General features: G+C 37.5%; 2 protein-coding genes and 1 pseudogene across 2 annotated transcripts; 1 reads left to right on the forward strand and 2 right to left on the reverse strand.

Moving 5' to 3' along the window:
- Positions 1 to 44868: 44868 nt before the first annotated feature.
- On the forward strand, positions 44869 to 46494 carry LOC107831758 (UPF0481 protein At3g47200-like; annotated as a pseudogene).
- A 742-nt stretch (positions 46495 to 47236) lies between these two features.
- LOC107831766 (tobamovirus multiplication protein 3-like) lies at positions 47237 to 53957 on the reverse strand. Its single transcript, XM_016659562.2, has 11 exons — positions 53525 to 53957; positions 52415 to 52505; positions 52167 to 52219; positions 51985 to 52077; positions 51832 to 51903; positions 50669 to 50741; positions 50519 to 50564; positions 48884 to 48947; positions 48735 to 48788; positions 48388 to 48465; positions 47237 to 47631 (listed from the first exon to the last, which is right to left on the reverse strand). Exons 1-11 carry the CDS (start codon positions 53693 to 53695, stop codon positions 47539 to 47541), a joined length of 888 nt encoding a protein of 295 aa, XP_016515048.1. The 5' UTR covers positions 53696 to 53957; the 3' UTR covers positions 47237 to 47538.
- Positions 53958 to 56202: 2245 nt separating this feature from the next.
- On the reverse strand, positions 56203 to 60634 carry LOC107831774 (zinc finger CCCH domain-containing protein 17-like). The gene is made up of 3 exons (XM_016659571.2): positions 60247 to 60634; positions 58572 to 58682; positions 56203 to 58396 (listed from the first exon to the last, which is right to left on the reverse strand). Exons 1-3 carry the CDS (start codon positions 60391 to 60393, stop codon positions 56495 to 56497), a joined length of 2160 nt encoding a protein of 719 aa, XP_016515057.1. The 5' UTR covers positions 60394 to 60634; the 3' UTR covers positions 56203 to 56494.
- Between the last annotated feature and the right edge of the window lie 4641 nt (positions 60635 to 65275).

Consider the following 65275-nt stretch of genomic DNA (forward strand, 5'->3'; position numbering starts at 1 on the left):
ACTTATGAACCACCAAATCAACACTTAGTCCTGGAATGTCATCATATGACCAAGCAAACACATCTTTGAACTCAAACAGGAGTTGGATTAATGCGTCCCAGGTTTTTCCATCTGTGTGAATGCTTATCTTGGTTTCCCTGATTTCTTGGTTCATTATCTCACAGTTAGACAGCGTGTTTGGATCTGGGCATGAAGTCCGCAAGCATGTCATGTTATTTAAAGCCGCATTATTAGAACTGAAAAAAGAAATAAAAGAGAAAAATAACCAAATTAGAAAGAATAAATAAAGATGGACGATGAAATATTGATTTCATTTCATTGAATTTGAAGATAACAGGGTTTACATTAAAAGACATGAAACTAAAGAAAACATTCGAGTTACACCCTGGAATAACTCGTGATGCAGAAAAAGTGGCAGGACAGGTCTACCGGGACTCCTGCCTCATAGCCTTCCAATTTTGCAGTTTGGCATTAGGTCCCATATACAGCACCTCAGCGGTGCTTGAGCCTTCCCCTGTTTGAACCATGTGGGCTTCATACGGTATCTTCCTCATGGCCTCACAGATTTCTTCGATTTCTCTGGTCGTAAAGGCCTTATCTTCCTCTTCCTCATTGTATTTTGGCTTGACAAATGTTCTGTACAGATGCGGCACCGGCTAAGGCAAGACCCAACCATCATTCTTTCTATCATCTGCCCATCTTACATCAGTTGGAGTAGGTCGGAAGCCTACCCCAAAGAACTTTTCACTGGCGGTCAGAGTAATAGGTTCAGCTATTCCTTACAACGATTTACCAAGCCTTTTCCTAGGTTTGTAGCCGTGCCTGATCATTTCTTTGTCCACCATGATTGATGCAAAAGAAAGGAAGGGTTGAGGGCAAGGTTTTCCTTCTTCGCACTGATCAGCGACCACAATTTCAAAGGCTTGATAGACTATATGCTCACTCCCCTCTCTTGCTTCAAGACACGGGACTGATGGGTCCCGATAAATTGATTGCGCATCTTCCCCGTGGACCACAATCTCTTGATCCTTGTGCTTGAACTTCACCATCTGGTGAAGAGTAGAGGGTACAGCCCCCGCTGCATGGATCCACGGCCTCCCTAAAAGAAAGTTGTAGGATGTGTCCATGTCCAGAACCTGGAAGGTTATTTCAAAGTCTACTGGGCCGATGGTCAGAATCAGATCAATCTCTCCAATTGTGTCCCTTTAAATACCATCAAAGGTAGGTACACAGACGTTGTTGGGTCGGATTCTTTGGTACTGATTTCCATACGCTGCAGGGTTGAGAGTGGGCAAATGTCTACCCTAGAGCCTCCGTCCAACATAACCCTTTTCGGGTAGTACCCTTCTATCACTTCTTCTATGTAAATATTTTAGGGGTTTTAACCTACAATTTTTAGCTTTGTTATATGTTTTATTATAGGGAAAAAATACAAAATTTTAAAAGGTGAATTATTACTATTAATATTATTTTATTTTTATTTTTATTTTAAAATAATAAAAAAAAATCCGAAAAATATTAATTTTTTTAAAATTTTCAGGAGTGATTTAAAAAATAAGAAAAGGGAAGTATTGAATAAAAAAAATAAAAGAAAAAGTAGGTGTAATTCTCTTTAAAAAAAAGTAAAAGAAAGTAGAAAATTAAAAAAATAAAAGTAAAGTTTTGTGGAAATTTTTAAAAAAATAAAAAGTAAAAGAAAGTTGAAACTAAAAAATAAATATAAAGGTATCTGAAAATTAAAAAATTAAAGTAAAAGAAAGTAACATTTTTAAAAGAAAAGCAAAAGAAAGTGGATTGTTTTTTTTAAGAAAAGTTAAATAAGTAGAATTCTCTTTTAAAATTTAAAAAAGTGGGATTTTTAAATAAGATAAAAGTAATTAAAGTTGGAATTTAAAAAACAAAAGTAAAGAAAGGTGGGATTTCGTTTTATAAAAAATAATAAAAGCAAATTGTAAGTGGAATTTCTTTTAATTAAAAAATAATAAAATATTTTTAAAAAAAAATCTGAAAAATTTCGAAAATTTTGCTATAAATAGAAGAGAAAATTTGAGAAGAAGAAAGAAGAAAAAGAAGAAGAGAGGGGGAGGAGAGAAATTTAGGTTGAAAATTTTCATTAAATTTTTCTTCAATATTTCGGGCGTTGAATCTTGGGTTTGAAGAAGAGTTGATAGAGATTTTGTTGTTGCTGCTGTATTGACTCTACAACTTTCAGATTTTATTCATTTGAATTCACTCTCTTATAGGTATGTAATTCAAGCTCTTGAGTAAAAAATGTCGGAGCATCTTTATTGAAGCAGAAGCAAATTGATTTGATTCTGTTGATAAAGTTTCTTTCGTATTTAATCTGTTTGCATGAATGATGTTTCTTTGATTGAGTGAATTGAGATTTGCAAATGTTAACGTTATTTTAGTATGTTCATGACTCTGTCTCGTTTTTTTTTCTTTTTTTTTTACTTTTTTTTATTTTTCTTGGCTCATGACTTGTAACCAGCAGGTATTGTTTTGTTTACATTTAGATTTCAAGCTCATGTAGCTTCATGTTCATATTTTGAAATTTAAAGAAGTATGTGAAGTTGAACAATTTGTCAACATTAAGATGTAAAAAAAAATAGATTTCGTTAGTGGAAGGATCTTATCTTCAGTTTATGTTATTGGTTGCATATTTTCTTAAATTAACCATGTGAAGATTCAACTTCCTCTGCTTCAAAATGGTACTGTAGAAGTTATAGTGGTGATACTACAACTTTCTCTTTAGCATAGTGTTAAATAAATTAATTACTTTAAGTGTTCTTTGTTATAATCAAGTTTAAAATGCATTTTTATATGTCCATGTTTATTTTGTTCCTTCTGGTTCATCCGAATAGTTCTCAGCATGGTTTCTTTTTTCTTTTTTTTTGTGCTCATATGGTTATTTAAGATTCATTATTTTGTTATAAAATTTTGTTAGTTTCTTTCTAGAATTTGAAAACGAAAGTCGGTCTTTTGAAGATGATATGGAGATGAACCCAAAGCTGGCACCTGTCTTTTGTTATTTTCACATAAATGCCAACTCCACCTTTCTAAATTGTAGTATGCTATAACAAAAGGCTCCAGTGATATACATGTAGATAACTCATTTCTTTAGGCCTTTTGTACTTATCAATTTATACCACTCCATCCACAATAAAATATCAAAACTCATAGCCCTCATTTAATTAATTTTAAATCCTTAGAATTCGAGGCATGCCATTTAGCGAATTTTCTATGGCCCTCGCAAAGTTGAAAAATGTGTAGTTGCTTTAGGCGCATAATTTGAAACTACCTTCCTAAACTCGGGTGTGCATTTCATGTGACCCAAATCCAAATCCCACCAACGTTAAATAAAATGTGTCGTGGACCATGGGTGCATTTATGTGACGTGGTTCAAGACATATTTTAAATGACGTTGCAATCTTCCTAAAAATGAATAAGAGCGGTTAATAAGTTAAAATTGAACCATAGGCTAAAACATGTATTAAAATCAGATAATAGGCCAATTATAACAGTTGAGCGACCGTGCTAGAACCACGGAACCCGGGAATGTCTAACACCTTCTTCCTGGTTAACAGAATTCCTTACCCGGATTTCTGTGTTCGCGGACTGTAAAACAGAGTCAATCTTTTCCTCGATTCGAGATTTGAACCGGTGACTTGGGACACCATAAATTATCCCAAGTGGCGACTCTGAATTTTTAATAATAAATGAATCTCGTTTTGATTGTCACTTTAAGTTGGAAAAAACTCCCTTATACCCTTTCCGGGGTGTAGAAAAAAAGGAGGTGTGACAGCTCTGGCGACTCTGCTGGGGAAAAGAACCTAGAATCTCTGGTTCAGGGTTCAGAATTCAAGCTTAGAATAATTGTTATTATTTGGCTTTATTTATTATCTGATTTTATTACATGTTTGGGCCTAATATGCTAAATGTTGCTTTTACCGCTTTGATATTATCTGAACTGTATATAAACTGCTACGAAACCCTTCTCTTCTCATCTTCGGGGATGTGCTCGTTGGTCGAGACTCCCTATTCTGTTAGTGTCATATCTTGAAATAAGAAAGAGACTCGGATAAGTTACTAAGCCGGATGTCCTTTTGGTTCCCGGTACGTAGCCCCCTCCTCGGCCCGAGTTGTCCGCTCGGGTACACAAGTCTAGAACAAATACCCAGGTTTTAAACCTAGAATAACTCAGCCTCATGTCGGATCCCTAGTAGGAACGTTTGTTTGCATCATGTGCATTTGACTTTAGAGACTCAACACAGGGGTTGGGTCTGTCTAGGACAGGTGTACCTGAAATGAAAAGACCATCTTGATGCACCCTATGTGCTACATGTTGCATTTATTCAAGGGTAAAAGGGTCATTTGGCGGACCAATGATAGTTGAGGGCAAATGAAAAAAGAAAAGAAAAAGAGAGGGTGAAGTGTGAGGATGAAGCGAGTAGGGCCCAATTATATTTTTGTTACATTTTATTAAGAAAAAAAGAGCATGGAAACTTCAAAAAGATTTTGCACTTTTTATCATTTTTTCAAAAATCAAAAATAAAAAAAAGGGAAAAAAAAAAAAAAAGAGTTTACATGTTTCATCATTTTTCAAAAAAAAAAGAAAGAAAAGAAGAAACAAATATTTTCTCTAAATTAGTTGTTATTTTTATTTCTTGCCCGTATCCAATTTACCCGAACTACGCATACCTGATTCTCGTCTTTCGGGGCGTGATACGTAGGCAACCCACATAGGGTCCGGTCTTCCTAGTAAATCTTAGGTTCTTGGCTTTGCAGAGTCATAGCCAAATTTTGCACTTCTAGCCACCTTTTGGTCAAATAAGCCATTTTGCAAAAATAGCCTCAATCATGTCTTGCATGTGTCTTAGGGAATATTATTGTCTAACATAGTGCTAGTTTAAATTTTCTCATACAGGTGTGGATCTACTTACTGGATTTTGAGCATGACAGATATCCCAGGATCATTGCATTCAGGAGCTGCTCGAGGAGCCATTTTATGTTTTTGAGTCAATTGTTTTTGTTTTGTTTTCCAGTCTTGTATGGTAGTATTTAGTCTTTTAGGTGATGTTAGAGTTTGTAATAGTCAGGTTAAGTTTGGTCTTTTGTTATTGCATTTCTTATTTTGTATGTGGAAATGTGTTACAAGTCGAAAATCCAGAAAAACAAAAAAGAAGAAATTTTGCATTTTTGTTATAAGAAATAAAAAGAATTCTCCTTTGAGATTGTTTTTCCTTTAGACAATTAATATCTAGGACTTAAAATAAATTATTTTTATATTTCCTCTACTATATTAGGACCAAAATTCAAAAAAAAAAGAATTTTCTTTTAGTACTTCTTTAAAATCCTTCTTTAAGGTATTAATTCCAAAATCCAAAAAGATTTTCTTTTGAGGTGTTTCTTGGGGAAATTAGTGAAAAATGAAAAAAAATTCTTTTTATTTTCATTAGAACTTTAGGATATTGTACATAGAAAAAAAACATACTTTATCATTTGTTTATCATTAGAAATTCTTCTTTAGGCAATCAAAATTGAAATCCAAAAAATATTTTGTTTTATCTTTTTCATTGCTTGTTTTGAAACCTTGCATCAGAATATCAAATGAAAATTCTAAATATTTTTCTGTGGTTAACTCTTTAGATTTTCTTCCTAAAAAAAAGGAATCAAAAAATATCTTTCTCTTCTAGAGTTTTTCCTTAATAGAGTATTTGTTTCAGAGAAAAGAAAAAAAATCCGTTAAGCTCGAGTTTAAAATAGGTTATAGAACATTAAGTTTAGAAAATTCAAAAAAAAAGATTTGCTTCATTTATTTCTCTTTTCTCAGCAGAGTAGTCATTAAGGTAAAAAGAAAAGAAAAAGAAAAAGAAACAGAGAACGTCAGTTTGTTTCCTTTATTCCCGATCTTCCCGAACTACGCAAAGATCTGATTCATGTGGCATCATGATACGTAGGCAACCTACATAGGGTTCGATCGAATCATTTTTTATTTATTAAAAGAAAAAAAAAGAGAAAAAAAACAAAAAAAAAAAGAGGTGAAATTATGGGATGTGAGAAATGAGAAGGAAGAAAAAGAGCGATAATCAGAAAGAAAAAAAAGGAAAGAAAATGAGCGAGCTAAGAAGTGCGAGGAAAGAAAAGTAAAGAGAAGATTCAAATGGACAAATTGGGATGATGCCAAGTGACCTTATGACCCTCGAAATCATTCTAGAACCGTTAATGATGGCTAGGTGCATGGCACACAATGTGATATTTTTGCTGTTAAATACCCTAACGCTAACGTGATGGCCTCATTTTGTTATATTCATAGCAGAAGGGTGGTTGGTTTGTGGTTTTTAAAGTGGTAACTCTTATCTACAACACAAAGTCAAAAGGCAATGGCAGACAATAACAGAACTGAGTTGGTTGATGCCGGTGCCCAAAAGCAGTTGGTTGAATAGGACAATGGGTTGATTGAAGAGGTAAAGATGTTAAGACAACACATGGCGGACAAGTATCAGGCTTGGATGACTGGGAAGGCACCACCCCCGCCACCACCTAGCTTCATAAATACTACCCTTACCCAAACACCGGTCACAGTGCCAGATGATCCCCCATACTCTCCAGATCCACCCGCCTATCATGGCTTTCCCAACCACCCTAGTAGCTCCATCACTCATCTTCCAATTACATTTCCCAAAAATTGCCCTCCAACCTTATCCACCATCCCCAACAATGAACACCCACTCAAAGCTCATGATGCCCAATATTACCCCTCAAAGGTTGCCCACAAGATTCCCAACTCATACAAGGAGGGTCCGCGGGATGGGCCTCATGTTGTAAATGAAGAGTTCACAGGAAGAAAAGGGCGATACGGGATGCCCAGGAGGTTGAAAGGCATAGAACAGTCCTTAAAGAACAAGCAAAGAATGGGAGACCAGGGTAGCATGTCTTACAAAGAATTGTCTATGTCCCCCGACGTTCGTCTGCCTGCGTGGTTTAAAGTGCCAAAATTTAACTTGTATGATGGGTGTGGGGATCCGGTAGCCCATTTAAGGTATTATTGTAGTGAAATGAGAAGTGTTGACGAGAAAGATGATTTGTTGATGGCGTACTTCAGTGAGAGCCTGACTGGGGCAGCTTTGGAATGGCATAATCGTCAAGATGTTGGTAAGTGGCCTACATTGGGTGACATGGCTCAAGATTTTGTTCGATACTTTCAATACAGATCAGGTGTTACCCCAGACCACTCCTCCCTATCTAAAATGGAAAAGAAGCCAGAGGAAAGCTTTAGGGAGTTTGGGCTCAGGTGGAGGGAGCAAGCGGCTCGAGTCAATATCCCGATTTGTAAAGAAGAAATGGTTGAGCTTTTCCTACAAGCCCAGGGGCCCACCTACTTCATCATTTGATCCTGGTCATGGGGAAGCCTTTCAATGATGTGTTAAAAATGGGAGAGCTAGTAGAAGAGGGAATCAAGTCATGCAAAATCATGAGTTGTTCAAAAAACATTCAGAACATCCCAGTAAGCTTGGGTGGAAGAAAGAGAAACAGAAAAGATGATCCAATGGGCTTTCCCGATCAACACTTCCAGCCTCGACATCGTCCCCGTGGATATCCTTATGCACCAGATGATCCTCCTCAGTACCACTTCTCTCCATAGAACTCCCAAAGTCATACATCACTCTCCCAGTACCCAGCTCCACAAAATGCCTATCCACCTTCATGAGCCTATCGAAAACCCCCTGGATCAGGTTTCCGACCCAATCAAGTATTTAAGAATGAGAGGTTGCTGAAAAAAGAAAAGGCTTTCACCCCATTGGGAGTGTCATATGCCAGTTTGTTCCAAAAGTTGAAGCAATTGGACATGTTGAAGCCGATTCATATAAAAATGTCAAACCCTCTGTCAAAGAAGTTTGATTTTTCTCAAAGGTGCGCATATTGCTCAGATGCCTCGGGGAATGACATAGAGAAGTGTTGGAATCTGAAGAAAGCAATTCAGAAGCTTATTGATGCAGGTGTCATTGTCGTGTAAAATCCAGATGCATTAGACACTAGCCAAAGTCCATCGCCTGCTCGCAATGAGACGTATATAGTGAGTATGATTTGTTTTGAAAAGGAATATGAAGATTCTTCTGAGATCCTCGAAGGCCCACACGCTGCAAAGTTTTCAGTGCTACCAGAGGTTGATCTTAAGAACGAGCCAGCAAAGGGAACCCTAAAGCAATTTGTTAAGAACAATGTGATGGAAGTTCGTGAAGGTCGTAGAAATGTTGATGCAGAATTCAGTGGCTAAGATGCCGAGCTTTGCAATTGGAGAGGTGCTCCTGTATTGGTTAGCCAGGGAGGAGTTTTGGTGGTTTATTTTGTTGTCATTTCTGTTGTTCGGGTTATTTCAGGGTTGTAATCCAGATATTGTCTTGTGACTCAAACCCTTCTATCCTCTTATTTTGCCTAGTTTGTTTAGTCTAGTAGCCTGCTTAGTGTTTTCTAGGTTTGTTCTAGGTTTGTAACCCCAGTCTAGTTTGTCTGTTTTGTTGTCCAAATCCTTTTACCATCTGTCTAATGCAAGTTTCTGTTTCTGTTATTTCTAGTCATTTTTGTTTAGTTCTCTTTTCCTTTTATAGTCCTTTTCCTGTTGACTCTAGTGATGTGACATGCACGCGTAATTCTCAGCCTGGTTTTAAAAGTCAGTTTAATCACGAAGCAATGAAACAATGTTGAAGATGTAAGGACATTTGAGGGAAATAAGTAAAGGCATTTTGAGATCACTTCAAGCCCGAATTGTCTGAAACTGGGGCAGATAGAACATAAAGAACCCCTATTGAAATACATCCCGCCGCATCAATTTGAAGATAAAAGCAAGTTTGCCCCAAATTTTTAGGGGGCCGTTCGTGGTAATGAGAGTGAGAGTGTTGTCCAATGGTGCTTTGTATATAACAAATGTAGAAGACGAATGTGTGGGTACGATCATCAAGTCTGTCGCAACCAAAAGATGTTACGAATGTTTTCCTTGGTTTGTTTAATTGTGTTGTTTGTACTTGGCATGTTTTGAAGGTTGGAATGACGAAGGCATTTTGTTCTGCTATCTAAATAATTTATCCCTCGTCACCCCTTTTGAGTCTTATTTATTTTTTTTCATACCCCTCTTTCGAAATCAGTAGCGAATATCAGAAACACAAGCATGAAAGATAAGAAAAGGAAGAAAGAAAAAGAGAAAGAAAAGGAAAGAGAAAGAAAGAAAGAAAAAGAGAAAAAAAAAGAGAAAAGAAGAAGAAAAATAATAAAAAGAAAAAGAGAAAAGCAAAAGAGAAAAAAGAGAAAAGAAAGAGAAAAGAAAAAAAACACAACAAACAAAGTAATTTTTATGACATGAACTACGTTCGACCTGATTCCTTTTAAGGAGACGTAGGCAGCCTCACGGTTCGGTCCCATCAAAATAAAAATCCAAAAGTCCCCAAGCAAAGAAATTGGGGCAGAAGTTGTGTTTGCTGTAAGAAATCTGATTCCGAAAGTTGTAATTTTGAACCCATTCAAATTGTTTTGAGCCTTTGATATCCTTTATTTCTAACCCTATCCAAAAGCCCACATTAAGGTCCAAAGAAAGACCTTCCGATTAGTCTTCGAGAGATGCCAAGTCAAGGAAGTGGAGGATTTATATCAAGGGCAACACTCTGGTTCAAGCAGAAAATATTGAAAATGAGCGAGTCTTAATGGTGAAAACCCTCACGGGCACCGTAAGGCGACGGGAGCTGAGAGAAACAAAAAATGAGAGAGTCTTATTGGTGAAAACCTTCGCGGGCACCTTGAGGCGACAGTGAGTTAAGAGAAATAACAAATGAGAGAGGCTTGATAGTGAAAACTCTCCGGGCACTACAAGTCGAATAAGGATTGTGTCAGATTGGATAATTGGAGCATTGAAGCCCAGTTTCACGATTTAAAGGTACAACAAGAGTCGAACATCAGACTTGCTCAACAGAATAGGCTACAGGTGCATGTCATGGTCATTAGAGTTGGTATCCACATCTAATAGGTTTCTACTTTGTAGTTTTCTTGTTAGGAGTCATCTCTTTCCTTTGTCCTTTACTTTGTTCCTTTTGTCTTGTTTACTTCCTCCTCCTGAGTCTGTTTGGTCAAAATAAGTGAGAAATGACTTCAAAAATTTTCCACCAGCTTCCCAATCGCACAAAACGAGATCTGGCCAGCATAGCAAAGTGGCATAAGTTAGGAAAGAACAACAAGCGCACTGAGTTGGTAGAAATAAACATGCTTTGGGGTCCATGAGGAATACAAAGGTTTGGTATATTTCAATTCGTGAACAGTGCAACAGATAGAGGATGTTGGGTGAACGAGTCAAAGGTATTCTCTGTGATGAGATCAACAAAGAAAGTGGTTAACCAGTGACAAGCGAGGTCTTCCAAGCAGAAATCAAAGTTATCGTGACGAGTGAGGGAACAATAGACTTCAAGGCCAAGGCCAGTGATTTAAGTCAGGAAAGAACAGCATGCACACTAAGTGGATGGAAATTAACGTGTTTTGGAATTCATAAGAAACACAAAGGTGCAGTACATGTCAACACAAGAGCACGATGCAATAGATGGAGGGTGTTAGGTGGACAGATCAAAGGTATTTTCGGTAAAACCCAAAGGTTGGTAAATGTCAGTTCATGAGCAGTGCAACAGATAAAAGGAATTGGGTCTGAACAGAGAAGGGGCATTTTCTGTGATAATGATGACAGAGAAAGTGGCTAGTCCATAAGCAAGCAAGGTCCTCGAGGGGAAATCAGTTATCATAGGAAGTGAAGGAGCAATCACCCTCAAAGTCAAGGCCAAAAACCAACCACCACATTTTAAACTAACAAGATTTTTCTTTGATTGAAACAGGGGCAGAAAAGTTCGTTTGTTTCGGAGAAACCCTCCGTGGAGAAAGGCAGTCATCAAACAGGTTTGATTTTTGATTTTCAGGACCCTCCTGGAAAATGGGACCTAGTTTAAAAATTGAAACAATCATAAGTAGCAAAATCTAGCATAAATGTACCCAAGGAATATAAGTTGGTTTCAAAGTTTGCATGTTTGAGATAGGATTCAATTAGGAGTTTTCAGGACCCTCCTGAATAATGGGACCTAACTTTAAGATTTCCATTAACAAGGTTTAGCATAAGTTTTGTTGTAGGGTAATATAATTTAGCCGTAAAATTATCACTCTTAAGATAAGACTTAAGATAAGCTTGGAAGTTTGATTTTTTTCAAGTTTCATGCCAAAATTTTGTCAGAACAAAGGCAGTTTGAGAATGGGAAAGAAAAATTTGTAGGAACCCTCCATGAGGAAAAGCATGGTTCAGAGGCAAGGAATTTTGTTCGTTCTGCAGAGATCCTCCAGAAAGAAAGCATGGCTCAGGTAACTTCATTCTCGGCTTTTCAGGACCCTCTTGGACAATGGGATTTAGTTCTAAGACCTTCATATAAAATAAGATTTAGCATAAGTTTTACCTTTAGGAAATAGGATTTAGCTTTGAAATTGTCACTCTTAAGGTGAGATTTATTTTGCAATTTTCAGGAACCTCTTGAAAAATGAGACCTAGTTTAAAATTCAAAACAATCATGACTAGCAAGATCTAGTATAAATGTACCCCAAAAGAATATAAGTTGGCTTTAAAGCTTTTATTGTTAGGATAGAATTTAATTTGAAGTTTTCAGGACCCTCCTGAAAAATGGGACCTAGTTTAAAAATCGAAACAATCATAAGTAGCAAAATCTAGCATAAATGTACCCCAAGGAATATAAGTTGGTTTCAAAGTTTGTATGTTTGAGATAGGATTCAATTAGGAGTTTTCAGGACCCTCCTGAATAATGGGACCTAACTTTAAGATTTCCATTAACAAGGTTTAGCATAAGTTTTGTTGTAGGGTAATATAATTTAGCCGTAAAATTGTCACTTTGAAGATAAGACTTGATTTTTGATTGTCAGGATCCTCCTGGATAATAGGACGTAGTTTAAAACTGGCTTGCATAACAAGATTTAGCATAAGTAACACCTTTAGAAGATATAACTTAGATTTAAAATTGTCGTTTAGTTAAGAGTTGTCAGGACCCTCCTAGATAATGGGGAGTAGTTTAAGACCCTCTTAGATAACAAGATTTAGCGGAAGTCATACCTTTAATAGATATAGCTTAGACTTAAAATTGTCATTTAGTTAAGAGTCGTCAGGACCCCCTGGATAATGGGACCTAGCTTTCAAATTCTTAGTAATATGATTCAGTTTAACACTCACAGATGCGCCCAGCTACCAAATTGGGGCAGAAAATTTTCTTTTGTTTTGTCTATTTTTATTGAAATCAGGTGCCTATATGAAGAACAGGGAGAGCAACACGGATGTTAAAGATAAGAGCGTGACCAAGTACTAGCAATCAGGCGTTCACCTGGAGAACAAGGAACAACATTTGAAGTATCAGCAATCAGGCGTCCACATGGAGAACAAGGAAAAGCAGTTGAACATTCAGTAATCAGGCGTCCACCTGGAGAACAAGGAACAACAATTCAAGTTTCAGCAATCAGGCGCCCACCTGGAGAGCAAGGGAATACAATTCAAGTTTCAGCAATCAGGCGCCCACCTGGAGAGCAAGGGAGTACAGTTCAGGTTTCAGCTTTCAAGTTCTTAGTAATATTTGGTAATATAATTCAGTTTAACACTCACATATGCGCCCAGCTACCAAACTGGGGCAGAAAATTTTCTTTGTTTTGTCTATTTTTGTTAAAATCAGGGACCCGCTTGGAGAACAGGGAGAAGCAGTTCAAGTTCAGCAATCAGTAGCCCACCTGGAGAACAAGGGAATACATTTCAAGTTCAGCAATTAGGAGCCCACCTGGAGAACAAGGGAATACAATTCAAGTTCAGTAATCAGGCGCCCACCTGGAGAGTAAGGGAATACAGTTCAAGTTCAGCAATCAGGCGCCCACCTGGAGAGCAAGGGAGTACAGTTCAAGTTTCAGCTTTCAAGTTCTTATTGATATTTGGTAACATGATTCAGTTTACACTCACATATGTGCCCAGCTACCAAACTGGGGCCGAAATTTTTCTTTGTTTTTGTCTATTTTGTTGAAATCAAGCGCCCACCTAAAGAGCAATGGAATACAATTCCAGTTTTGGCAATCAGGCGCCCACCTGGAGAGCAAGGGAATACAATTCCAGTTTTGGCAATCAGGCGCCCACCTGGAGAGCAAGGGAATATAGTTCAAGTATTGGTAATTAGGATCCCACCTGAAGAACGAAGGGAAGCAGTTCAAGTTTTGAGAAAAAACAATGCAAGTAATTGCAATCAGGAGCCCACCTGGAGAACGAAGGGAAGCAACAAGGTTCAAAGGAGATCAGCAATCAGGAACCCACCTGAAAAATGAAGGGAAGCAGTTCAAGTTTTGAGGAAAAGCAGCGCAAGTGTTGGTAATCAGGAGCCCACCTGGAGAATGAAAGGAAGCAGCAAAGTTCAAAGGAAGACAACAATCAGGATCCCACTTGAAGAACAAAGGGAAAGCATCTCAGAATGCAATTCAAGTCAGCAACAAAGAAATCTCACTCAGAGAGTACAAGTCAGCAGGGCAGCAGAAACTGCAAGTTCAAGTTTGAAGATATGGATAAGATTCTTGTAATTCGTATATCATAGTTTAGTCTGGTTTCTTTTATTTTGTCACGGTGTAATAAGGAGTTCAGTAAGCAGAAATAGCAGTAATAGCAGCAATAGCAGCAAAATCACAACTCTTCGGTAGTACCAACTACCAAAACTTTTTGAACTACACGCGACCTGATTCCCCTATAACTCGGGATATGTAGGTTGTCCAAAACCAAGACTCGGTTGCACCCTTTCTCTTTTCTCTTATCCTTATTTATTCCCTTTTGAATAAAAATATGTTCAAAAGTTAGTCATATGGCTCACCTTATCTTTGCTTGAAAACTCTTCGTGTTTCCAAGCAAAGAGGGGCAGCTGTGAGCACCTAATTTTTGACAATATTTAATTTTTTATCACTTCTTCTATGTAAATATTTTAGAGGTTTTAACCTACAATTTTTAGCTTTGTTATATTTTTTATTATAGGGTAAAAATACAAAATTTTAAAAGGTGAATTATTACTATTAATATTTTTTTTATTTTAAAATAATAAAAAACAATTCCGAAAAATATTTTTTTTAATTTTTAGGAGTGATTTAAAAAATAAGAAAAAGGGAAGTATTGAATAAAAAAAATAAAAGTAAAAGTAGGTGGAATTCTCTTTAAAAAAAAGTAAAAGAAAGTAGAAAATTAAAAAAATAAAAGTAAAGTTTTGTGGAAATTTTTAAAAAAATAAAAAGTAAAAGAAAGTTGGAATTAAAAAATAAATATAAAGGTATCTGAAAATTAAAAAAATTTAAAGTAAAAGAAAGTAGCATTTTTAAAAGAAAAGCAAAAGAAAGTGGATTGTTTTTTTAAGAAAAGTTAAATAAGTGGAATTCTCTTTTAAAAAGTAAAAAAAGTGGGATTTTAAATAAGATAAAAGTAATTAAAGTTGGAATTTAAAAAATAAAAGTAAAGAAAGGTGGGATTTCTTTTTATAAAAAATAATAAAAGCAATTTGTAAGTGAGATTTCTTTTAATTAAAAAATAATAAAATATTTTTTAAAAAAAATCTGAAAAATTTCGAAAATTTTGCTATAAATAGAAGAGAAAATTTGAGAAGAAGAAAGAAGAAAAAGAATAAGAGAGGGGGAGGAGAGAAATTTAGGTTGAAAATTTTCATTAAATTTTTCTTTCAATATTTCGGGCCTTGAATCTTGGGTTTGAAGAAGAGTTGATAGAGATTTTGTTGTTGCTGCTGTATTGACTCTACAATTTTCAGATTTTATTCATTTGAATTCACTCTCTTATAGGTATGTAATTCAAGCTCTTGAGTTAAAAAATGTCGGAGCATCTTTATTGAAGCAGAAGCAAATTGATTTGGTTCTTTTGATAAAGTTTCTTTCGTATTTAATCTGTTCGCATGAATGATGTTTCTTTGATTGAGTGAATTGAGATTTGCAAATGTTAACGTTATTTTAGTATGTTCATGACTCTGTCTCGTTTTTTTTTTTTTAATTTTTCTTTCTTGGCTCATGACTTGTAACCAGCAGATATTGATTTGTTTATATTTAGATTTCAAGCTCATGTAGCATCATGTTCATATTTTGAAATTTAAAGAAGTATGTGAAGTTGAACAATTTGTCAACATTAAGATGTAAAAAAAAATTGCGTTAGTGGAAGGAACTTATCTTCAGTTTATGTTATTGGCCGCATATTTTCTTAAATTAACCATGTGAAGATTCAACTTCCTCTGCTTCAAAATGGTACAGTAGAAGTTATAGTGGTGATACTACAACTTTCTCTTTAGCATAATGTTAAATAAATTAATTACTTTAAGTGTTCTTTGTTATAATCAAGTGTAAAATGCATTTTTGTATGTCCATGTTTGTTTTGTTCCTTCTAGTTCATCCGAATAGTTCTCAGCATGGTTTCTTTTTTTTTTGTGCTCATATAGTCATTTAAGATTCATTATTTTGTTATAAAATTTTGTTAGTTTCTTTCAAGAATTTGAAAACGAAAGTCGGTCTTTTGAAGATGATATGGAGATGAACCCAAAGCTTGCACCTGTCTTTTGTTATTTTCACATAAATGTCAACTCCAACTTTCTGAATTGTAGTATTCTATAACAAAAAGCTCCAGTGATATACATGTAGCTAACCCATTTCTTTAGGCCTTTTTCACTTATCAATTTATACCACTCCATCCACAATAAAACATCAAAACTCATGGCCCTCATTTAATTAATTTTAAATCCTTAGAATTCGAGGCATGCCATTTAGCGAATTTTCTATGGCCCTCGCAAAGTTGAAAAATGCGTAGTTGCTTTAGGCGCATAATTTGAAATTACCTTCCTAAACTCAGGTGTGCATTTCATGTGACCCAAATCCAAATCCCAACAACGTTAAATAAAATGTGTCGTGGACCGCGGGTGCATTTATGTGACGTGGTTCAAGACATATTTTAAATGACGTTGAAATCTTCCTAAAAATGAATAAGAGCGGTTAATAAGTTAAATTTGAACCATAAGCTAAAACATGTATTAAAATCAGATAATAGGCCAATTATAACAGTTGAGCGACCGTGCTAGAACCATGGAACCCGGGAATGTCTAACACCTTCTGCCGGGTTAACAGAATTCCTTACCCGGATTTCTGTGTTCGTGGACTGTAAAACAGAGTCAATCTTTTCCTCGATTCGGGATTTGAACCGGTGACTTGGGACACCATAAATTATCCCAAGTGGCGACTCTAAATTTTTAATAATAAATGAATCCCGTTTCGATTGTCACTTTAAGTTAGAAAAAACTCTCTTATACTCTTTCCGGGGTGTAGGAAAAAAGGAGGTGTGACAGAGCCTCCCTCCAACATAACCCTTTTCACGTAGTACCCTTCGCATTTGACTGTCAAGTGCAAGGCTTTGTTATGTGGGGCCCCTTCTAGGGGCAAGTCATTTTTGCTGAAGGAGATCTGGTTGATTGCGAAAAATCTTTCGGCCATTCTCTCCAACTGCTCTACAGAAGTCTCAACAGGCACATATGCTTCGTTAAGGGTCTTGATCAATACCTTTTGATGTTCGGTGGAGTTCATCAATAGAGATAACAAGGAGAGTTGTGCGGGAAATTTTTGAAGCTGGTCGATCACCTCATAATCCGCCATTTTCATCTTTTGAAAGAAGGCCTCCGCTTCTTCGGCACTCACAGGCTTCTTAGATGGGAAGCGCTTTCTAGTGGCATTGTTCACCTCTTCCAATTTGAAATACTTTTCAGTCGGGTTATTCTCTTGAACTTCTCCCGAGAGTTATTTGCCTTTGTAAGTCACCATTGATTTGTTGTAGTTCCAGGGCACAGCGGTAGGATCCGTCATGGGTTTTTGTGGTGTACGGCCAATAACCACGGGCTCACTCAGCCTTGGTGGATTAATTAGCCCCCGCATCACATAAGCTCCCTTGAGAACATATATTTGGGTTGTCTTATTCAGCTCGAATCTCCTGGAAGGACTCAAAGTCATCTGCTTTTCTTTGCAGCCTCGAGGGACATAGAGGACATCTTTGGGAGGCATTGCCCTAGTTTCAATTTTAACTCTCTTCTTTGACTTGGGAGGGGTGGTTTTGTTCTTTTTCTCCCCTTTGTCTTGCTTTGGGGTAGCCTTTAGTTTCTTTTCTACATCAATGATGGCAATTATGGCCTTCAACGCTGGGTCAAATTCCTTGTCCTCACAAATCATTCTGATTACCGGCCCGTTGTTGTGGGCCGGTAGTGGGTTGTTAGTCACATTGAGAATATATTCATCCCTTAGCACTATCTTCCTTTGTTCAATCAAGTTCTCCACGGCTCTCTTCAGAGTCCAGCAATCATCCGTGTCCTGCCCTTCTGCCCCTGAGTGATAGGCGCATCAGTTACTGGCTCTATAAGCGGGTGATGCTGGGTTTTGCCTGGTTTGAGGAACACGCTGTAGCAAACCCATTTGAACAAGCTTTGCTAACAGGCTAGAGTAGGGTTCGCCAATTGGTGTAAAATTTGGCCTCTTGGGCGGTTCACGAGGGTGGAAATTGTTTTGTGGAGGCCAGGGGTTGTAGTGGTTTTGGTAAGGAGGCTGGTTTCTAGAAAATGGAGCTTGGTTCTGGTTGGCTTGTTGTTGTGGCCGGACATAAGGTTGAGCATTCATGACCGAGTATGGCTGAGGATCATAGGCTATGTCTTGGTGGGGGTAATAGTGTTGCGGGGTCCTTTCTGAGAAAAGGGATCTGGGAGTATGGTGTTTTCTTGCACACGACGCTGCCATAGATGTTTCTTCCTTTTTTGCCCTTCACTACTCCTCCAGACCCACCTTGAATGGCTTGGGAGGTTGCTCTGATGGTGGATTGGCTCAAGATTCGCCCTGTTTTCAACACGTTTTCAACCATTTCGCCAATTTTGATGGCTTCGGCGAACGTCTTACCCATTGCGGATATCATGTTTTGAAAATAATCAGCCTCTTGGGATTGGAGGAAGATCGTGACCATTTCAATCTCGTCCATTGGAGACTTTACCCTGGAGGCTTGCTCACACCATTTGACAGCATATTCTCGAAAACTTTCCGAGGACTTCTTCTTTAGATTTGTCAATGAGTTCCTATCAGGGGCAATATCAATGTTGTACTGAAATTGCCTGACGAAGTCCCGAGCAAGGTCATCCCAGATATGCCAACGGGACATATCTTGATCCATATACCATTCAAACGTGATTCCGGCCAAACTCTCTCAAAAGTAGGCCATGAGGAGCTCCTCTTTTCCGCCCGCTCCCCGCAACTGGTTGCAGTATCTTTTGAGGTGGGCAATGGGATCTCCATGCCCGTCATATTTCTCAAACTTCAGGGTTTTAAATCCCAATGGTAGATGCACGTGAGGGAACATACATAAGTCGGCATAAGATACACTTTTTTGTCCACTCAAACCCTGTATGTTTTTGAGACTCTGCTCCATGCTTCTCATCTTTCTCGCAATCTCCTCTTGCTCAGGGGTTTTGGTAGCTTTATCTTGCCCTGCGGTGAACTCATACCGGGGTGGTTGGGAGTAAGTATAGGTGGGAAACTGTGTAAGTTCCAGTGGGAAAGATGGTGTTTGGAGGGTGAAGGATGATGGGTCAAAGCTGGTCCTGGGCAGTGTAGGCTGTGTCGTAGCCGAGCAAGGCGGAGCAGTGAAGATATTCGAAGATGCACCTGAAGCTAACACCTGGGGGCGAGCCTCAAAAGGTGTTCCCACAAAGTTGGTGGAAATAGTAGGGTATCCTAGTGGGGTATTTGGATAGTTTATGGGGATGTTGGAGGTCCCACTTACCCTGGGAAAAAGCTCGGGAAATCCAGGGATTGCACTTGGTGGTTCTCTTCCGTTTGCCCAAGCGTCCCATATTTCCATCATGCGGAGACGCAGTAACCTGTTTTCCTCAGCAACTGCCGATTCTGAATTTGGGATGCCTGAGATCGGACTCTCATCTGTAATAGGAACTGTTGGCAGAGTCATTTCTGAAGACATTTCAATGCTTCCCTTCGACCTCGTGAAGTATGGATGCGAAGCCAGACTACCACAAAACCAACCACCTTTTTATAAAACTTGAGCTTAACAGTAGACAACAAACCGGTCAGTTTGAAGCAAATAACACATAGGTAATCGCACGTTGGGTGTGATGCACCTATACAGTCAAATGTCTTTCTACATGTTTCGCAATGGTTGTATGTTTCATCCCGGCTTTACTTATTTTCCCCGATTTTCTCTTTTTTCCACTTCCCAATTTTCTTTTTTTTTCTCACTCTCTTTACTCATTTTTCCTTTGATTTTCCTTCGTCTCTCTTTTCTTCCTTTTTGGATTTTTCTTCTGGGTCTTCTTTTCACATCCCTCTCTTATTGGGGTTATTAACAAAATCATGACCGGATCCGATAAGGATTGCCTACGTATCACGATGCCGCGTGAATCAGACCATTACGTAGTTCAAGAAAATAAATGTGAAAAATAAAGAAACAAAAAAATATTTTTTATTTGGAATTTTCGATTTTCATTAATAAAAACTCCTAAACTTTCTATTACAAAAGACTTCAAACTACTCATTTTCGTGGAAAAACTACAAACAGACTCAAAATAAACCAAATACAGGCTCGATAAGTGAAAAATCAGGAATATATTAAGGCTTCGACTCCTACGGACCATGGGACATCACTCGGTCTCGCCACGGGCCTATATGTGAGATCCCCTTGAAGCCGCTCCAAATCACTCATTATCTGGCGGAAAAATGTTATCACTGCAGCGAAGAAAGTGGTTCGAGTCATGTCCTCACATGCTTGGCATTTCATGACAATGTAGTCGGCAATGGCTCTAACCCTCTCTTGGATTCTACCCTTTTCCTGAAGCAGACGCCCGACCTACTGATTTGTGGCTTCTAATACCGGAGTGTCGTGATGGTTTTGATTTTGCAATTGTTGCATTTCTTCCTCCATCAGAGCCATCAAAGCATAACAATGTTCCCTATCAGCTTTAAAGTCTTTGGCCTACTTGGCCGCCTCATTCTCAAAGGTAGTTAACTTTCTCTTCATATTGGTGATTGTCCCTTCATATTTTCTTTTCATTTGATGCACAAACTGTGCGTGCCTTTCTGCATTCTTTGCCAATTGGGCCCGAACTTTTGCTAGACTGGCTTCAGACTTTTCTAGGTCATCTTGACACTCAAGTGTTTTCTTTCTCAGACTGCTTATAAGCCTTTCGTCCGCTCGGCTTCTTTTCGGGTTTCTAGCAGTTATTCTCATTTTCTGGATTTGAGCTTTGAGGGCTTCATTTTCCTGATTTAGCTTTTTCTTTTCCTCTTCATCTGCGGCAGCCTGGATACTGTTGCCAAACTTGAGGTCCTTGATTTGTCCCTCTAATTTACTTATTTTGGCCCTATAGCTTTCTTCTTTTGCCAACCAGCCCCACTGCTTTTGCGAGTCGTTGGTAAATTGTTGAACATGAGCTCTCTTAGCAGGTCTCTCAGGAATCTGGAACCTTTTACCGAACCAAATAATGTACTTGGGGTCTACTTCACCTCTAGCTAGATCCCGCACCATAGTCTTAGGTTCAAGAAATCTACGTTCATTCCACACTTGGCAAACTCTTCCTTCCGGAAATACGGCCTTTGGTCTCAATTCGACGACATGTCTACACAAATATTCATCATGGGGGACAGTTTGAAATCTGCCCAATTGACGCAAAACCCAATGAGGAGCATATGGCTGGATGCTCCGGATGCCTATCAGGAGAAGATGACATACTTCAGTTGACATGTACACAACCTCGGTGACAGGGAGCCATCCGAACGCCCATTCAATTTTATCAGAAGTTAAAGAGCTCAAATGTGCCAACCAAGCCTCGGTACCCTCAGGAAATCCAACACCCACCACTCGGCTTTCAAATTCTTTGATGCAGTTCAAACCGGTCATGCCATAATTCATATACCCAGCCCGGTGGCAGAGATGTTCCTGTATCCAAAACTGTAGTAATAAGTTGCAACCTTGGAAGAACTTTCCGCCTTCTTGACATATGGTCAAATTTCGGTAAATTTCAGATAAAATAAAGGGAACCAGAGTGCCATTAGCTTTCTTGATTGCGACGTCAGCCATTCCCACTAGACCCAGTTCTATGTTGTGGTCTTTTGCGGACAGATTATAACTCCCAAGAATGCTACTATAAAGACCAAGCCTCGCCTTGCCTCCCATTTATCTTTATTTCCAGCATGAGTCAAACTAGTGTTTGGTGCTTCAAAGCCTTGGGGGTTACCATAACGTTGGTACAAGAACTGGAAAGTGCACGACCCTTCAGATAAATTCTTATCCTGGATATTCCGGCTAATACCAACATATCCAGAAACTTGTGGGGAGATACCGGCCTTGGTGACACTGGATACCGACTTCTAAGATTTCCATTAAGGCCTGTGTAACCCGCAATTTCTTCTAAAGTGGGTGTGAGCTCAAAATCAGAAAAGCGGAATACATTTCGAGTCGGATCCCAAAAAGGTATCAAGGCTTCAATTATGTCCAATCTTGGTTTGATGTTCAACAGTCCGACAAGACCACCCAATACTTTAATCACAGTTCCTCTACTGCCTTTTTCCCAAATCATTCCACCGCATATGAAGTCGTAAGGGGATTTCCTTAAGAGCTGCGAAGGGTTCATTTTCGTTTGTGCTCATCATGCACATTTATTAGGGTAATTTAATAACTTATTTTGACTCAAGAAAAGATTAACACTTTTTTTTAAAAGTTTTCATTCCAAAAACAAAAATTCGGCTTTGCAAATACGGCCTTTCAGCACTTCGGGGAAGAAGATTTTAAGGTTGTACCCGACAACCGGTCAAAAATTTGAAAAGAGACCACAGACGGCTGTTCTTGCAAAAATAGCCTTCCGGCGCCCTTTTGGGGACATTCATCTATTTTAGACAAGAATGGCATCACCTTACTTATTCACAATAAAAACAATAATATTTTTGTTCTTTTTGGGCTATTTTTGCAAAAGGGAAGTTGGACCCGAGGAGGGTTGCCTACGTATCCCACATCTGGTGAGAATCAAACTGGCGTAGTTCGGGCAAATTTGTCGAAAAACAAAACCAACTATTTTTTAAAACAAGATTTTCTTTTCCTCTTTTTTTTCTTCAAAATTTCGGCAGTGTTTCAATACCTTTTGGACATTGGTTTTTCAAAACAGGTAATTATCTCTCTAAGCCCTCAAATTGATTTTTCTTTTTCCAACTTTCTCCTATTATTTTAAAAGCCGGCCAACATGCAAATCCGAAGCAAATAAATGCACAAGTAGCAAGTAGAATACATCAGGATGGTCTTTTCATTTCAGGTACACCTGTCCTAGACAGACCCAACCCTGTGTTGAGTCTCCAAAGTCGAATGCACGTGATGCAAACAAACGTTCCTACTAGGGATCCGGCATGAGGTTTTGTTATACTAGGTTTAAAATCCTGGGTGTATTGTTCTAGACCTGGCTTACCCGAGTGGACAGCTCGAGCCGAGGAGGGACAGCGTACCGAGAATACAAAAGCTTCACTGGCTTTGCAACTTGCCTGAACCTTGTTCTAAAATTGGATAAGACTCTAAACAGAAGAGAAGTCACACGAAGTGCACACTCCCCAGATAATTTAGAAGACTTAGAGAGAAGAAGGGTTTCGTAGCAGTTTATATAAAGTTCACCAAATATCAAAGCGGTAAAAGCGGCAATTAGCACATTAGGCTCAAACATGTAGAAAATCAGATAATAGATAAAGCCAATCATAACAGCTATTCTAAGCTCGAATTCTTAAACCCTGAACCGAAGTTCTGGGTTTCGATCCCCAGCAGAGTCGCCAGAGCTGTCACACTTCCTTTTTACACACCCGAAGGTATAGATAGGGAGTTTTTCCATTTTAAGTGACATTATTCGAAATGGGATTATTTTATTCATTTTATTCAGAGTCGCCACTTGGGATGGTTTGCTTTCTGGTGTCCCAAGTCACCGGTTTGTTTTTAAAACTCAAATCAAGGAAATTCGACTTTCCTTTTGAAGTCTGCGAACTAGAAATTCTAAGTAAGGAATTCTGTTAACCCGAGGGAAGGTGTTAGGCACCCCCGTATTCCGTGGTTCTAGCACGGTCACTTAAACTATTACAATTGGTCTATTATCTTATTTTAATACATGTTTGAGCCTATGGTACATTTTTTAACTTATTAACCGCTTTTAATTAATTTTAGGAAAATTCAATGTTATCTAAAACACGTCTTGAACCACGCCACATGAAATACACCCGCGGTCCACGACACATTTTATTTAACGTTGTTGAGATTTGGATTTGGGTCACATGAAATGCACACTCGAATTTAAGGAAAATAATTTTTTAAAATAGTGTGCCTAAAGCAACTACGTACTTTTACATTTGCGAGGGCCATGGAAAATTCAACTAAATGGCACACCTCGATTTCTAAGGATTAAAATTAAATAAAATGAGGGCCATGCGTTTTGAAATATTATTTGGCACGGCACACCTCAAACCCGATTTTAAGAGTCGAATTAATTGAGGAAAGCTAAATGGAATTCTAATTATTTATTCGAACCTATGTAGCAACTACCAAGCACTGTATTGAGCAACCAATCGTCTAAAAAGGAAATTGCCTCCACAATAAAGCAACTAAACGAAGGAGCTGAATTTGATGAAACGAAACAGGCCCAAGTAACAAGAGGTAAACAATCCATTTACAAATGCCTTCAGGCTTGGGCCCATGAGCCCAATTCTTAGTGAGGAAAGGACGTTCAGAGACACACAGCATGCAGTCGAATCTGAGGTTAAACCTTTTGTCAACTGGGCCAACATTATGCCCAAACTCCAGAACAAACATTTGTACAAAACCATTTAAATGCCAATCAACTAAGACCATACAAGACACGAAATTGAACTAACATTTTATTTCTGAATTTTTAACTATTCAAGCACAGAGTAACAGCCAAGCATTCTGAATTTTAAATCACAACTCCAACTTAAACATGTTCATAAGTAAAACAAAAGTAAATCAGTACCTCTCTCTACTCTTAAAGCGATATTTTTAGACCATTTTTCTTGTTCACAATAACTGCAAGCTAACTACTAAACTTGGAAGTCATTCAATTAACAGTTCATGAAATAAATTGTTGCATGGTTTTCCAAATAGTAGAGTACAACACCAGATAGACTACAACGTGAAAATTTCTGGTTCCGAACCTTAAGAATTTAAATAGATTCAAACAAATTCCCACAGCAGCACTGGTTTCAACAGACCAACACAAATTTGAAGCATGCTTAACTCTACTGAAGTTTCTACTGCACTAATTCTTTGCCACCCACACATATAATCAGAAACTTCAAACATTTAAACTAAACAAATGGAAAGAAGCATTTGTCCAATACTATAACAGAGTCTAAAAATACAATAAACAAGAACTAAACAGCTTTTGAGCATATGCAGATTAATCCTCAAACACAAAACAAGCTCAGTTGCATTTTTCAACAAAACTCCAGGTTTTTCATACACAAAACATACTTTATAACTTCACTTGCCATTCAATGGTTCAAAGAGATACCTGGAAATAAAAGGAAAACAAAGAAGTGAAGAATCAACAAGAGAACAGCAGCAGACAAAACCCAGAGTCAACAATAAAACAGTGCAGAAACTAGCAAATTAACACCAAGGCTTCGAACCAATTTGAATCCTTTCAAACCCAGATTCACGACCTGGGAAGCCTTTTAGAAATTATAAACTCTTCAGAGGAATCAAAGAACCAAAAATCAGGTCCTCACTCAAGCAATTTTCAGTAACTTTCAAACTTAAAAGGAGACTCAGCCCTTTTTAATTCTTTGTATTTTTCTATCTCCAAAATCCTCCTTGCTAAAGAAGAAACTATGCCTTTATAGGCAAACCTTCTGAAATTTTCATTTTTGCTCTCATGTCCTTAGTTAAAAAATCAAGTTTTCACATAAGTCCCAATCCCAGCTTCTAGGAAGCTTCCCTATTCAGTTACGAGATTCCCCCACCTACAATTCCTAAACCTTTATACCCCTGTTTTTTACTTCTAAAACAAGACAAGTATGGGTCAATTGAACCCAGGTTCAGCCGGACATAGGCTCAATCCTGACCCAATAATCTAAACCACTCTTCTGAAGTGGGGTCTAAAAGGGCCTCAAAAGCCAAACAACAAACATGACCCAAACCAAATCAGTGTTTTATGACAAAGAAAACAAAGCTTAAATGATTTCCGAAAACTAAAACCTAAGCTAAGTGACTAATTAATAACACAAATAAGTATGTGATGAACTAATTTATTAAGTCAAAATGACCTAACCAAATTAAATTGTATAATCGAAATAGAAGGCAAAATCAGAGGTTTAAAACATGACATTAATAAAACTAGACAGATCACTGAAAATCAGAGAACAAACTTTTTAAGATTTGAAAAAAGAAAACTAAATGGAACAAACAAACACCACTCAATCTAGGCTCAGATAATTGGTCGAGTTTCAACCAAAGAAAAAGGAGAAGAAAATAAGAGGAATAAAAGGTGAAGTAAAACTACAATGAACAGAAAAATGAAGGGAACTCACCGACTAGGATCGAAGTCGATATTGGCATTCTGAGTTAGCCCAAAACAATGTCAATCGCTTGTTCTTAGTCAAGAACAAGTGAACGTCATTATTTTGTGATAAAACAACCTTGAACAAATAGGGAATTCGGAGGAGTAGCCTTGCATGCACAGGTTTGATTTTAAGCTTTTAGGGCTTGAACTCAGATTCAAGATTCTATGAGTTCCGGACAGATTCGAAGGAAAAGAAGTGAGGATTTGGAACGGGGAGGTGAAGGGGGGTCTGTGGTATAGATTTGGGGTTGATTGGGATCGGCACCGCCACCTGAGATGGAAAGGATTCTAGGACGGCGGCTTAGGGTTTCGTTTAATCTCTGAAGGAGATGAGGGGTTGAGAGAGACGGATTTGGGAGGGTAGGCGGATTTGGACCATTTTATATGAATAGGGGTTCAGCTCCGGACCGTTTGATCAAATGAGATCAACGGTCCTGATCAATGGCTATTAAAAACGGGGTCGTTTGGATTATGTGTGGATTGGATTGGGTTGGAGCGGATCTGGGCCTGGTTTAAACGGGTTTCAGGGTGACCGCTTGGGCCTGAGGAATTTTGGCCCAAACGTAGGATCTCTTCATTATTTTTCTTTTTCCTTTTCAATTTTCTTTTCAATTCCCTTTTTTTTTAAAACAAAAATAAAAATAAAAATTAAATTAATTCCTAACCCAAATTGTCCTACCAAATTAAATTATTTAACTTTAATAATTAACACAAATAATTAACTATCAAATTAAAAGAAAAACTACCAAAATTCGAACTAAAAAATTAAAAATGCAAAAAAGAGTTATTTTTTTGTGATTTTTTCTATTTTTTTTAAAACATACTAATTTACTAATTAATCTAAAAAAAATGTAAAATTAAATCCTAAATGCAAATGCAATGTGTTTTTGTATTTTTATGATTTAAATAAAATTAAACATGCACACAAAATGCAAACAAACAGAACAATTCTACAATAATTCTTAAATAACAAATAATTAAAAGGAAAAATCTAATTTTGGGAGTTCTGTAGGAGTAATTCATGTGAAGCAAAAATCACGTGCTCACAATAAGCAACTACGGATGATTATAGGCAAGTAAGGACATTAAAAAGGTTCGTAATAAGCTCACAGCTTTACAAGAGTCAAGAGTTCTCCCTAAGTACTACAACGAAAGACTAGATGAGGAGATAAGAAAGAAGGCTTCAACCTAAGCACAATGACCTAAAGAGGAAATGGTCGTGTTACAACAATCTCGCAACAACATTGTAAGCATTCCAAAGGAAAGTAGCACCTACTGTGGCTAATGAACGGGAAGTAAGAATTAAACTAATATTCGAGATCATATGAATTGTATGAAAACTCTGGCAAGTATGGGCACTAAGATAAGACAAGTATGGACGCAACAAGGGGCAGAAAGACCAGGAAAAGTAATTGGATTCGTTTAAAGAAAGCTGAGATGGAAAGGAAGGAATTATTCGATCAATGATCCTGAGTTACTACGTTATGGATACACTCAAGAATTTGGAGCATTATCCAGGCAACATATTTGTTGATAATCATACAGCCATAGAAGACTCTGAAATAAGTTAAAATAAAGAATTGAGCCCAGGGCATATTCCATAACGCCCATGAAAGGCTAAGGTAATAACTGATACCACGAGCCCCAGATTGGAAGATAGCTTAAGCCTACGTAAAGGCTGATCAGAAGGAATAGGAAACTAAAGAATTACATCACCCAAGTAAATCAGGAGTCTGATTATTGGACCTAGAAAAATTATAGAAGTTGTGCTTGAGAACATGACAGAATCACTCTTAGTATCAGATGTTCAAGAGAAATAACACAACAACCATAATCTATAATGGCTCTACAAGGAACCCATTTAGAAGAAGTACCAGCCTCATAAGAAGTCAGTTCGAAGCTCCCACCGGATTGTGTATGTAACAGAGGTGCGAGTATTATAATAGAGCTTCAAGTTATGGATGTGAATTACACCTAGGTGGAAGGGAGGTCATAAGAGAGATAGAAGATATGATGCAAGATTTTAAGGTAAGGTGAAGGTGAACAACGTACGAGATACTCAAAGGCAGAAGATCGTAAATAGTCCATACTTCAGATAAAAGGGCCAGAAGCACGAGGATTCAATATCCAAGAATGATAGCGGCATTGTCAATGGCATATCTTCTAGTCAATGATTTCTAGGTATCGAGAGGTCTAGTTAAGAAAGTAAAGAAAAGTTAGAGACAATGTGATGTCTCGCTTGATGTTCTAAAATAACACAAAGAAATTCAAGCAAGTTGAAGGAAGATTACGAGTAGTATAAATAGATATGTATAGGTCGCAAGCTAAAGTATGGTAAAGCGACAAGGTTTTAGGAAGATAGGAATATGGATAAGAAAGGGCAGAGAGAAGATGAAGAGAATGTATTAGTCCTCAGGATTAGGCCCATGAAGAAAAGGGAACTAATGGCTTCTCTATGTTATAGTAAGCTCATTATAGCCTGAATAGACTCAAAGGAGTTACTCTTCATAAGTAGCATTTAGAAGAGATGGATGATACTCTAATAATAGAATAAGGGTGTAATTGTGATAGATAGAGAATGACGTTTGGGCCTTCGATTGAGTAATAATTTGGAAAAAAAGAGAGAAAGAAAAGGCATTTAGGAATTGTACGGGATTAAAATACCCACGTAAGAGAATCACCTTGGGATGCTATAGAATACGGTTATTGAAGTACAGTATCGCCGCTAAGTGGATCGGGAAAATTACTTCGAATATTCCTTGATGTAACATAAGCCCTAGTGGCAAAGTATTGCGTAAGAAGTTTCAAGTTATCAGTGGTATATTGTGGATCAATATTGAGGTGAATCAACAATGGATGGACAAATGTTACAAAGTATGAGATGGGATTAGGCTGTCATTCTAAAGATGAACAGTAATGAGGAAGCATTAAAGGACTTAAATTTATACATATGGAATAAACAACGAGAGTAAGCTGGGATTTTGTAATAGACCTTAGCAACGATAAATTAAAGTAAGAGTTATGGCAGTAAATTCATATGGATGGCTAATCGGACATATGCGATGAGATATAGCAATATTCGTGAATTCAATAAAGTACCGAGCGAAGAACTTCAGTATACTCATATATGCCTAAAGGGACATCTTATCAAGCTCTACATATGAATCCTAGATATTGGGTACACTTACAAGGTCAAAATTGTACAGGTTGCATGATGAAAGGTAGTAACAGTTACGAGATTGGAAAGATTCTGACTACAAGTTGTAGAGTGCGAAAGAGGCCTAAGGGGGGGATGCCCTGGACTTTGGACTTATTCACAGAACAGTCGCCTAGATGGCAAGGAAAGTTCTAAAAGTATTCGGAAGATATAAGTTATAAAAATGGTAAGTGCATCAGTCAACATTCGAGGACAGATATTCCAAAGAGGGGAATAATATTACGCCCCGCAGTATTACGTCGATGTTATGCTCTACAGTAATATATTACGATGATGTTACCCCCAGCAGTATTACATTACGGTGATGTCACGCTTCGCAATATTAAGTTACGACAGTGTTGCACCCTATAGTATTACATTACGGTGATGTTACGCTTCGAAGTAATAAGTTACGACGATGTTGCACCCTGCAGTATTTTACGTTAAATTTATCGTAAGGTAATTGACATCAGTCCAAGAAAAATATTATTTGGAGATTATAAGGATTATGCTATTTCACAACTGATTAATAAATTTATGAAGGTGATCGGGGGAGCAAGTCTTAGAAAACGAATTTTGTCAAAGTTTGGCATTTTGGGATAAAATACGGCTCAAGCTAAAATACCCGGTATATATGGACTAGTGTCATACAAGGTACTACATGGCCATGATAGTAAGATGTATAAGGTATGTTAAAAGAGAGTAGTATTTAATTAAGCTAAGATAATTTTTAAATTATGCGGTTAATAGATTAATTATCGGATAATGAAATATTACCCGGTCAACTAATAAGTGGATAAATTAATAAAAGCACCTTCCCAAGTATATACGTGGCAGCCCCCCTTTATTATGGTGATTCATCAATGATTCATTAATCACCTTTAATATGTGTCAAGACTTTAGAATACAAAATCTTATCAAGACTTTTTAGCTTTATCAATCAAAAAGCAATTCATTTCGTTTTTAAGACCAAAAAGAACAACTCCTACATTCTGTTAAAATGGTCAAAACGTGAAGGAGCATGAACATGTCACAAAAATTTATTCATTAACCAAGTGAAAAGCAGAAGCATTGTTTAAGCTCATTCAAATCGTTACTTTGGAGTTTAAGCCAAATTTCGTTTCTCAATGTTCAAAAAAATACAGAATCTTAAATTCAATTTTTGGTGTAAGTTCAATCCACAAAGGTTTCCAACGGGATAAATATACGGAGTTATTCCTACTCCAGGTATGTTAAGGCTATCCGTTATTTCTTTTGGCATGGTCCAAATTATACTGAAAAAACGAGCAAATACACAGTTTTTATAAATTACTCTATTCATAGAAATAGTAGGGGTGTCTATATTCTTGATTCCCCATGAGAATTATTATTATCTTCTGTTCATGGGTCTCAGAATAATACGCAATTGGAAAAGTTTATCCGGAAGGAATATCGAGATTATTATGTATTTTCATTCATTTCACTCATTTATACATGTGCATTGACCCATGACCAGATGGCATTATATACGCGTATATATGTAAATATATGTATATGGGATATGGGAAAAGGTTACGGCATTATATGCGCACCACCACCTGATCAGCTGGTATATGTTGATGATGTTGCCCAGAGTGGCTGAAATATGATTCGAACGGCGTTATATACGCGTATATATGTATGTATATATATATGTATATAGGATATGAGAAAGGTTATGGTGTTATATACGCATCATCACCTGATCAGCTGGTATACGATGATAATTTTGCCCACAGTGGCCGATATGATATAATGGGATGCCCTCAGAGGCTGATGATATTCTGAAACATGTACCAATGCACGACATGACATTTATACGCATATACATGACGTTAAAAGTAATTTATGATTTACAAAGTTATTTAGACTTACTGGTTGAGTCATGTACTCTATATTTCTTCTATGTTTCTTATGTACTTATTTATGTGTCTTACATACTCGATACATTATTCGTACTGATGTCCCTTTTGTCTTGGGACGCTGCGTTTCATGCCCGCAGGTCCCGATAGACAGGTCGAGAGCCCTCCAAGTAGGCGATCAGCTCAGCGGAAGATGTTGGTGCACTCCATTTGCTTCGGAGTTGCTTGTTTGGTTAGTATGATTTAGACGTGTATTGTTTGGTATGGCGGGATTTTGTCCCGTCCTTTATGACATTTATGTACTCTTAGAGGCTTGTAGACATATGTCGTGTACATAAAAGATTATACGGCCTTGTCGGCCTATGTTTTGAGTTTATAAAGGATCATGTTGGCCTATAAGGCCCGTATGTCACGTGTATATGATGATGTAATAAGAAAGATACGTTACGTTGGTACTCAGTTGAGTAAGATACCGGGTGCCCGTCGCGGCCCATCGATTTGGGTCGTGACAAATTTGAACTAATAGTCCAAATTATTTTATAAATTTAATTTCAATAAATTTTATATGCATACAAGTACTTTTAAGAAAATACTTTTTAAAATAAGCTGATTTTAAAATCCTTGCCAAAAGCTAATATATAAAATATATGTTTACCCTCACAATGCATTTACTTACCTTTTTAATATTTATTTTATTTCACATTATTTTACGCAAAAGTGTCCAATTTTTTCCCCTCCTAATTAGGATTCGACTTGTGTTTAAGAAAATCACAAAAAGAGGATTAGACTTGTGGGGTGTGGGTCCAAATCCGCGTTCTTATGTTCTCTCTTTCTTTTCTTTTTTCCCTTTCTCTCTTATTTTTCTTTTTCGTTTCTTCTCTTCGGCTTTTTGACTTTTGCACTTCTTTTTCTCTCTCTCTTTCTCTTCGGCTTTTTCACCACTACTCTTTTTTTTTTTTTTTCCTTTTTGTCTTTCCTTACTTCTCTTTGGTGTTGGAATCAAATATATCACTCCCTTAATTAATTAATTTCTTGATCTCTTCCCTTGTTTAACTGTTGAAAGTAATAGCTTAAGTCTCAAGATAAAAATTAACGAAGTAAAAACTCAGATAAGATTACTTCTCATCTTTCAAAAGGAATTTACTGTAGGGCCACAGGATCGAAACTGATCCAACTAATTAGGCGTTTCGACATAAAAATTATAATTTTTGAAAAAAAAAATAGTATTTGGAGTAAAGCTAAAAAAATGATATTTGAAATTTGAAATTATATTTGAACATACATTTCACTTGAAAAAATATTGCAGAGTAGGGAAACAAAATTTTTGAAAAAGTTGTCAAAATCACTTACTATTGGTTTTTGAGAAACTCAATTATGAAAAATTTCCAAAAACAAAAGTCCATGGACAAATTCGTTTTTGAAAAAAAAATCGGAAAAAAGAAAAAACTATCTATGGACAACGGGTCCTAAATGTGTTATAACTTAAGGTGTTATTTGATACCAAGGAAAACTGTAATAATCCCAGGATAAAATTTGATATTGTATTTATCCTATGTTTACTTATTGATATTAGTTAATTTAAGGATAAATTTTATATTAAAATGGTTGATAGCTAATCCCATACTATATTCCATTCCATGCGATATTCTTGTTTATCCACGATTGTACCAAACAGACCCCTAACTATATAATTGTTGTATATATTGTATTCTAAAAAAAATTATTTGTTTTAGTTAATCATCATTGAATTCCAAATGCAGGTGGCAGAGCCTACATGCATTACGCGTTTATTTAAAAGGAATTTAGAAAAAATATTTAAAAAATTAATTAGAGAAAAGAGTATATTTGAAAAGGCAAATTAGTCAAATTATAATTTTTTACATTAACGAAAAAAGGTTAAAATAATTGTTTTAAAATATTAAAATGAAGAAGGTAATCGTAGAGTGATGGTGTTTGCTTAGAAGTGGGCCCCAAATGGATGGATGTGCGGGGGAGAAATTAAAAAATAGTCAGATTTACAAGTGGTCATTCAAAAATAGTCATAGTTTCAGAAATAATCGAAATTTAGCCATTTTTCATATAAAGATAAATCTGAACGAAAACACTGTTCAAAATCCGAAAAAATACTCCAGCATAATATACTGGAGTTTGGAGCATTTGTGCTCACCGGTGCTCTAGCCTCCAGTATATACTGGAGCCAACAAAGTATATCAGTCCAGCATAATATGCTGGAAGTTCATACACAGGTGCACCGAATTCCAGTATATTATGCTGGACCGATCTTTATTGCAGCAAAATAGTGATATTTTTCATTGACTTGACAAACGCTGGCTATTTTTGAATGACCAGTCCGAAAACTGGCTAGACCGTGCTATTTTAACGATGTGTGGTGACAATGTAAGGAGAGAGGCAACAGGAGATGGAAAAGTAGATGGGCAAACCCGAAATCTAAATCGAAATTCGAATTTCTTGATTTTTTGGTTTGGATTTTGGATTTAAGTTTTAAATTTTTTAGATTTCCGATCGGATATTGGATTTGATATTTAGAATGTTTGGATATCCGAAAATCTAATTTTTTTTATATTTTATATTTAGTCCATTATCCATATGTTAATAGTAATAAGTTCAATACATTACCTATTAGATATTATCTCGTACATTCAATATCAATTATTAAGTTAATGTAATAATACTTTCTATTTGGACATGGTTTTACTATTGTTACTTCTTATCGGCCGTATTAATGTCTCTACTGTATTTTCTTGATAATAATTTTATTACTTGAATACTTTATTTGGATGATTGCGGTGAGAATGAAGAACTTTTCAGGCAATTTACCATGAGTACTTTATTTGGATATTCAAAAAATATATCTCAACTTATAAGCTTAAAATCGAAAATTCAAAATATCCAAACCGATTAATCTGAAACCGAACTTAAAAAATCCGATCCAATTCGAGCTTATTTGAATTGTCATTTCTTCATCCGAAAATTGAAAATTCGAACCGAAATTTTTATATCCAATCCGAACTGCCGAAACGCCCACCCTTAGAAAAAAGTGAAGTTTTCGCGGATTTTAAAGAAAATGGAAGTGCAAATATTATTTGAAAGGAAAATAAACGGAAAAAAACAAGGAAAAAAAAACTATTTGAAAAGAAAGAAAGAAATTTTACTATAGTGATTGCACACTCATCAAGTGAATATCACTATTTGGGTCACATCTGCACGTAGAAATTGCACGGGGCGTCCCATTTGGTCGCCCCTATTTAACATATACCTATTTTTTTTTAAAACGTTTTAACTTGTACCCACTTTTAAAATAACTACAACCCTCTTTCTCCTCCTCCTTCTCCTCCTTCATTTTGTGTTTCCTCTGAGAAGGTTTAAATGAGCCCAAGCAGAGAGATAGAAATTAGGGACCCCTGCATCAATTCCCCAGTCCAAATTGGCTAAAACTGCTTGATCAGAATATCAAACTTCTGTGTCTTCTTCAGCTGCTAATCTCTCAGCACATTGTTCTTTATGCAAGGTTCTTTGTTCTTTATCAATAAGTCTATCTTGAATGAAACTACCAACAGATGTGATCAAGGACCTAACTATGTCTTCTTGATCTATTTCAAACCTGAAATTTCCAGCCATTGTAGAGCTTACCTATCAAATGTATAGTCACAGTTCTTTATCGGAGTTCCCATTTTGTAGTGCATTTTTGTCGTATAAATGCAGAGCAGTTACCATTAACCATCTTCTTGTTGTTTGGCTCCAAGCTTTATGACAAAACTAATGAATCCAGGACAAAAAAAAAACTTTAGCTTATTTAGTGCTGAAGTTTTTACAAATGAACTAAATAACTTCAGCATCTCTACTGAAGTTTTTGAAAAAGCTTATCCAGGACACAAAAACTTCAGTTTATTTAGTGCTAAAGTTTTTATAAATATACTAAATAACTTCAGCATCTTCTACTGAAATTTTTGAAAAAGCTTAATGACAAAACTAATGAATCCAGGATAAATAAATTCAACTTATTTAGTGCGATTACAAACAAAAACTTTAGCAAATAGAGAACAAAACTTCAGCTACTATGCTTAAGTTCAGCAATTACAAACAAAAACTTCAGCACACTTGCTACTTCAGGCCCGTCTACTAGAATGCTGAAGTTTTGCGTGATTTTCTTTGCTACTTCAGCCCCGTATGCTGAAGTTACGCGAAAAAGAAGGTACACTTGCAATTTATTTTGCAAAGCGGATATAGATGCAAATCCCCCTTGGATTAACTTTGAATACAAGGAATAACTAACTCTAGTTACTGCATCATTGCAGTCAACTTAACTGGAGTTAATAATTTGTCTTAAAGAAAAATTTGTCTTTAATTCTTTTTAGTACCCGAAGTGAATCCAAGTCATTAGTTTTCTACCATACAAATGGCAAGAATCTAAGGGGGAATTGAATGTTACTCTCTTTCGGTCCACAATAAGTGATCAATTTGCATTTTTATTTTGGTCCAAAATAAGTGTCCATTTATATAATCCAGAAAAAATTCAATTTATTTTTTCAAAATTACCCTTAAGTATGTATCCCTAAAAAGTCTTTTACTCCTCACATTAAATTATGCTGCAATATTTAATTAAGGGTAGTTTAGTCACACTAACTATTTTTGTCTAAAATTTAATATTTCCTTAATAGATGTGCCCAAGGTAAATTGGTCACTTATTGCGGACCGGCGGGAGTATTGAACTTAGAAGAACTGGAGCAAATCCAACGGCTAGTTTAAGAAATTCATGCTATACTGATTTTTGGTTGTTCTATCAGTTTTCTTTGGTATCAGTATAATTAGGTTAAAAGTTAGAATTACAAGTTCAAAAGTTAAGGACACGACCTTGAACTTAGACTAACAAGCTCAAAAGTTAAGGACAATAGGTCCTGAAGTCCCGAACTTAGACTAACAAGCTCAAAAGTTAAGGACAATAAGTCCTAAACTTAGGCTAAGAAGCCCAAAACTTAAGGACAATAGGTCCTGAACTTAGAATAACAAGCTAAAAAGTTAAGGACACACGGTCCTGAACTTACAGTTACAAGTTTAAAAGTTAAGGACACTTGGTCCTAAACTTAGACTAACAAGCTCAAAAGTTAAGGACAATAGGTCCTGAACCTAGACTTACAAGTTCAAAAGTTAAGGACAAGTAGTCCTTAACTTAGAGTTACAAGTACAGAAATTAAGGACAAGTGGTCCTAAACTTCGAGTTCCAAGTTCAAAAGTTAAGGACATGTTGTCCTGAAGTTCTGAACTTAAAGTTGCAAGTTCAAAGTTAAGGACACTTGGTCCTGAACTTTATGAGCAGAAAGGTATTTTCGTCCGGGCAGGTAAAATTTATTAAAGTAGTGGCTAAAGACTAAAGACATTTTAAATAGTGGCTTAAAAGTAAATACGTGTGTTATTAGTGGCTAACCTTGCACTTCCCCTGCATGATACGCGTGTATACTATCTCAAGTGATAAAAAACTATTTTAAACGTATAAATATTAGGGGTGTACATAGGTCGGGTTGGTTCGAATTTTTCAATTACCAAACCAAACCAATTGTATCGGATTTTCAAATCTATAAACCAAATCAAACCAACAAAAGTCGGGTTTTTCGATCTCAGTTTTTCTGTGGGTTTTCGGTTTTTCGAATTTTTTGAATTTTTTCTCGGTAAAATCTTCATAGCATAAAATATGTAATGTGTGCTCCAATATTTCTTTAGTCCTAATATGATAAAGTCATATAAGATGTTACCCAAAAAATTAACACAAAATAATATGAGATGAGTCATGACATTATACTAAATTACTCAATAATACAGATAATAAAATCGTATTAAAAATTGCTAATTAATAATCCATAATAAAAATAAACATAATCTAAAAGTACTAAGGCCTCATTTGTTTGCACTTAATGGAGGTCTGAATCTTAAACATTCAGATCTCAAACATTAAGTGTGTTTGTTTTTAAAGTCTGAATCTTAATTGTTCAAATCTTAATCATTAAGTGTGTTTATTTTTTTTTAGTTCACAACTACTTAATGGGTCTGAATAGGTCTATATGATTAAGATCTATGACAGAGACTTAATTTCATTAAGATGTTATCATATATTCATTAATAACAACTGCCACCGCCTACCATTATCAACTACCACCATGCCACCACCACCTCCACCGCCACCATCATCCTCAATCATAGCCTCCATTATCGACCATCCCCACCATTCCGACCACCATCATTCTCACCTACAATCAACACTCATCCGCCTCAACTACCATAACTGACAACCCATCACCATCAACAACCACAGCCAACACTGCCCATCATTATAACCTACCATCGCCCACTCACCACCTTTCTCTATCACAACTACTACCACCACCCACTCACCACCTTTCTCTATCACAACTACTACCACCACCCGACATTATTAACTATCACCATCCATCACCACCATCCTCAATCATAATCGCCACCACTACCAATCACTACTAGCTACTAGCATGAACCACCATCATCAACTGTCATGACCCCAGTTCGCCCTCCGTGAACTGTAGCGACGGCACATAGTCTTTACAATTAGGTAAGCCTAACAATTGCGGAAAAATAAATGAAACTTACGAAAGAAATAATCAAAAGCCAAAAATAACCGAATGAAACAATATATATAATGTCGCTCGGCATATACAACACAACTTCTCAGAATCTCATACACTATCCCAAAACCCGAAAACTCACAGAAACACAAGCCTTTGAGTATCTAACAATGTCTAACTCCAGAATATCTAACAAGGCAAAGAATACAGAAGGGCAAATGTTTAAAATCTAGAATAGAAAGGGACTCCTCGGTCTGCGGACGCGGCAAGTGTACCTCGAAGTCTCTAGAGCAGTCACCTCGCCTCACGGGTGGTAGGACTGAGTCGACGTACCTGGATCTGCACATGAAAAACATGCGCAGAAAGGGCATGAGTATACCACAACGGTACTCAGTAAGTGTCAAGCCTAACCTCGGTTGGGTAGTGATGAGGAAAGCCAGGGCCCTACTGAGATTAAATAAGATATAAGGGTTAACAGTGTGGAATAAAACAGTATAGATAAGTGCAACAGTAGAAATAACATAGAATTGAAAGAACAACAACTAGAGCTGAGACAAAATAAATCATGAAAAAGAAGTACAGCTCAACACAGAGAATAACAACTGGGGTATCTTTCAGGATACCGTCCTATAGTCCCAATTACAACTATCCAGTGGATCTTCTGGGATACCATCACGTAGTCCCCATCGGAATCCCAATCCATAGTCCCAATATAAATACCCAATATTGGGGGAATCTACCGGGTACAGTCCCGTAGTTCCATATAACTGTGCAGGGAGATCTACTAGAATCCCACATCCGTAGTCCCAAATAAACAGACAAGGGGGATCTACTGGAATCCCACATCTGTAGTCCCAAATGTAAATACGCAGCAGCAATAGGAAAAGGTTCAGAAATAGCAAATTTCATATTAAGGAAAAAACAAGTCATTTTAGTCTAGCATGCTGCACATAATTCATATAAGGCAGTTTAAGAAAATAGAGCAATTAAATCACTTAGACATGCTTTCCGAAGCTAACAACAGGCTTATTAGTGCAAGTAATAAAAACAGGAAAGGAAACATACTAGTAATTACTTAACGAAAACTAAATTGCCAACAATTAGCACAAGTACGCACTCGTCACCTCACGTACAAGGCATTTCAATTACCAAATATACCAAATCCTAAGGGGGAGGTCCCCCACATAAGGTTAGATAAGCCACTTACCTCGAACCAGCTCAAAATCAATCTGAAACCACGCTCTTGCCACGAGTACTCGACTCCAAATGGCCCAAATCTATTCAATTCAATTGCATAATGTAAGTAACACTTCAGGTAACTGATTCTACAAAGCAATTCTAAGCTAATACGCGAAATTAGGTAAAATAACCAAAATGCCCCTCGGGCCCACGTCTTAGAATTGGGTGAAATTTATATTTTCAGAATCCTCACACTCTCACGAGTTCAGTCATATCAAAAGTACCAAAATCGGACCTCAAATGGTCCCTTAAATCATCACTCAAAGGTCTCCAATTAGTCAAACCCTAACCCCCCCAATTACCACTGTTTTTCCTTAACTTTTCATGCTTAAATTGATAAAAATCATTCCAATAACGAGTTTAGGGACCAAAGACCTTACCCCAATGAACTCCTCTGAAAATCCCTCTTGAAAAGTGCTTCCCCAAGCTTCTTCCCGTTTGAAAAAGATAAAAAAAATGACTAAATTTCGCGAAGGCAAGAATTTATCGATTACCACATCTGCTGTCCAATAATCGCATCTGCGATACCGCTTCTGCGGTTCTCACTTAAAAGCTCAATCTCGCACCTGTGACCTCAGATTCCGCATCTGCGGTCGCGTAGGTGCGGTTCCTTATGCCGCTTCTGTGGTTTCTGGCCCCCTTCCTCATTTCCGCTTCTGCGGTTAAATCCGTTGCTTCTGTGGCTCCTCATCGCGGTCCCACACTCGCAAGTGCGGTTATGACATAAGAATAGTTGAAGCTGCAACTCCAATTCCCAAAAAAATTTCGCCAACCATCCGAAATCATCCCGAGGCCCCCGGGACCTCAACTAAACATAACAACATATCTCATAACCTCATTCAAACTTGTTCCAACCTTCGGGACGCTCAAAACACCAATTCGCATCGGATTCAAGCCTAAGAACTTCAAAAACTCTAAAAATATGCTTTCGATCAAAATTCTATCAAACCTCGTCCGAATGACCTGAAATTTTGCACACACGTCACATTCAACCCTACGGAGCTACTCCAATTTCCAGAATTCCATTCCGACCCTCGGATCAAAATCTCACTATCTAACCAGAAACTTCAAAAATTCAACTTTCGGCATTTCAAGCTTAAATTAGCTACGCACCCCCAAAACACAATCCGAACACGCCCCTAAGCCCGAAATCACCCAACGGAGCTAACAGAACCATCGAATTTCTATTCCATGGCCGTCTTTATACTGTTCTGATTACGGTCAACTTTCCAACACTTAAGCTCTTACTTAGGGACTAAGTGTCCCAAAACTCTCCGAAACTCCAAAACCGAACATCCCGGCAAATCAAAATAGCATAAATAAACTCGGGGAAAACAATTAATAGGGGATCGGGGCGTTAATTCTTAAGACGACCGGCCGGGTCGTCACATTCTCCCACACTTAAATATTCGTTCGTCCTCGAACGAGCATAGAGACATACCTGAAGTAATGAAAGATGAGGGTAATGGCCGAGCATATACTGCTCGGTCTCCCAGGTCGCCTCCTCGATCGGCTGACCCCACTATTGAACCTTTATCGATGCAATGTTCTTTGACCTCAGCTTTCAAACTCGTCTGTCCAATATTGCCACTAGCTCCTCAACATAATATAGATCCCTGTCCAACTAGACTTAACTGAAATCCAACACGTGCGACGGGTCACCGTGATACCTCTGGAGCATCAAAACATGAAATACCGAATGAACTCCTGCCAAGCTGGGAGGTAAGGCAAGCTCATAAGCAACCTCCCCAACATGCCTCAATATCTAAAAAGGGCCAATAAACCTCGGACTCAACTTTCTTTTCTTCCCAAATCTCATAACGCCCTTCATAGGCGAAACCTAAAGCAAAACCCGCTCTCCAACTATATAGGAAACATCACAAACCTTCCGATCCGCGTAACTCTTCTGTCTAGACTAGGTTGTACGGAATCTATCCTGAATTACCTTAACCTTCTCCAAAGTATCCTGAACTAAGTCTGTGCCTAATAGTCTAGCCTCACCCAACTCAAACCAACCCACGGGGGATCTACACTGCCTACCATATAAAGCCTCATACGGCTCCATCTGAATGCCGGACTGATAACTGTTGTTGTAGGCAAACTCCGCCAATGGAAAGAACTGATCCCAAGACCCTCCAAACTCAATCACACACGCACGGAGCATATCCAGAATCTAAATACTGTGCTCAGATTGTCCGTCCGTCTGAGGGTGAAATGATGTACTCAACTCCACCCGAGCACACAACTCATGCTGAACGGCCCTCCAGAACCGTGATGTGAACTGAGTACCTCTATTTAAAATGATGGACACTGGATTACCATGCAGACGAACAATCTCCCGGATATAAATCTCCGCCAACCGCTCCGAAGAATAAGTAGTACACACAAGAATGAAATGAGCGGACTTGGTCAACCGATCCACAATCAACCAAATAGTATCAAACTTTCTCAAAGTCTGTGGGAGCCCAACTACAAAGTCCATGGTGATCCGCTCCCACTTCCACTCTGGAATCTCTATCTGCTGAAGCAACTCACCTGGTTTCTTGTGCTCATACTTCACCTGCTGACATTTGAGGCACCGAGCTACAAATCTAACTATATCTCTCTTCATACGCCTCCACCAGTAATGCTGCCTCAAATCCTAATACATCTTCGCGGCACCCGGATGAATGAAATACCGTGAACTATGGGCCTCCTCTAGAATCAACTCTCGAATCCCATCAACATTGGGTACACAAATCCGACCCTGTATCCTCAATACCCCATCATCACCAATAGTCACATCTCTGGCATCACCGTGTTGAACCTTGTCCTTGAGGACAAGCAAATGAGGGTCATCATACTGTGGTTTCTGGCCCCCTTCCTCATTTTCGCTTCTGCGGTTAAATCCGCCGCTTTTACGGCTCCGCGCTTGCGATCCCACACTCGCAGGTGCGGTTATGATAGAAGAATAGCTGAAGCTGCAACTCCAATTCCAAAAATCTTTCCGTCAACCATCCGAAATCATCCCGAGGCCCCCGGGACCTCAACCAAACATTCCAACATATCCCATAACCTCATTAAAACTTGTTCCAACCTTCGGGACGCTCAAAATAACATCAAAACACCAAATTCGCATCGGATTCAAGCCTAAAAACTTCAAAAACTCTAAAAATACGCTTTCGATCAAAAGTCTATCAAACCTCGTCCGAATGACCTGAAATTTTGCACACACATCATATTCAACACTACGAAGCTACTCCAACTTCCAGAATTCCATTCCGACCGTCGGATCAAAATCTCACTATCGAACCGGAAACTTCAAAAATTTAACTTTCGGCATTTCAAGCCTAAATTAGCTACGGACCCCCAAAACACAATTCGAACATGCCTCTAATCCTGAAATCACCCAACGGAGCTAACAGAACCATCAGATTTCCATTCTGAGGCCGTCTTCACACTGTTCCGACTACGGTCAATTTTCCAATACTTAAGCTCTCATTTAGGGACTAAGTGTCCCAAAACTCTCCGAAACTCCAAAACCGAACATCCCAGCAAATCAAAATAGCAGATATAAACTCGGGAAAAATAGTTAATAGGGGATCGGGGCATTAATTCTTAAGACGACCGGCCGGGTCGTCACATCAACCAAAACTACCACCAACCACGCCTTTAGTCGGCATTCAACCGTTAGCCATCACCATCAACAACTATCATATTTTAAAAAACTATATATTTTATTGATAGAATATTAGATTAGTTAGTATTTCATTTGAATTTCATGTTTATTAATTTTCAAATAAAGATAAATTTTATGCATTCAGATGTTAAAAATCAAACTGTCTTAATTATTTTTATTCTGATCTTAATACAAATCTTAATATATTCATATGTGTATTCAGATTCAGATGTCTTAATCTAAAAAAAAATAAATGAGACATCATGCTAAAACAAATATGACTAATAAGTATTACTAATTATTAATTATATAACTAAACAAGAAAAAAATAAGTTATGCATTTTTACTGTCTAAACCAATGCAAAACTTTAGAATTAATTTTCAACACTTGTCATTCATAGTTTGAATTGAATTTTTTTTGTTAGCACTAGTATTGTTTTGAATTTGGCTTGAGCTTTATTTGAGTTACTAACTTTATGGGCTATAAAACATATTTGACCATTCAAAATTCAAACTTGAATACAATATATTAAAAGAGAGAAATATGAAAAAGTTTAAGAGATATTTATAAATTATATTACAATAAATATTTATACATATAAAATATTTTAAAAACTTCTATACATGTAATGTCGGGTTAGATTGATTTCAGTTTGAATTTTTTTAGTTAAAATCAAATCAAACCAGTTAAGATTGATTTTGTTTTTCAAAACCAAACCAAACCATAGTTGAATTTTTCTTTCGGATTATCGGATTGGTGCGATTTATCGATTTTCTTTGTAGACCACTAATAAATATTATTTTCCTCCTGTTACTATTTGGTGATACTCCTTCAAATGATCTTAAACTATTTGGTGTTACAATTGAATGCCTTGATAAAGACTTCAAATGGATTTGGAAAATTAATTACCCCAATAAAATGAAATACTTACTGTGGCAATATTATCACAACAAACTTAGCTTCCTTATTGTAGGTATTATTTGGGCCCCATTGGTATTAACATTGATACTTTTTGTTCGAAATTTTTTATGATGTGTCTCACACAACTAATATTAGTGGAGACAAAATATGAGGACCGCTTTTTGTATTTGGCGAAAACCATAATTATATGTCTTCACCATTCCTTCGAATCCGAAACTAAAATAACAACAAATTGAACTCAAACGAATAACATAAATGTTAAAAAAAGGGTGAACAATTATATATATAGCGCATGAAATACATGCGCTATACGTTAACGGGTATTTTTAAATATTGTTTACATGCGCATGAACAGTTATATTTTCTTTTGTAAACAAATGGTTTATCATTACAATATTTAGATATTTTTCATACAATATATATCCACCTTACAGAAATGGCTTTTGTTAGCTTCTCTGGTAAGTTTGAGGGAAAAACTAAAAATATAATAGAGCTTATTTGTTTAGTGTACCCTCCCTGCTATTTTTTATTTTTATTTTTTCTAGAGTCGCATGATATTTCTTTTCTTTTCATATTTTTCTGTATTAATATATCTGGATTAATAATAGTATCCATCTATGAATTGAATAGAAGAGCTTGATACCAAAGCATTTTAACCTGACATTTGTCTTTTAATTCGGATTTATGTATAGATCAAGAAGGTTAATTATAAGGGATGGCGCATTCTATTGAGATGACAACAGCAGCAGACGACCAAACTCCACTGCTTCGTCAAAGCGCACGCTCACATGTAATACCTTTTCATTTATACTTTTTGCTTTTGTTTTGTTACAAAAAAGCAACAAGGTGAGAGGTGTTTAGGGTTTTCATGAGAAAGAAGAAAAAGTGAGCGTTTGGACATATGTAAAATTCCAGAAAAAAGTGAGGAAAAAAAATCGACTTGAAATCAGTATTTGAAAATTAGAGTTGTGTTTGGAAATAGATACAATCTTGAGCTAGTTTTGAATTTTTTTTTAGTACTTTGAAGTGAAAATTTCCGAAATTTAACTTCCAAGTTAAATTTGAAAATTTCATGGCCAAGTAGTGATTTTGAAAAAAAAGTAAATTTTTTTTGGAAAAAAGAATCTTTTGTTGTGGCCAAACAGGCCCTTAGAGTGTACTATTAGATGCACTTCTGATGTGTAAAAGTGAATTGGCTATTAGGTGGGGTAAAGGTAAACTATATAGTAGTATTAAGCCTACTTACAATAATATCTTAAAATGTTCTATTGGAGTCGTTCATATTTTTTTGTTCATAATTTAATTTCCAATACATGCAGGGTAATTTCTTTGGTAAGATTAAAGTGACTTCCCACGGTTCAAACCTCATTCCAACCTCCCCTTTCTTTGTACCGGCGTTATTTGTTCACCAAAACTTTACTACTATTATTTATCCTTTTATTTTTTTTTAGGTCATTTGGCCTCGATCTAATTATCTTTTGGCAACAAAATAAGCAAAAATTACTATATACTAGTAGTATATTTTTTTCTAAAAGAAGGAAAAAGAAGTCAAGCTCTGAGAACTAATGAACATAACTGTTCCAATCGGAAGCAAGTTTCTCTTCTAAACAAAATTATTTTAATATAGACACTAGAGATCTCTTGTTAGTTTTTTTTCTTTCTTAGCAAGTGCCAAAAGTAAATGACTTGTGACTCTTTTTTCCCCCACCAATTACAGATGGAAGAAGGAAGTAAAGTGGATCATGTAATGGAGATAGGGGATACAAGTGGTGAAGATCGATCCGGGTTGCAAACCAGAAAAGAAATCTTTGATGAAAGATTTAAGGATTTGAACAATAATTGGTCAACAAAATCATGTACCATATTCAAAGTAAATGTGGGGTTACGTGAATCAAATTCAGATGCTTATACACCAAAGTTGATCCCCATTGGTCTTTACCATAACAAAAATCCTCAACTTAATTCGATGAGAAAATACAAACTGTTGTACCTACAACGATTTCTCCAGAGGAAAGAGGGGCTTGATGTGGATAGTTGCGCCAGAAAATTGGAGGAAATGAAGGATGAAGCACTAAAGTGTTATGACGATATAAATTATAAGGAGTTAATAGCACTAAGGAATTCGTGGACATGTTGTTGGTTGATGGCAGTTTCGTGGTTGAGTATATTCGAGAGGATTGTTTGGAAAATCAGCCAAGAGAAGGCCGAATTATAAACACAGATTGGATGGTATCTCTTGTAAATCGTGACCTGTTGCTGCTAGAGAACCAACTTCCTTTCTCTGTACTCACTAAGCTTCATGGTATGACTGCACATCAAGGTGAAATGTCATTCACAAAACAAGTGGAGAAGACTTTTTTATCTAACTTACCGAATATGTGCCCAGCATCCTTGAGTGAGACTACCACAGGTAATGCAGACAATATGGAACTCAAACATATACTGCATGTACTACACAAGGCTTGTCAACCTTCACAGACGACGACTAGCACGACAAAATCAGAACATTCCAGGAAACGTTTATGTTGGAATCCTTTACAACTATTTAGGCCGAAAGAAACGCCAAGAGATACGAAACACATAACGTTGCATGGCAGCATGCCAAATGCAACAGAGCTTTGTGAAGCTGGAGTTACATTTTCAAAAGTTCAAAATGTTTATAGTTTGTCGGACACAAATAACAGCCTTGGAAATAGGACAGTATCACTCTTTGATATAAAATTTGAGAAAGGGTTAATGGAAATTCCTTCATTTGAAATCGTTGATCTTACGGAGACTCTCCTGCGAAATCTCATAGCTTTTGAACAGCATTGGCCAGATGTATATCCTACATGTTTCAGTGATTATGTAATTTTCATGGATTATCTTATTGAATCAGAAAAAGATGTGAGTTTGCTTCGCCTGAAAGGAATCATCAGGAACAGGATAGGAGAGGACAAAGAAGTGGCCAGCATCTTCAACAAAATGGGGAAAGGGGTTGCCGTTTCATGTGAGGACTTCTACTACAAAGAAGAATGCAGAAAATTAATTCAACATTGTGAAAAACCATGGAACCGAATGAAGGCAAATTTGAGGCACAATTATTTTAGTAGTCCTTGGGCCGGAGCTTCAACTATGGCAGCCGCCGTACTCCTCATACTCACAGCAATGCAGACTAGCTTTCAGAGCTGATCGTAAGAAATAGTCATTGTTCTAATTGTTTGAATGTCTCCATTGTAGTGTCTCCTCACAACTCCATACATGCAATTTGCATGTGCGTTGATGAGTTTAATTATTGTGTCAATGCTTTGTCCATTAAATGATTAGAGGTGTGAAGAAGCGTAAGTTTTATCTTTTCCTCATGTTGTAATCGTAGTATTAATCCAAGTATTACAAATCTATACATTGTAAGTCATGCATATGAACTTGATATTTGACATATCACCAAAAAAAAAAAAAAAAAAAAAAAGAAGAAGAAGAAGAGGAGGAGAGTACATACTTTGGTGACTTTCTGTGGAAGATTAGTGCCAGAACTATTATAGTTTCAATAATATTAGAGTAGGTCTTGAGTGTTACTTCATACTTGTAGCCATTTTCATCTGAACCCAACGGATTCCAACCTGTTCAACTGATGCTTGAAGACACATCCATTAAAGTGAGGCAACATCTAACAGTCAAGAAGTCAAAAGGAGAAAGGTCGTTAGAAATGCTGAACTGCAGGTGTACCAACCAGTCCTCTTCATGAAAAGAGAGATATGTCTATCCATTCAAACTTGCAGCATGACTAGCAACTCATCTCCCTGGAGAAGATAATCATATTCACAATTGAGAATCCGTAAGTGGGAGCATGAAGCAGATAAAGTACTCGAGTAGTTCTCTCGCATAATGTTCCAGGTACAATCCATAAACATCCACCTTGTTTTATGTATCTATAAATCACCATCCTCTACCTTGCAACATCAATGCATCATAATAGTTTGCTGTGTACCAGACAAGTACGCCACGAAACAAACTTGAAATATAGGGGAAAAAGAATAATAAATTGAAATCTGAAAACCAACGATGAGAATAATTACACTAGAAATCACAATATGTTCCACAACTCTTGCTTCAAAACTATAAATTAGAAACATAACTAAAAATCTGCAAAGAACAAACTATATTTTCAGAGTCCCAGATGAACCATACACCATGTACAAGATAATCTCTCAAATGGTCTTCGTTTCCATCACTTCCAGGTAAGACAAGTATCATAAAAGCCAACTCGTCTGGTACCTGATCCTACTTCCCAGAGCTTGATTTCCATCCCGAAGCTTCATCCCCATCATTGAACACACTATTGTATCAGCGAATAGGGTGGTACTGTGTGATCCCTCGCTTCGGAGGCAACTTCCGCAAAATGAAAAGGATAAGCGAAGAAGGTAGTATCTCCACCAACTGCAAAGAGTTGACAGAATTCTGGTCATCCGCAAAACATATACACAATAATCCCTTTTGTCTTGTTTCTGTGCACTTAATATTGTAAATACAGGCCGAAAACCCAAATTTAGAATACTCATGGGTTTAAATTTACATCAACTTTTACTTATGCTAGGACAAACACACATAAATAATAGAAATAAATCAAGCTTTAATTTCAGTACACATATTCAACACTAAACTCCCGCTATGTGCGGAGTCCGGGGAAGGGCCTAACCACAAGGGTCTATTGTATGCAGTCTTACCCTGCATTTCTGCAAGGGGTTGTTTCCACGGCTTGAACCCATGACCTCCTAGTCACATGGCAGCAACTTTACCAGTTACGCCGGGTCAACCTTTCTAAATTTATTGTTTCACCAAAATGCCGTAAATTGGAGCCAATTTTCAATTCAAGAAAACCTAGATACCATCGCATAAACAAGAAACTCTCAACCCTAACCAAGGAACTGGGGACGAAGTTTGACACATGAAAAGAGTTATTGAATGCCACAAGCTGGTGAATCATATTGGTTTTCCAATTAAGTCATGATTTGGAAACTGTGCTTTGCCAATGTTGCACGGACCTCCAAAATGCTTCTGCACCCGTGTCGGATCTTCCAAAAATACACTACTTTTGCAGGATCCAGCAATATTAATCTTCTTCACTGGCACTTAAAGAGCAATATGCACGCTGAAAGTACTTACCACTAAAGGTTTAGTGCTGTAGGAACTTACCAGGTAGTACACAAAATTCAAAATTGGATGGTCCAGGACATCAAGATCCGCAGCTTTATCAAACGCATTGAAACACAGCTGTGATGCACATGATAAAAGAAATAAGAGTTAACATGGGTCAAGTTGGTTTCATGCCCTTCTTAAACAACTTACAGTTGAAATCCTGGAAGTATAAGCTAGGACTAATTTACTACAACAACAATATTCAGAATATAAAAATACCATCTAAGGAGAATACACAGAGGTCAATCACACATCACAAAAATGGATTGACTGCTTACAAGGCTTTTTGTGGCGGCGTCCTAATTTAGCTGAGAATATCTTATTCGGTAGGAATATGTACTTACCATAATGCATCTAATGAGGAAGCATGTAAAGCATATTGTTGTCACATAGCCAACCTATAGAAGCCAAAATATAGAAGCAGTTCAACGACAAAAAAACAAGAAGAAAGGACAACTAATAATGAGTGACACACAGTACGACAGTAACATGCCTCCTGTAGCTTCTTCTGTCTCCCTTTTGATTCTACAGGGAAACGCCGTAACATGAGGAAAAGCCTGGAAGGAAGTGATGTAAGGTGAAGGAAAACTGTGAACATCAAATAGGTAATGAAACCATGACTACCCACTTTAACCTATTTTTCACATACAAACTATATTAAAATGTGCATGTACCAAAAGGTGAAGGGACAAATTAAACGAACATATACAATCTGCTTTAGGTAGCCTTCAAGGAGTGAGCATATATCAATATCTTATCATGTAAGTTACTAATCAAATTTCCAACTGCATATTTCAACATTAAACTGCAGGATATCTATTTGCACAAACCTAGCAAAGAATAAGAGAAGAAAAAACTTTAGACCATTTAACAGACCAATAAGCTAAGACATAAAAACCAAAAAGAGAGAAGAAAAAGCAAATGCTCATGAAAGTATACAAAAGAATTATGGGAGCAAGTTCTTTATTTAAAATAAAATAAAACGAATTTAGGGACCAAGTCTGAACAAGTGGGATACAGTATTACCATGTGCCTAATCCGAGTAGATGCCACAAAAGGTGTACGTGGCACTCTACGTACCCAGTCTACTTAAGGCAGTCCGTTGGGTTACATGTTCATGTAGATTCATCTCAGACTCCAACAACAACAACAAACCCCGTATAGTCCCACAAGTGGGGTCTAGGAGGGTAGTGTGTACGTAGACTTTACCCCTACCTTGAAGGTAAAGAGGATATTTCCAATAGACCTCATCTCAAAGTCTAATAGAAGATAAAAACCAACTTTATATGTTTTACGAGTGTTGCAGCTGTGAATGAATGATAATATTTTTTACTAGCCAGATTTGGGCTTTGGTTCTAAGATATCCCCATTGTTGCAGAACCCAGTGAGCACTTGCTCTCACTATTAGAAACATTTAAACCAAGAAAATTATTGAACCTAACCTACGTGAAGATCATGAACCCCATGACGATAACACAATTGTAAGAGATAGATGGATGTCTACCATAAATCCAATTCTAAATCCACCATACACTCATCAAACTGGGTGTTATTCTCCTTTCATATCAACTCTTAATCCTGCCTATCTCTCACTAGCTCATCCTTATGAAATTATTCAAATGTTTGGCAACAGCGGGGAAGCACCATGGTCTATGACAAAGCAATATGGACTGCTATATATGAATGAGAACGACTGGATGCATTGCTGCAATCAGAGAGTGAAAGACATCTACTACCTGAGAAACAGCTTATTATATAAATTACATTAAGTTCAGAAAAAGGGATCCTTAAGGCTTAGCTTGGATTAATCTCAGACTGGTTTAAAATCTATGAATTTGCAGGCTGGGTAAGCAGATCATTACTTATCCAAAGGACAACTTTAAGCAAGTAAACAACAATTACATAGCATAACAACAGAGGTTCTTAGAAAGTGAAAGTGGTAAAGGATCTGTGTAGCCGTTACTCAGATATTCTTTTGATAAACATAGCGCCATTGTCTCACAAAGGACAGAAATAAATGCATGGCATATGATCGTCTGCTTGCATTTGTGCTTCTAGATGTGTGGTTCCACCAATGCACTCCTTCAGAGGTTAGATTGAATCACTGGTAAGAGAAATTAGATCTTACCTTCCTCCATAAAGAAGAAACCCCAAGGCTGCAAATAGAGATACACCTGAAAGATAATGCGTGCCAGTACAAAAGAAAATATGTCAGTGCAGACGCAATATATCTATGCAATAAAAAATATTAAAATAAGGTAAAATCCAAAATGCACACCTGCAAAGAACACCTTAGATAAGATGACGAGAGCTGGAATAGGTTTCCACCATATTATGAGCCATAATATAATCTGGAGATTTAATAAGAAAAAGAATAAATCAAGCAACAAACATCCACAAAGCATCTGTAGCTATGAAAGAAATTCAATTTCTCAGATACTGTTTCATGTAAAAACTCTATCACAGGACATAAGCTTGTGTAATGTCCAACTCTGGCACTTAGCAAATCACCAGACGCAGTATCCCTTCTTGATAAAGCATCTTCAAACTTAGAAATCCAGTCCTATTCATGTAATTTCATTTGGAACCAGTAAATTAAGACATTACTGGTGCTGTGTTTCTTTTCTTCCCTCTGATGTGACGAATTTGTATAATTACTGACGCTTTTTTCCTTTTTACTTTGGGATGGGTGCATTTGGGGTTTGGCGGGTGGGGGAAGGGTCGATCATGTGTGTCCTACCCCCAAAAGCAACATGAATACACTTTTTGAGCTTGTACTGGATAGGAAAGTGGTTGAAGGGAAGCTGAAGGCAGGTCTTATTACTATCTGGTGCATGAGAAGACATGTTTAGACGGACGGAATTCAGTCAGCAAATATAAAACAAATAAATTCCAATGTCAGTGTACAACTTGCATTTGATGCAACAACTAGATCTATCAGCAGATAACGCAAACTAAGTAGGAGTAACAATTTAAGTAAAACAAACAAATGCAACTAAGAATTCAAAAGAAAAACCTCTGCTAATTTTTAGAAATACTGAGTAGGTGAAAGACAGTCATTGTGACCCTAGGTCTAGTGGTAAGAGCGCAGCACATGATGTGTGGGTTAGGCACATCCGTGGTTCGAACTCTGCCGCGGACAAGAGCTTGGTATTGAAGTGGATAAGGCTACAAGCTGTGTGTCATTCCCTTGGATCGCTTATCAAAAAAATGAAATGCAGTCCTTGTTTGTAAAACTAGTCAAGTCATAAGTCCACTTGGGAGAATAATCTCTAGGTTTAAAGTTTTGCAATATGTTACAAGTTAATTTAACTCAATGCTCAAGCACCAATGTTTCCCAACTCGTGGGATTATACTGGGTTTGTTGTTGTTGTTGTTGTTGTTGTTGCTCAAGCACCAATGTTTTGCTGAGCACGTGTAGTGTAAGGACTAAATATCTACCTGAACAGCATACACCACTCCATTAATTGTGAAGAAACTAGGCCTAAGAGCATCAGTAGATACAGCACGTGCCTGCCACAGGAAAGACACATATATTAACCTTGAAAAGTGACACAATCTGCAAAGCATTGAGTTGAGAGAACACAGGCAAACCTGATAGTATATCTCAGCCCAGAATAATACTAGCAGAGCAAAAGTTGTGAAGAATGCAAGACTTGGCATATCAAGCAAGATGTGCTGGATAATCTACACAGACATAACCTACATAGTTACAAACTGAAAGGAAACAAAGATAAAAATGGCAACCAGACGTCTAATCTATGTCAGTGCCTAACCTCAGGGTTCAACTTCTGAACATCCCGGCGAAATGCAAAAACAAGCGAGCGAACTACCAAAGGACAAAAACACGACTTCATTACTAAACCCAACAGGTCAAAGCAAACTGAAATGTGCCGGAAAAATCTTTTTTTCCCAAATAGTATAACCCTAACCGGAGTACCGGACAGATCAGAAAAACACCTTGTAATATTTTCAATCAGCATGTTTCCAACATAAATAATTACGTATGAAAGAAGATACCAACCTCCATTCACCAAGAAATTGAGAAAGTGGAAAACTTTCTGAGTGGTCCATCCATACTCGGGAACTCTCATTTGAATCCGAATTAATTGCACCTGCAATTTGACAAAGTTAGAAACAACCAGAGTCACAGGCACATTAAAACAATAATAACAGGGACTATATCTATTTTAGAACACATATTAACCACATGATTACTTGATAAGCAAGAAGATATATTTTTTTTTTGGGATACATGGAAATTCAGATCATCATTCAAAAATCAACTAAGGACACACATAAACGAAAAAACCAACTCGTAGCACCTTCCAATTTCAAACTGGAAGGCGTTTGCATGCTTATAAGAAGTTGCCCTTTGTATAGCATATATAAAGCCAATTTACAGGAAACAAGGAAGAGCGGATAGCTCTCATGGTAAATCAATGAAGCCTAATATTAATTTACGAATTACCCAATTCACCCTCTTGAAGGTTTTTCCAGGTATTAAGGTCCCGTCTTACCCTCACCCATGTGAGATTCAAAAAGCATAGCCAGTTATAAGTACAAATAAATAAAGGATGAGGGTAGCAATAGATTGACAACTAGAGTGTAGTGTTAACTATGACAAATCTTCGAAAGGATACAAAAGATTCAAGTTGCTATCCAATGAAGTGTAATTAAATGATTGAAAAGTTCCTATCTCAAACCTGATACTCCACTAAGTATGGCTATTACATTTCGATGTATCTCGGGGTGTAATGCTTTTGCATTCATCGTATTAATTCCACTTCCTACTTTGCTCTTTTATGATCTCGACTAATGATTCAATTGTCATGTAAAGCGTGGAATTTAAGGTTCTACCAAAACCCTCAAAAAAGAGTTTAAGTTCTATGCACTGACCATAAACAAATTTACACAACCAGATCACATAAAGGCAGGTAACTCTAGTTAATAACATTGATTGATAACCTACAAGTCACGGAAAGTAAACTGTCATAACAAGTTATATTACAAGGATGGTCTAAGAAAATCTTTATAAGGCATCTAAATTCTTAAAGGAGTTTTCGAGCTAATTAATACACAATTACTACCAAAATTTCAAATTAATAAATAATAAATAAAAAGTGATAATTACAAGAGCAACAATTGAAACGACGCCGTATAAGATCGCGAGGACATGGAAAGTACGGTCTTGCCAAACAATGGATTTGTTCACCTCCTCCCACCAACTTAATGCCTCATGCAAGCGGTACGCCACCACCGCCGCTGCCGTCGACGGGTCCGCTGCCGTCTCTACCCGACCCATCGCCGGAGATCCGAAATTAGACACCAAAGTAAAGTAAAAAAAGGAATTTTTTTGAGAATTTGTTTTACTAAAGTCTTTCCTTTTTCAGAAAATTGTTGAGTCTAAAACGGCCGGCGAGAAAGGAGCAGAGAGCGTGTATTAAAGATGTGTACGACGACGTTCCGTGATCGTACTTTTTAGGATTTTGACTATTATTTTATGTTAAGATATGTTGTACTACGAGATTTAAAGAGAATGATGAGGGTAATATTATCTGAAAGGTACAAGTCAAGTGAATCATAGGACAGCTAAAGTAATGAATCGGCACAATTGTTTTGCAACAGATTACACGTGGGTTGACAACGGAGAGGATGTGCTTTAAGATTACTAGCAAAAATTGTTCTGGATAATTGTTCATAATAATTAAAATTAATAACTTAAAAATAAAATAAATAATCTTTTATAACAGGTTAAATAATTTTACATTTTGTCTATAAGTTAAATTCCTATATTGTTAGTGTTTGTATCAAAATCAAATAGACACGTGTCTTCTACTTAAAAGTTTGTGTTTAATTAAAGACAAAAGGTAATACGCTTTTGTTATTTAATTGTGATTAACTATCTGAGCTGAGTAAGTTATTTCTTTTTCGTTCTGTTAAGTGTTAACCATTGCCTAAATTGAAAAGAAGAAACGTGTCTAAAGGGATCAAAAGAAGGAAAAACAAGGCCTCAACCATGAAAAGAACTCGTCTTACAATTATTTTCCCAAAAAACTTCTGTGATTTTTGTACTCTCCCCAATTCAATTTTAGCGGGGGATTTCTATCTGGATATACTATAATGAAAATTTATTTACTATCTTTATTTAGGTTCTTTATTAATTATTTTATATACTCATATTTACTAGTTTTATACAAAACCATAAAAAGGAGAAAATGAAACATATCTTAAATATTGGGTATCAGTTACGGATAATCCCCCTACATTTAAGAAACTCTTCCTTTTTTAAAGGATTACAAAACATCATGTGTCTTTGTACTTATCCACCGTAGGAGATTCGCTGATACCCAAAATCATCACCTCTCTTTCATACAAATCAACTAATATCTCCCTCTCTCTCTCTCATACAAATCAAACTATTATCTCTCTAAAATTGTAGCATCATATATTTCTCTTAATCAATTCCACCAACAACTATTAAAAAGCTTCAACACTTGACAAATCCATCAATATTATCTCTGAAATTGTAGGTGGAGGGGTCTGTCATTGACATACCATTAAAAAGCTTCGAAGCTTTGAATTAGATATTCAGATTTTACGAATTTGTAAATTTTTTTCGATTGGGTGTTCTTGAAAACGATTGAAAATATCATTTAGAGTTTATATCTCAATTTTAAGGGAGATTTGTTAAGTTTAAAGCTGGTTTTAGGTTGAATTTCTGATTGAAACTCGAGGAAGAAGAAGTTTCGGAATTTAGATGGGGTAGTTTGACTCGACATGAAATTTTAGGAAAAGAAAAGAAGCCTTTTGAAATTGTGATCTTAAAAACTTAAGGGGTAAAAGCTTTGTGGGGCCATGACATTTGTGTCGTTATAAAAACCTCTCATTAAGAATAAAATGGGTAAAAATGAAGAGTTTAAAGTTGAATTATTTTCAATTATAAAAAAAATATCATTCTTTTTTGAATAAACTAATAAGAAAAGTGTATCATTTAAATTGAAACGGATAGAGTATCTTGTAAGTGGGGAATCGGTTTTTGGGAGAATCGTACAAAAATGACACGAAAATACTTTTAAAGACGGGAGCTTGTTGTCTTAAGAGGGATATTGCAATTTATTAGAGAATTACTACATGTATATTGACATACAAAATGCTTAAATTATCAACTACGAAACTATAAACAAAATTTAGAACAGTGAGGCTTCCGGCGCAAATCCGGATTTATTAAGGCCCCAATATTAGTATCAGACACCAAATAAAAACTAAAACAAAATAAAAAATAGAACAATAGAACATCAATACAAGTGAAATTTCCATTTTCATGTACCACCAAATCAAAGCTGGAGAAGTGCAAGGAATCATCACCATGAACGTAATGAGATAGTTGACACTTCATCACTTAACCAAAAATCTCAGGTTCGAGCTTTAAAAAACCGAATTAACCAGTTAGTGGGCTACTTCAAATACCAGATAACTAAACCAAAACAAAAAGGAATGCAAGGGCTATGCTGCATATCACCGGGGTATAGTCTATTGAACAGGAAATCAGAACCTAAAAACTCATTTGTGCTTTTTCTATATCAAAAAGGACTTGATCCTAAACTAGTAGGACTCCATGTTCTATTTCACCTTACGAGAATTGCCCCTCTTCTTTCTTCACACCATACTATTCTTGCCGCGCAGTTCCCAACATAAACTTTAACTCGGAATGAGCAAATTGATACAAGTAACAATGTCACTACCGAATATGTATAGGAAAAAAGAAAAAATTACAACTAAGTTCAGCTGAACCAATTTCAAGAGAAAAGATATAGCAAACATGTTTCTTATTAATCCTCTAATGTTACAGTCAACACCCTCTTTGGCAAAACTATAGAGCTGCCAAGTGCCACTAACTGATGGAAAATTTTCTATCCAGTCTGAGTATAAATACAAAGTAAAAATTTCTGATAGCGCAAAGGGCAAGAAAAAGAGTGTTCTCTCTACTTCTAAAAATAAAATCAGTAGAGCAGTTGAATTTGCTCATTCTGAGCCAACCTAAGTAGCTCACAAATGCTTACAGCCATAGCAACAACTTAGAGCAAATGATATATCCCATCATCTACGAGAAAACAACACCCATCTTCTTTGCAAAGTCATCTCCATCATCGTCATCTTCATCTAGGTATTCCTCACCAGCGTCAGCATTCTCACCTTCATCTAAATTGTAGTCTTCACCATCAACCTGCTCATAATCATAATCTCTCTGATCATGACCTTCGGGGTCTTGATCATCTTCTTCTTCCACAATCATCCCTTCTTCAGCTTCAAGTTCATTTGCACCATCGTGTAGAGGAGATTGATGACCAGCAGATATCGTCTCTTGAGGCCCATTTTTCTCACCTGATGGAGGATCAGATTCTTCCTTTTGCCCAAGGTCAGACCTGCTCCTGGAGATTGAGGAAGTTACCAATGAGTGGTCTTTTCTTTCATGTTGATAGTCTTCACTCTTATCAGATGGCATGCCCGTTTCACTTCTTCTTTTTCTCTTCAGGATCTCTTGCAGAGGCATTGGTCCTTCAAATGATAGATCACCTCCACTTTGCTGATAGCTATCATGCTTTTGGAACTTACGCTTCCCTAGGGCCTGTTGCTCGTCGACATTTTGTTCACTGGTCTCAGCAGTTTTCCTACCTTTAAGTTCTGCAAGCCTTCGTGGACCAGAAAAATCAGAATTATTCTCACTTATATCTTTTCTAAGGCGTGGACCACTGTTATTTCTTCCAGCATTACTGAGATCCTCCTGCACTCTTCCCTTTATTCTATCACGAAGCCTTCCCTGTTGAGAGAAAAGCTGGGGCCTTTCTAAAGATAACCTGCCACGGTTCCTAGCCCTATCCGTTTCCCTATCTAACCCCATGTCCGCCCCATTAGTTGGAGAGGATGATCTACTTGGTAACTTTATTCTTCCTCGAAGACGACTAGCAACAGAACTATCATGTGAGGGTAAATGCTGTCGATCCCTCCTGGAACCCTGGTAGCCTCGATCATCAACATGCTTTTCACTTGCATAGTCATGACTAATGACTGACCTCAACCCATTAACCCTCTTATGCTTTGATAAACGATGTCTCAGATCTGACTCTCGAACTTCTTCGGGGCTGTACGCTCTACCATAGCGTCTCCTCTCAAGATGAGCTGATTCCCCTTGTATTATCTCAGAAGAAGCTCTATGCTGCACCCTACCAGAGCGACCCGCAAGCCTGTCGTGAGAGTCACGCTCGTACACATCATGGTATGCATCTTGGTCATTATCTGCTACTGAAGTGTAATCGGCAGAGCGGCCAATATCGTATTCATTCCTTTCCGCATCTCTGCCATACTGATCTTCACCGTGATAGAAATCATTACCTCTTAGCTCATCATCCACAAGAACATCAAAACCAGGCGAAAGCTCCCTTGAAATATCATCACCCTTGTTCTGAATGCTGCTGTGATCATCAAACCTGACAGACTGATGCACTCTGTTGGACCTACCAACAGGATTTCCATTTGTAGGAGGCACACCTTTTGGTTTGTGCCTGTGATGCACAACATCAATGACAGAATTTGGTGGCAGCACGTTCTCGTTAAAGGCAGAGTCATTCTTGGACAAATGAGTTCCCAGTTTCCCAATTGGTTGTGCTTGTAGAGGTAATCCACCAGACTTCCAAGTATTTGCTTGAGAAAATGTCTTTCCTTGCACACACTTTTCAAGCCTACCAAATGCCTTCTTAAAAGGGTTTTTCTCAGTAGATGCAGTAGATACAGGATGTGGTGGGGCTTTGTTAGGTACAGAGATCGGTGCATGGAAGAACGGACACCTATCACCTTTTAAACAGAAGCCTTGCTGGAAGAATATGCAGGGTACACCTTGCTTACCAGAACCATATGGAACATTTGGTGTAGGTGCAACAGATGCCACTGGAGGTACAGAAGATCCCGTAGGAGTTTGAACTTGAGCTCCCAAAAATCCATCAAGCGGCTGTAAGAAGAAGATTGTTAACTATCATGTCAACAATTAGCTTACACAGCACGCTGTGTTCACTATTAAAAGTATAAACTGTTAATTTTATATCACCACAACAAGGAAACCTGGGTACTTATTATAGCACATAGATGATAAGATTGCGGAGTATGTTAGAGAAGAAATGACTCACAGGATGCCGGAACCCGCACTTTGGGTTTAAGCAGCTTCCATTCAACCAGTACCAGCAATCTCGAGGATTAAGCCGAGCTACGTCACTATGGCGGTACTCACACTCGCTTCCCTGTTGACAAAATAATTAAGGCGTCAGGAAAAATTGATGTAGATGCGTACAGAGCAAAGACACAGATTGAATCACCTAGAACATTATAAATCATGGAGAAGCCAATAAAGTCTGTATTCACTCACCCATACAGAAAATTGATACGGAAAAGTACGATGCCAACTGCTTTTGTGCAACAATTGTCATTTACTCACTTGTTATAAAAAGATAAATTAATGAGAAATAAGTTCAGTTACCACACGTGTTGCATTGATTAACTTTGTCTTACAAAATCCGACCAAATCAAATGACAGTTAAGATGTTAAACCAATATTCTATCGTAGATAATAAAGACAAATGTGATTGATAATAATTACATGTTCACTTAATTTTGGCATCCAAGTCTCTAATTTTAAACTTGCTCCAAGATTGACTCTCAGCCCAGTATTTCAAAACCATCATATAGATAAACAAAAAAAAAAAATCTTTGATACGCACTTCTAATTAACAGAAAAACCAACAAGCTGCTTGAGCATATGTATCAAAACGGCAAATAGCAAAAACCTAACCGTTCCCAAGAGCGTCGATCATGCCCTAAGATAGATCCAAATACACAAGGACACCAAAAGACAACAGTGCTTTAAATTGAAGACTTCTAGATATATAAGTTAAAACCTTCTACATAGAGCAATGGCTTCTCACTACGGAAAATCTGGAGGACACACAGCTCATTCAAAATTCTTTACATTTCCTGACCAAAAAAAAAAGATACTTTCTTCAATCTGATAGCACAAGAAACAAAAAAGGAACACGAAATTCAAAATCAGGCATCGGTAGTCCAAAGTTCAAACGACAGCCGAAACCACAGCTTCCGGAATGCTAGGGTTTACCCATAACTAAAAACCAGTGGCGGATGTAGGCACTCTATATATGTTAGGAGATCCACTGAATATGTACAAAAATCAAGTTTAGGACCCAATAATGCTAGCACTTGTGGTCATTGTCCTAGAATCCAGAACCCATAAAGTTCAATTCCTGGATCCCCTCTTCTAAAAACAGTAAGTAGCTCAAGTTTTAAAAAAATAAAGCAATCACCTTGGATTAAAAACACCAAAAAACAAGTCTTGTTGATCGAACACATACTTCAACTAGTTCAGGTCCATAAAACGATCTAATCAAATCATATCAGCTACTACTACTACCACGTCTCAATCCCAAACTAATTCGAATCAGCTATATGAATCCTATATATTAATTCCACTGCATGTACCGAAACCCACAAATAGGGGCGGAGGTAGTGTATTATGTACAGGTTACCAAGTAGCTTTTGTTTAGATCTAGTATTAGGAAATCCGTTAAATATGTATGTATATTTTTACTGCAAACTCAGTAACTAAAACGAGCTATGAGTTATGCGGGAAATCAGAACCCATAAACTTCAAATCCTCACTCCGCATCTGCCTACAAATTCTCTAAATCTCACACTAATCCCTACACTAACATACAAATCTAATTTAAAAAGACTAACACCGACCTAAAGTAAGCTGTATTAATCGAATTAAAAAGAAAAGGAAAAGCGAGGTACTTTTTTGCAGGTAAGAGGAGAAGCGAGGAAGTAGACACAATCAGTGTTTCGTTTAAGAGCTTCATCTTCAGCTGATAATGTGGCTGGCGCCGCGGCCGTAGAAGGCGTCTGAATTTGTAGCTGCTGCGGCGGTGTAGGACCCACCATGTTTCTAAAACCCTAATAAGAGATCCTACACGAAGCTTTAGGGGGTGGATCTAGGGTTTCCTAAGAAAGGTATATATGTAATTTTTGTATGTATATGCATACAATTATGAGCACATCTGAACCATAATTGATTCAGGTGTAGCAGCTTTGCAACCCAATAGGGATGGGAGGTGGGGTCGGGATGGGGGTGGGGGGGTGAGGAGGAAGCCGTTGAGAAAATAAGGGAGAGAGAGAGAAAGAGAAAGATGAGGCTCTGGTGAAAGAAGCTTTTAAGTTGTGGAGTTTCCAATTTCTTTTCTTTTTCTTTTTCTTTTTCTTTTTTTCTTTTTTCTTTTGATAATTATGGTGTTCCAGCCAACTTATTGACATCTCGATTAGTTTCACACAGCTGCTATCTCTTATCAGCACAGCACAGATATCATTAACGTTGTCCACCAAAATTTTAACAAAGTTTGGACAGATGAAAGATATTATATTTGGAATTCTTGCCTCTGCTTAACTTTGAACATGAGACAATTCTTTTTAAACTTACATTTTTACGAAACTTCATGTATGTATCTGTCCATGCATGTTTACTTTATTCTAGTGGAGTTTAGGCCCATTAATTTTGTCATTTGTTATATATTTTATGTTAAACCATTCAACAAAAATTACTTTTGTTTATCCGTTAAAATGAATAACAATTAAATTTGTACGCGGTTTAAAGAATATATAATTTAATCTAACATAAATTATCAGAGAACATTAAATAGTTAAATTGAAATAAGATAAAACGATCAAATCATAATGATGCAGTAATTAAGCCTTGTGTTTAGCTTAAATGCCGACGGTTGATCTTGATTGAGCCCTCGAAATAGAGCTCGAATCCGAATAAATGGGTAACTAACTGAATAACACTTAAAACGATTGTTGAGAGCTAAAGTAAATTCTATTGCCTTGGTAAGCATGAAAAAAGTGAGCCAGAAAAATGAAGGGGTCCTCCTCTTTATATAGTAGAGGAGATTTAACCTTAGTATAAGTCTAAATAAAATAAAATTCTTTTCTTTCTTTCTTTCCCACGAAAATAAGATCCGAAGCCAATACCGAGTGTGATTTGTGCCGCAATATCCAGCTGATGGTGGATATTTTGGCTCCTTGTTTGTCTCATTTAACCGCCTTTCCTTTACCCTTGATTCTTCATCTCACTCGACCTTGATTCCCTCAGGGTTCGGTCGTGCTCGAGACCTGTCATATTATTCGTCTGTTCTTGATTCCGATCTTTAGGTAACTTCGATCTCAACCGTGCCAGAAACAAGTAACGTTGTTCCTCGTTTCACAGCGGGAAATTGGGGATAACTCTATCCTCGATTTAACCTGTATACAAATAGTCCCCTCACTTCTCAAAAAGTAGATTATAGGAGCGATGAGAAGTGACTAATTGACACCGGTTCCTTCTCTCATAAATCATGTGCAAGCTGACGAACCGAAACGTCCCATCAGTCACGTCGCTCTGACTTTGGATACACAACAGTCGTCGGTTGAACACCCTCGGTAGTTACTAGATTCAGAATGCTTCGCAATCATTACTCTTTCCCTATAAAAGTTCCGGTTTCTCACTTTCACTTTTTAAATTTCTAACTTAAAATTTCCTTAATTTACCTTCGAGCTTTTCATCTTCATCAATTTGTCGATCCTTCAAACCTCCACAACTTGTTCTTCATACCTTCATATCTCCATAGTTCATCTTCGAACCTTCATACCTTATCTTCAAATCTTCATATCAAATCTTCAAATCTTCATATCAAATCTTCAAATCGTCGTATTAGATCCCCAGATCTCCATATTCTCAGATAGGGATGGTGAAGACTTCAAAATCGATACCTCAAAACACCACACCAATAACCTCTTCCTTGGCCACCGGCACCGAGGCAGTGCCTCCGGTAGCAGCCCAGGGATCTCCTCTTACAGATTCTATTCCCAGCGTTTGCTCCATAGATAACGACTTCAAAGTCGAGAAAGCCTCTGCACAAGGGGATCGGGGAGAAGAAGCGTAGAGGTATGTTTTCTCCATTACCATGGAGACACTCAAGGCTGTCCGAGAGAACTGCAAATGGGAAGACAAGGGCGTAGTCATTTCCAATGCTGATGAGGACATCACAATACACGTGGAAGGATACTTAAGTGTTTACACATATCCTTTCACTTTTGGTCCCGTTGATACGGTAGTCCTCAAGTTTTGCAAGAGATATAACATTTGCCTCGGGTAAGTTTACCCATCCTTTTGGAGGATCGTGACTCTTCTCCGCCACTTTGCGAAGAATATGAAGGAGCCACAGTTCACAGTTGATCACTTGCTTCGAGTGTATAGCCCCCGAATCTTTTGAGTGGGGTTAATCAAACTTACATGTCGGGCAAAGAAGGCTCCCTTCTCATGCATAGACGAAGACAGGGACCGAGGTTGGCAGGGGAGGTTCGTTCGGATAAAGACCAAGGACCTCATTCCTCCTGAATTCATGTCGTTCCCTGAGAAGTGGAACTCGAATCGCAAGTTTACTTCCTCTTAAGCTGTTAGAGTTTTTTCTTGTATTTACTTTTCCCACTCATGACATATCTTATTCGATGTGCGGATGTCCATTGAGTCCCCAATGTGGCCCCACATATGATGAAGTGGATCGAGGGTATATGCAAACATCTGAACTACTCCAAGCGTGAGTGGCGTAAGCTCTCCAAAGGCAAGTGGGAGGCTCATTCCCATGGTGAGTGCTCTTTTCTGGTAGATCTCTTGCTTGTCACTCCTTATTTCGTCATTGACACAACTCATTCCTTCTTTCACACACTTGCCAAAGACCACCAAGCTTCGGGAAGTCCCGGATACCGTAGTATCGACCTTATCTTCCAAACCCTCTACCTCTCTATAGTTCGTCGCCGAAGTTGCTGCAGAGAAGGAGGAGAAAATGAAGAAGAAAAAAATATCCCCCGACTCCTCAGACACTTCTACCGAGGTCAAGAAAAGAAGAAGAATTGTGCTCAGGGTAAAGAAGAGAACCAAAAAGACTTTGGATGCCCGTGTTCCGGGCTCTGAAGCTCTTCATCAACTCAAGGATTTTTCTGAGGATGATGAATACATGGAAAACATCAACCAAGAGCCGAATGACTCAGAAGATGCCAATCAAGAGTTAGTGGCCCTTGAGGAGGGTGCTCATAAGGCCAAATCCTCATTAACTCAGGGCCAGAAGAAGAATATGCGGTTGTTGCTTCGGAAGAAGCCCTTCCAGTCTGAGAAGGGTCATTTCTGAAGGCGATACTATTATCCACATCCATGAGTCACTGCCTCAAATGGATGCCACTTTAAATGAGGGTCGGGCCACTGAAGAGAAACCGGCTGAGTCATCCCGGGCCATATATGATGCAATTAACTCATTTTTTGAGGATGTGGATGTAGGCATGTTGGAAGACTACTCTGGGTTTGGCCACCTAGAAATCCCGAAAAAGGTTGTGCAACCAGAATCAAGTGGGCCGAATCCGAGCTCAAAGCTTGAGAAACAGTTTCCCGCCCCGAGTGCGGATCCCGAGCGAAAGTGGACGGTCATGTTCTCGTTGTCGGCGGATACTAGCATATTATCTGGGCCAGTCGGATTGGCCAGTTATCTCCCTTCCCTAGGAACTGATGAGTACCAAATGAAGATGAACTAGGTGGGAGGGCCAAGCCTTTTTAATGAGGCTCAGCAGGCACTGAATCGAGTATGTCTTCTTTTCTTTTTGTCTTAACGAGTTCGCGCTTCTCTGACTATCTTTAACAGTCTTCTTTCTCTGTATCTCAGGCCTCAGTGTTCACCATGATAGCTTCCACCAATCCAGTATGGAGGGTAGTCATCTCGAGTTCGAGCTCAAGGAACAAGTTCGGCAAACAAAGATGTACAAAGTTTTCTGTGAGCAAAAGGACGAAGTCCTTAGGGACACGACCGACCTCTCTACCCTTCAGGCTGAACTAGAGAAGGCCCAAAAAGAGGCCTCAAAAGAAAAACAGGACTATGATCTTGTAGTTGATAAGGTAAGAGTACTCGATATTGATAATGAGAGGCTAAAGGCCAATGCTAATGCCGCAACCTCCGAGGTCCAAGAAAGATAACTCTGATCGACCAGCTCAGGTCCGAGATGAATGGGGTCAAGGCTACGGCTGATGAGCTAAGAGGCAAAATGGATCTCCTAGTATCAGAGCGGGATGACACCAAAGACTTGGAGTCGACCAAGTATCAACTCCGAGTGATGAAAGACAAGGATGAAAAATAGTCTTGGCTAAACGAGGAGCTCCAAGCACAACTCGCCTTGACCGTGGAAAAGCGCGATACTCTTGGTCAAGAGTATACTGTGTTGAAATCCAAATTGGAAGTGGCTTCGAGAAAGATCTCGGGCGCCCAAGATATGTCGGCTCAGTATAAGGCTGACATCGAGATAGTTGAAGCCAAGATTATAACGAAGACCGAGTATGTAAGGTGGATATCTCGAACGGAGGCTTTCAAGGAGATCCAAGCCAGAAGGATCGATGTAGCGGCCAAGATTGAAGAGGACAAGAGGTTAGAAGCCGAGTCCAAAGTGAAGTACAAGCCCAAGGGGTCAGATAACGAGCTGGGCTCTGGTGAAGATTAGGTAGGGAATGCCTTAGTTTATGTTGTTTTTGTTTCTCTATACTCGTACATTTTGTATTTTGGGGTCGTTTCTCGTGCCTCTATAAATCTTTTTGATAAATATATGAAATTACCCTTTGGTTATACATTGTGTCCTTCAATTTTTCCACATTTGCTTTTTGCTTAGGACTTATAATATATAACTTATGTCTCAGATTCAGTATGACTAATATATTATCATTGCCTTAGCATAAATTTTTTCGTCGCTCAAATTGTTT

Source organism: Nicotiana tabacum, chromosome 16 (genome assembly GCF_000715075.1).
Source record: "Nicotiana tabacum cultivar K326 chromosome 16, ASM71507v2, whole genome shotgun sequence".
NCBI lineage: Eukaryota > Viridiplantae > Streptophyta > Magnoliopsida > Solanales > Solanaceae > Nicotiana > Nicotiana tabacum.

Bases quoted from the DNA above. Each gene is read 5' to 3' on its own strand.
- LOC107831774 (XM_016659571.2), bottom strand. From the start codon at position 60,393: ATGGTGGGTCCTACACCGCCGCAGCAGCTACAAATTCAGACGCCTTCT. The intron at 58,683-60,246 runs GTACCTCGCTTT...TTTTGTCAACAG, and splicing joins CTCCTCTTACCTGCAAAAAA to GGAAGCGAGTGTGAGTACCG. The intron at 58,397-58,571 runs GTGAGTCATTTC...TTCTTCTTACAG, and splicing joins AGTGCGGGTTCCGGCATCCT to CCGCTTGATGGATTTTTGGG.
- LOC107831766 (XM_016659562.2), bottom strand. From the start codon at position 53,695: ATGGGTCGGGTAGAGACGGCAGCGGACCCGTCGACGGCAGCGGCGGTG. The intron at 51,904-51,984 runs GTTTGCCTGTGT...TTCCTGTGGCAG, and splicing joins GGGCTGAGATATACTATCAG to GCACGTGCTGTATCTACTGA. The intron at 48,466-48,734 runs GTAAGTACATAT...TGTGCATCACAG, and splicing joins TCCTCATTAGATGCATTATG to CTGTGTTTCAATGCGTTTGA.